A 72,089-nucleotide genomic window follows, 5' to 3' on the forward strand; every position below is an offset into this window, starting at 1 on the left:
CACGGTTCGAACACTCGAACACCTATACGGATTCTCCTACACAGTGGCAGATATGTAAATACGGGATTTACATACCATTTCTTGCGCAATACGGTTCGAACACTCGAACACCTATACGGATTCTCCTACACAGTGGCAGATATGTAAATACGGGGTTTCCATACCATTTCTTGCGCATTACGGTTCGAACACTCGAACACCTATACGGATTCTCCTACACAGTGGCAGATATGTAAATACGGGGTTTACATACCATTTCTTGCGCAACTCGGTTCGAACACTCGAACACCTATACGGATTCTCCTGCACAGTGGCAGATATGTAAATACGGGGTTTACATACCATTTCTTGCGCAATACGGTTCGAACACTCGAACACCTATACGGATTTTCCTGCACAGTGGCAGATATGTAAATACGGGGTTTCCATACCATTTCTTGCGCATTACGGTTCGAACACTCAAACACCTATACGGATTCTCCTGCACAGTGGCAGATATGTAAATACGGGGTTCCCATACCATTTCTTGCGCATTACGGTTCGAACACTCGAACACCTATGCGAATTCTCCTGCACAGTGGCAGATATGTAAATACGGGATTTACATACCATTTCTTGCGCAATACGGTTCGAACACTCGAACACCTATACGGATTCTCCTACACAGTGGCAGATATGTAAATACGGGGTTTTCATACCATTTCTTGCGCATTACGGTTCGAACAGTCGAACACCTATACGGATTCTCCTGCACAGTGGCAGATATGTAAATACGGGGTTTCCATACCATTTCTTGCGCATTACGGTTCGAACACTCAAACACCTATACGGATTCTCCTGCACAGTGGCAGATATGTAAATACGGGGTTCCCATACCATTTCTTGCGCATTACGGTTCGAACACTCGAACACCTATACGGATTCTCCTACACAGTGGCAGATATGTAAATACGGGGTTTACATACCATTTCTTGCGCAACACGGTTCGAACACTCGAACACCTATACGGATTCTCCTGCACAGTGGCAGATATGTAAATACGGGGTTTCCATACCATTTCTTGCGCATTACGGTTCGAACACTCAAACACCTATACGGATTTTCCTGCACAGTGGCAGATATGTAAATACGGGGTTTCCATACCATTTCTTGCGCATTACGGTTCGAACACCCGAACACCTATGCGGATTTTCCTGCACAGTGGCAGATATGTAAATACGGGATTTGCATACCATTTCTTGCGCAACACGGTTCGAACACTCGAACACCTATACGGATTCTCCTGCACAGTGGCATATATGTAAATACGGGGTTTCCATACCATTTCCTGAGCATTACGGTTCGAACACTCGAACACCTATACGGATTCTCCTACACAGTGGCAGATATGTAAATACAGGGTTTCCATACCATTTCTTGCGCATTACGGTTCGAACACTCGAACACCTATACGGAATCTCCTGCACAGTGGCAGATATGTAAATACGGGGTTTCCATACCATTTTTTGCGCATTACGGTTCGAACACTCGAACACCTATGCGGATTCTCCTGCACAGTGGCAGATATGTAAATACGTGATTTACTTACCATTTCTTGCGCAATCCGGTTCGAACACACGAACACCTATACGGATTTTCCTGCACAGTGGCAGATATGTAAATACGGGGTTTACATACCATTTCTTGCGCATTAAGGTTCGAACACTCGAACACCTATACGGATTCTTCTGCACAGTGGCAGATATGTAAATACGGGGTTTCCATACCATTTCTTGCGCATTACGGTTCGAACACTCGAACACCTATACGGATTCTCCAGCACAGTGGCAGATATGTAAATACGGGGTTTACATACCATTTCTTGCGCAACACGGTTCGAACACTCGAACACCTATACGGATTCTCCTACACAGTGGCAGATATGTAAATACGGGGTTTACATACCATTTCTTGCGCAATACGGTTCGAACACTCGAACACCTATACGGATTTTCCTGCATAGTGGCAGATATGTAAATACGGGGTTTCCATACCATTTCTTGCGCATTACGGTTCGAACACTCGAACACCTATACGGATTCTCCTGCACAGTGGCAGATATGTAAATAAGGGGTTTCCATACCGTTTCTTGCGCATTACGGTTCGAACACTCGACCACCTATGCGAATTCTCCAGCACAGTGGCAGATATGTAAATACGGGATTTACATACCATTTCTTGCGCAATACGGTTCAAACACTCGAACACCTATACGGATTTTCCTGCACAGTGGAAGATATGTAAATACGGGGTTTCCATGCCATTTCTTGCGCATTACGGTTCGAACACTCGAACACCTATACGGATTCTCCTACACAGTGGCAGATATGTAAATATGGGGTTTCCATACCGTTTCTTGCGCATTACGGTTCGAACACTCGAACACCTATACGGATTCTCCTGCATAGTGGCAGATATGTAAATACGGGGTTTCCATACCATTTCTTGCGCATTACGGTTCGAACACTCGAACACCTATGCGGATTCTCCTGCACAGTGGCAGATATGTAAATACGGGATTTACATACCATTTCTTGCGCAATACGGTTCGAACACTCGAACACCTATACGGATTGTCCTACACAGTGGCAGATATGTAAATACGAGGTTTCCATACCATTTCTTGCGCATTACGGTTCGAACACTCGAACACCTATACGGATTCTCCAGCACAGTGGCAGATATGTAAATACGGGATTTACATACCATTTCTTGCGCAACACGGTTCGAACACTCGAACACCTATACGGATTCTTCTGCACAGTGGCAGATATGTAAATACGGGGTTTACATACCATTTCTTGCGCATTACGGTTCGAACACTCGAACACCGATACGGATTTTCCTGCACAGTGGCAGATATGTAAATACGGGGTTTACATACCATTTCTTGCGCATTACGGTTCGAACAATCGAACACCTATACGGATTCTCCTGCACAGTGGCAGATATGTAAATACGGGGTTTCCATACCATTTCTTGCGCATTACGGTTCGAACACTCGAACACCTATGCGGATTCTCCTGCACAGTGGCAGATATGTAAATACGGGATTTACATACCATTTCTTGCGCAATACGGTTCGAACACTCGAACACCTATACGGATTCTCCTGCACAGTGGCAGATATGTAAATACGGGGTTTCTATACCATTTCTTGCGCATTACGGTTCGAACACTCGAACACCTATACGGATTCTCCTACACAGTGGCAGATATGTAAATACGGGGTTTACATACCATTTCTTGCGCAACTCGGTTCGAACACTCGAACACCTATACGGATTCTCCTGCACAGTGGCAGATATGTAAATACGGGGTTTACATACCATTTCTTGCGCAATACGGTTCGAACACTCGAACACCTATACGGATTTTCCTACACAGTGGCAGATATGTAAATACGGGGTTTCCATACCATTTCTTGCGCATTACGGTTCGAACACTCAAACACCTATACGGATTCTCCTGCACAGTGGCAGATATGTAAATACGGGGTTCCCATACCATTTCTTGCGCATTACGGTTCGAACACTTGAACACCTATACGGATTCTCCTACACAGTGGCAGATATGTAAATACGGGGTTTCCATACCATTTTTTGCGCATTACGGTTCGAACACTCGAACACCTATGCGGATTCTTCTGCACAGTGGCAGATATGTAAATACGGGATTTACTTACCATTTCTTGCGCAATCCGGTTCGAACACACGAACACCTATACGGATTTTCCTGCACAGTGGCAGATATGTAAATACGGGGTTTACATACCATTTCGTGCGCATTAAGGTTCGAACACTCGAACACCTATACGGATTCTTCTGCACAGTGGCAGATATGTAAATACGGGGTTTCCATACCATTTCTTGCGCATTACGGTTCGAACACTCGAACACCTATACGGATTCTCCTGCACAGTGGCAGATATGTAAATACGGGGTTTACATACCATTTCTTGCGCAACACGGTTCGAACACTCGAACACCTATACGGATTCTCCTACACAGTGGCAGATATGTAAATACGGGGTTTACATACCATTTCTTGCGCATTACGGTTCGAACACTCGAACACCTATGCGGATTCTCCTACACAGTGGCAGATATGTAAATACGGGATTTACATACCATTTCTTGCGCAATACGGTTCGAACACTCGAACACCTATACGGATTCACCTACACAGTGGCAGATATGAAAATACGGGGTTTCCATACCATTTCTTGCGCATTACGGTTCGAACACTCGAACACCTATACGGATTCTCCTACACAGTGGCAGATGTGTAAATACGGGGTTTACATACCATTTCTTGCGCAACTCGGTTCGAACACTCGAACACCTATACGGATTCTCCTGCACAGTGGCAGATATGTAAATACGGGGTTTACATACCATTTCTTGCGCAATACGGTTCGAACACTCGAACACCTATACGGATTTTCCTGCACAGTGGAAGATATGTAAATACGGGGTTTCCATACCATTTCTTGCGCATTACGGTTCGAACACTCAAACACCTATACGGATTCTCCTGCACAGTGGCAGATATGTAAATACGGGGTTCCCATACCATTTCTTGCGCATTACGGTTCGAACACTCGAACACCTATGCGAATTCTCCTGCACAGTGGCAGATATGTAAATACGGGATTTACATACCATTTCTTGCGCAATACGGTTCGAACACTCGAACACCTATACGGATTCTCCTACACAGTGGCAGATATGTAAATACGGGGTTTTCATACCATTTCTTGCGCATTACGGTTCGAACAGTCGAACACCTATACGGATTCTCCTGCACAGTGGCAGATATGTAAATACGGGGTTTCCATACCATTTCTTGCGCATTACGGTTCGAACACTCGAACACCTATGCGGATTCTCCTACACAGTGGCAGATATGTAAATACGGGGTTTACATACCATTTCTTGCGCAATACGGTTCGAACACTCGAACACCTATACGGATTTTCCTGCACAGTGGAAGATATGTAAATACGGGGTTTCCATACCATTTCTTGCGCATTACGGTTCGAACACTCGAACACCTATACGGATTCTCCTGCACAGTGGCAGATATGTAAATACGGGGTTTCCATACCATTTCTTGCGCATTACGGTTCGAACACTCGAACACCTACGCGGATTCTCCTGCACAGTGGCAGATATGTAAATACGGGATTTACATACCATTTCTTCCGCAATACGGTTCGAACACTCGAACACCTATACGGATTCTCCTACACAGTGGCAGATATGTAAATACGGGGTTTCCATACCATTTCTTGCGCATTACGGTTCGAAGACTCGACCACCTATACGGATTCTCCGGCACAGTGGCAGATATGTAAATACGGGGTTTACATACCATTTCTTGCGCAACACGGTTCAAACACTCGAACACCTATACGGATTCTCCTACACAGTGGCAGATATGTAAATACGGGGTTTACATACCATTTCTTGCGCATTACGGTTCGAACACTCGAACACCTATGCGGATTCTCCTGCACAGTGGCAGATATGTAAATACGGGATTTACATACCATTTCTTGCGCAATACGGTTCGAACACTCGAACACCTATACGGATTCTCCTGCACAGTGGCAGATATGTAAATACGGGGTTTACATACCATTTCTTGCGCAACTCGGTTCGAACACTAGAACACCTATACGGATTCTCCTGCACAGTGGCAGATATGTAAATACGGGGTTTACATACCATTTCTTGCGCAATACGGTTCGAACACTCGAACACCTATACGGATTTTCCTGCACAGTGGCAGATATGTAAATACGGGGTTTCCATACCATTTCTTGCGCATTACGGTTCGGACACTCAAACACCTATACGGATTCTCCTGCACAGTGGCAGATATGTAAATACGGGGTTCCCATACCATTTCTTGCGCATTACGGTTCGAACACTCGAACACCTATGCGGATTCTCCAGCACAGTGGCAGATATGTAAATACGGGATTTACATACCATTTCTTGCGCAATACGGTTCGAACGCTCGAACACCTATACGGATTCTCCTACACAGTGGCAGATATGTAAATACGGGGTTTTCATACCATTTCTTGCGCATTACGGTTCGAACAGTCGAACACCTATACGGATTCTCCTGCACAGTGGCAGATATGTAAATACGGGGTTTCCATACCATTTCTTGCGCAATACGGTTCGAACACTCGAACACCTATACGGATTTTCCTGCACAGTGGCAGATATGTAAATACGGGGTTTACATACCATTTCTTGCGCATTACGGTTCGAACACTCGAACACCTATACGGATTCTCCGGCACAGTGGCAGATATGTAAATACGGGGTTTCCATACCATTTCTTGCGCATTACGGTTCGAACACTCGAACACCTATGCGGATTCTCCTGCACAGTGGCAGATATGTAAATACGGGATTTACATACCATTTCTTGCGCAATACGGTTCGAACACTCGAACACCTATACGGATTCTCCTACACAGTGGCAGATATGTAAATACGGGGTTTCCATACCATTTCTTGCGCAATACGGTTCGAACACTCGAACACCTATACGGATTCTCCTGCACAGTAGCAGATATGTAAATACGGGGTTTCCATACCATTTCTTGCGCATTGCGGTTCGAACACTCGAACACCTATACGGATTCTCCTGCACAGTGGCAGATATGTAAATACGGGGTTTCCATACCATTTCTTGCGCATTACGGTTCGAACACTCGAACACCTATACGGATTCTCCTGCACAGTGGCAGATATGTAAATACGGGGTTTCCATACCATTTCTTGCGCATTACGGTTCGAACACACGAACACCTATGCGGATTCTCCTGCACAGTGGCAGATATGTAAATACGGGATTTACATACCATTTCTTGCGCAATACGGTTCGAACACTCGAACACCTATACGGATTCTCCTACACAGTGGTAGATATGTAAATACGGGGTTTCCATACCATTTCTTGCGCATTACGGTTCGAACACTCGAACACCGATACGGATTCTCCTGCACAGTGGCAGATATGTAAATACGGGGTTTCCATACCATTTCTTTCGCATTACGGTTCGAACACTCGAACACCTATGCGGATTCTCCTGCACAGTGGCAGATATGTAAATACGGGATTTACATACCATTTCTTGCGCAATCCGGTTCGAACACTCGCACACCTATACGGATTTTCCATCACAGTGGCAGATATGTAAATACGGGGTTTACATACCATTTCTTGCGCATTACGGTTCGAACACTCGAACACCTATACGGATTCTCCTGCACAGTGGCAGATATGTAAATAAGGGGTTTCCATACCATTTCTTGCGCATTACGGTTCGAACACTCGAACACCTATACGGATTCTCCTACACAGTGGCAGATATGTAAATACGGGGTTTACATACCATTTCTTGCGCAACACGGTTCGAACACTCGAACACCTATACGGATTCTCCTGCACAGTGGCAGATATGTAAATACGGGGTTTACATACCATTTCTTGCGCATTACGGTTCGAACACTCGAACACCTATGCGGATTCTCCTGCACAGTGGCAGATATGTAAATACGGGATTTACATACCATTTCTTGCGCAATACGGTTCGAACGCTCGAACACCTATACGGATTCTCCTACACAGTGGCAGATATGTAAATACGGGGTTTTCATACCATTTCTTGCGCATTACGGTTCGAACAGTCGAACACCTATACGGATTCTCCTGCACAGTGGCAGATATGTAAATACGGGGTTTCCATACCATTTCTTGCGCAATACGGTTCGAACACTCGAACAACTATACGGATTTTCCTGCACAGTGGCAGATATGTAAATACGGGGTTTACATACCATTTCTTGCGCATTACGGTTCGAACACTCGAACACCTATACGGATTCTCCGGCACAGTGGCAGATATGTAAATACGGGGTTTCCATACCATTTCTTGCGCATTACGGTTCGAACACTCGAACACCTATGCGGATTCTCCTGCACAGTGGCAGATATGTAAATACGGGATTTACATACCATTTCTTGCGCAATACGGTTCGAACACTCGAACACCTATACGGATTCTCCTACACAGTGGCAGATATGTAAATACGGGGTTTCCATACCATTTCTTGCGCATTACGGTTCGAACACTCGAACACCTATACGGATTCTCCTGCACAGTAGCTGATATGTAAATACGGGGTTTCCATACCATTTCTTGCGCATTGCGGTTCGAACACTCGAACACCTATGCGGATTCTCCTGCACAGTGGCAGATATGTAAATACGGGATTTACATACCATTTCTTGCGCAATACGGTTCGAACACTCGAACACCTATACGGATTCTCCTACACGGTGGCAGATATGTAAATACGGGGTTTCCATACCATTTCTTGCGCATTACGGTTCGAACACTCGAACACCTATACGGATTCTCCTGCACAGTGGCAGATATGTAAATACGGGGTTTCCATACCATTTCTTGCGCATTACGGTTCGAACACTCGAACACCTATACGGATTCTCCTGCACAGTGGCAGATATGTAAATACGGGGTTTCCATACCATTTCTTGCGCATTACGGTTCGAACACTCGAACACCTATCCGGATTCTCCTGCACAGTGGCAGATATGTAAATACGGGGTTTACATACCATTTCTTGCGCAACACGGTTCGAACACTCGAACACCTATACGGATTCTCCTGCACAGTGGCAGATATACAAATACGGGGTTTACATACCATTTCTTGCGCAATACGGTTCCAACACTCGAACACCTATACGGATTTTCCTGCACAGTGGCAGATATGTAAATACGGGGTTTCCATACAATTTCTTGCGCATTACGGTTCGAACACTCGAACACCTATACGGATTCTCCTGCACAGTGGCAGATATGTAAATACGGGGTTTACATACCATTTCTTGCGCAATACGGTTCGAATCTCGAACACCTATACGGATTTTCCTGCACAGTGGCAGATATGTAAATACGAGGTTTCCATACCATTTCTTGCGCATTACGGTTCGAACACCCGAACACCTATACGGATTCTCCTGCACAGTGGCAGATATGTAAATACGGGGTTTCCATACCATTTCCTGCGCATTACGGTTCGAACACTCGAACACCTATGCGGATTCTCCTGCACAGTGGCAGATATGTAAATACGGGATTTACATACCATTTCTTGCGCAATACGGTTCGAACACTCGAACACCTATACGGATTCTCCTACACAGTGGCAGATATGTAAATACGGGGTTTCCATACCATTTCTTGCGCATTACGGTTCGAACACTCGAACACCTATACGGATTCTCCAGCACAGTGGCAGATATGTAAATACGGGGTTTCCATACCATTTCTTGCGCATTACGGTTCGAACACTCGAACACCTATGCGGATTCTCCTCCACAGTGGCAGATATGTAAATATGGGGTTTACATACCATTTCTTGCGCATTACGGTTCGAACACTCGAACACCTATACGGATTCTCCTGCACAGTGGCAGATATGTAAATACGGGGTTTACATACCATTTCTTGCGCAACACGGTTCGAACACTCGGACACCTATACGGATTCTCCTGCACAATGGCAGATATGTAAATACGGGGTTTACATACCATTTCTTGGGCAATACGGTTCGAACACTCGAACACCTATACGGATTTTCCTGGATAGTGGCAGATATGTAAATACGGGGTTTCCATACCATTTCTTGCGCATTACGGTTCGAACACTCGAACACCTATACGGATTCTCCTGCACAGTGGCAGATATGTAAATACGTGATTTACATACCATTTCTTGCGCAATACGGTTCGAACACTCGAACACCTATACGGATTTTCCTGCACAGTGGCAGATATGTAAATACGGGGTTTCCATACCATTTATTGCGCATTACGGTTCGAACACTCGAACACCTATACGGATTCTCCTACACAGTGGCAGATATGTAAATACGGGGTTTCCATACCATTTCTTGCGCATTACGGTTCGAACACTCAAACACCTATACGGCTTCTCCTGCATAGTGGCAGATATGTAAATACGGGGTTTCCATACCATTTCTTACGCATTACGGTTCGAACACTCGAACACCTATGCGGATTCTCCTGCACAGTGGCAGATATGTAAATACGGGATTTACATACCATATCTTGCGCAATCCGGTTCGAACACTCGAACACCTATACGGATTTTCCTGCACAGTGGCAGATATGTAAATACGGGTTTTACATACCATTTCTTGCGCATTACGGTTCGAACACTCGAACACCTATACGGATTCTCCTGCACAGTGGCTGATATGTAAATACGGGGTTTCCATACCATTTCTTGCGCATTACGGTTCGAACACTCGAACACCTATACGGATTCTTCTGCACAGTGGCAGATATGTAAACACGGGATTTACATACCATTTCTTGCGCAACACGGTTCGAACACTCGAACACCTATACGGATTCTTCTGCACAGTGGCAGATATGTAAATACGGGGTTTACATACCATTTCTTGCGCAATACGGTTCGAACACTCGAACACCTATACGGATTTTCCTGCACAGTGGCAGATACGTAAATACGGGATTTCCATACCATTTCTTGCGCATTATGGTTCGAACACTCGAACACCTATACGGATTCTCCTGCACAGTGGCAGATATGTAAATACGGGGTTTCCATACCATTTCTTGCGCATTACGGTTCGAACACTCGAACACCTATACGGATTTTCCTGGATAGTGGCAGATATGTAAATACGGGGTTTCCATACCATTTCTTGCGCATTACGGTTCGAACACTCGAACACCTATACGGATTCTCCTGCACAGTGGCAGATATGTAAATACGTGATTTACATACCATTTCTTGCGCAATACGGTTCGAACACTCGAACACCTATACGGATTTTCCTGCACAGTGGCAGATATGTAAATACGGGGTTTCCATACCATTTATTGCGCATTACGGTTCGAACACTCGAACACCTATACGGATTCTCCTACACAGTGGCAGATATGTAAATACGGGGTTTCCATACCATTTCTTGCGCATTACGGTTCGAACACTCAAACACCTATACGGCTTCTCCTGCATAGTGGCAGATATGTAAATACGGGGTTTCCATACCATTTCTTACGCATTACGGTTCGAACACTCGAACACCTATGCGGATTCTCCTGCACAGTGGCAGATATGTAAATACGGGATTTACATACCATATCTTGCGCAATCCGGTTCGAACACTCGAACACCTATACGGATTTTCCTGCACAGTGGCAGATATGTAAATACGGGTTTTACATACCATTTCTTGCGCATTACGGTTCGAACACTCGAACACCTATACGGATTCTCCTGCACAGTGGCTGATATGTAAATACGGGGTTTCCATACCATTTCTTGCGCATTACGGTTCGAACACTCGAACACCTATACGGATTCTTCTGCACAGTGGCAGATATGTAAACACGGGATTTACATACCATTTCTTGCGCAACACGGTTCGAACACTCGAACACCTATACGGATTCTTCTGCACAGTGGCAGATATGTAAATACGGGGTTTACATACCATTTCTTGCGCAATACGGTTCGAACACTCGAACACCTATACGGATTTTCCTGCACAGTGGCAGATACGTAAATACGGGATTTCCATACCATTTCTTGCGCATTATGGTTCGAACACTCGAACACCTATACGGATTCTCCTGCACAGTGGCAGATATGTAAATACGGGGTTTCCATACCATTTCTTGCGCATTACGGTTCGAACACTCGAACACCTATACGGATTTTCCTGGATAGTGGCAGATATGTAAATACGGGGTTTCCATACCATTTCTTGCGCATTACGGTTCGAACACTCGAACACCTATACGGATTCTCCTGCACAGTGGCAGATATGTAAATACGTGATTTACATACCATTTCTTGCGCAATACGGTTCGAACACTCGAACACCTATACGGATTTTCCTGCACAGTGGCAGATATGTAAATACGGGGTTTCCATACCATTTATTGCGCATTACGGTTCGAACACTCGAACACCTATACGGATTCTCCTACACAGTGGCAGATATGTAAATACGGGGTTTCCATACCATTTCTTGCGCATTACGGTTCGAACACTCAAACACCTATACGGCTTCTCCTGCATAGTGGCAGATATGTAAATACGGGGTTTCCATACCATTTCTTACGCATTACGGTTCGAACACTCGAACACCTATGCGGATTCTCCTGCACAATGGCAGATATGTAAATACGGGATTTACATACCATATCTTGCGCAATCCGGTTCGAACACTCGAACACCTATACGGATTTTCCTGCACAGTGGCAGATATGTAAATACGGGTTTTACATACCATTTCTTGCGCATTACGGTTCGAACACTCGAACACCTATACGGATTCTCCTGCACAGTGGCTGATATGTAAATACGGGATTTCCATACCATTTCTTGCGCATTACGGTTCGAACACTCGAACACCTATACGGATTCTTCTGCACAGTGGCAGATATGTAAACACGGGATTTACATACCATTTCTTGCGCAACACAGTTCGAACACTCGAACACCTATACGGATTCTTCTGCACAGTGGCAGATATGTAAATACGGGGTTTACATACCATTTCTTGCGCAATACGGTTCGAACACTCGAACACCTATACGGATTTTCCTGCACAGTGGCAGATACGTAAATACGGGATTTCCATACCATTTCTTGCGCATTACGGTTCGAACACTCGAACACCTATACGGATTCTCCTGCACAGTGGCAGATATGTAAATACGGGGTTTCCATACCATTTCTTGCGCATTACGGTTCGAACACTCGAACACCTATACGGATTCTCCTACACAGTGGCAGATATGTAAATACGGGGTTTCCATACCATTTCTTGCGCATTACGGTTCGAACACTCGAACACCTATGCGGATTCTCCTGCAGAGTGACAGATATGTAAATACGGGATTTACATACCATTTCTTGCGCAATCCGGTTCGAACACTCGAACACCTATACGGATTTTCCTGCACAGTGGCAGATATGTAAATACGGGGTTTACATACCATTTCTTGCGCATTACGGTTCGAACACTCGAACACCTATGCGGATTCTCCTGCAGAGTGACAGATATGTAAATACGGGATTTACATACCATTTCTTGCGCAATCCGGTTCGAACACTCGAACACCTATACGGATTTTCCTGCACAGTGGCAGATATGTAAATACGGGGTTTACATACCATTTCTTGCGCATTACGGTTCGAACACTCGAACACCTATACGGATTCTTCTACACAGTGGCAGATATGTAAATACGGGGTTTACATACCATTTCTTGCGCAACACGGTTCGAACACTCGAACACCTATACGGATTCTCCTGCACAGTGGCAGATATGTAAATACGGGATTTACATACCATTTCTTGCGCAATACGGTTCGAACACTCGAACACCTATACGGATTTTCCTGCATAGTGGCAGATATGTAAATACGGGGTTTCCATACCATTTCTTGCGCATTACGGTTCGAACACTCGAACACCTATGCGGATTCTCCTGGACAGTGGCAGATATGTAAATACGGGATTTACATACCATTTCTTGCGCAATCCGGTTCGAACACTCGAACACCTATACGGATTTTCCTGCACAGTGGCAGATATGTAAATACGGGGTTTACATACCATTTCTTGCGCATTACGGTTCGAACACTCGAACACCTATACGGATTCTTCTACACAGTGGCAGATATGTAAATACGGGGTTTACATACCATTTCTTGCGCAACACGGTTCGAACACTCGAACACCTATACGGATTCTCCTGCACAGTGGCAGATATGTAAATACGGGATTTACATACCATTTCTTGCGCAATACGGTTCGAACACTCGAACACCTATACGGATTTTCCTGCATAGTGGCAGATATGTAAATACGGGGTTTCCATACCATTTCTTGCGCATTACGGTTCGAACACTCGAACACCTATGCGGATTCTCCTGGACAGTGGCAGATATGTAAATACGGGATTTACATACCATTTCTTGCGCAATCCGGTTCGAACACTCGAACACCTATACGGATTTTCCTGCACAGTGGCAGATATGTAAATACGGGGTTTACATACCATTTCTTGCGCATTACGGTTCGAACACTCGAACACCTATACGGATTCTCCTGCACAGTGGCAGATATGTAAATACGGGGTTTCCATACCATTTCTTGCGCATTACAGTTCGAACACTCGAACACCTATACGGATTCTCCTGCACAGTGGCAGATATGTAAATACGGGGTTTACATACCATTTCTTGCGCAACACGGTTCGAACACTCGAACACCTATACAGATTCTCCTGCACAGTGGAAGATATGTAAATACCGGGATTTACATACCATTTCTTGCGCAATACGGTTCGAAAACTCGAACACCTATACGGATTTTCCTGCACAGTGGCAGATATGTAAATACGGGGTTTCCATACCATTTCTTGCGCATTACGGTTCGAACACTAGAACACCTATACGGATTCTCCTGCACAGTGGCAGATATGTAAATACGGGGTTTCCATACCATTTCTTGCGCATTACGGTTCGAACACTCGAACACCTATGCGGATTCTCCTGCACAGTGGCAGGTATGTAAATACGGGATTTACATACCATTTCTTGCGCAATACGGTTCGAACACTCGAACAACTATACGGATTCTCCTACATAGTGGCAGATATGTAAATACGGGGTTTCCATACCATTTCTTGCGCATTACGGTTCGAACACTCGAACACCTATGCGGATTCTCCTGCACAGTGGCAGATATGTAAATACGGGATTTACATACCATTTCTTGCGCAATCCGGTTCGAACACTCGAACACCTATACGGATTTTCCTGCACAGTGGCAGATATGTAAATACGGGGTTTACATACCATTTCTTGCGCATTACGGTTCGAACACTCGAACACCTATACGGATTCTCCTGCACAGTGGCAGATATGTTAATAAGGGGTTTCCATACCGTTTCTTGCGCATTACGGTTCGAACACTCAAACACCTATACGGCTTCTCCTGCATAGTGGCAGATATGTAAATACGGGGTTTCCATACCATTTCTTCCGCATTACGGTTCGAACACTCGAACACCTATGCGGATTCCCCTACACAGTGGCAGATATGTAAATACGGGATTTACATTCCATTTCTTGCGCAATCCGGTTCGAACACTCGAACACCTATACGGATTTTCCTGCGCAGTGGCAGATATGTAAATACGGGGTTTACATACCATTTCTTGCGCATTACGGTTCGAACACTCGAACACCTATACGGATTCTCCTGCACAGTGGCAGATATGTAAATACGGGGTTTCCATACCATTTCCTGCGCATTACGGTTCGAACACTCGAACACCTATACGGATTCTCCTGCACAGTGGCAGATATGTAAATACGGGATTTACATACCATTTCTTGCGCAACACGGTTCGAACACACGAACACCTATACGGATTCTTCTACACAGTGGCAGATATGTAAATACGGGGTTTACATACCATTTCTTGCGCAATACGGTTCGAACACTCGAACACCTATACGGATTTTCCTGCACTGTGGCAGATATGTAAATACGGGGTTTCCATACCATTTCTTGCGCATTACGGTTCGAACACTCGAACACCTATACGGATTCTCCTGCACAGTGGCAGATATGTAAATACGGGGTTTCCATACCATTTCTTGCGCATTACGGTTCGAACACTCGAACACCTATGCGGATTCTCCTGCAGAGTGACAGATATGTAAATACGGGATTTACATACCATTTCTTGCGCAATCCGGTTCGAACACTCGAACACCTATACGGATTTTCCTGCACAGTGGCAGATATGTAAATACGGGGTTTACATACCATTTCTTGCGCATTACGGTTCGAACACTCGAACACCTATGCGGATTCTCCTGCAGAGTGACAGATATGTAAATACGGGATTTACATACCATTTCTTGCGCAATCCGGTTCGAACACTCGAACACCTATACGGATTTTCCTGCACAGTGGCAGATATGTAAATACGGGGTTTACATACCATTTCTTGCGCATTACGGTTCGAACACTCGAACACCTATACGGATTCTTCTACACAGTGGCAGATATGTAAATACGGGGTTTACATACCATTTCTTGCGCAACACGGTTCGAACACTCGAACACCTATACGGATTCTCCTGCACAGTGGCAGATATGTAAATACGGGATTTACATACCATTTCTTGCGCAATACGGTTCGAACACTCGAACACCTATACGGATTTTCCTGCATAGTGGCAGATATGTAAATACAGGGTTTCCATACCATTTCTTGCGCATTACGGTTCGAACACTCGAACACCTATGCGGATTCTCCTGGACAGTGGCAGATATGTAAATACGGGATTTACATACCATTTCTTGCGCAATCCGGTTCGAACACTCGAACACCTATACGGATTTTCCTGCACAGTGGCAGATATGTAAATACGGGGTTTACATACCATTTCTTGCGCATTACGGTTCGAACACTCGAACACCTATACGGATTCTTCTACACAGTGGCAGATATGTAAATACGGGGTTTACATACCATTTCTTGCGCAACACGGTTCGAACACTCGAACACCTATACGGATTCTCCTGCACAGTGGCAGATATATAAATACGGGATTTACATACCATTTCTTGCGCAATACGGTTCGAACACTCGAACACCTATACGGATTTTCCTGCATAGTGGCAGATATGTAAATACGGGGTTTCCATACCATTTCTTGCGCATTACGGTTCGAACACTCGAACACCTATGCGGATTCTCCTGGACAGTGGCAGATATGTAAATACGGGATTTACATACCATTTCTTGCGCAATCCGGTTCGAACACTCGAACACCTATACGGATTTTCCTGCACAGTGGCAGATATGTAAATACGGGGTTTACATACCATTTCTTGCGCATTACGGTTCGAACACTCGAACACCTATACGGATTCTCCTGCACAGTGGCAGATATGTAAATACGGGGTTTCCATACCATTTCTTGCGCATTACAGTTCGAACACTCGAACACCTATACGGATTCTCCTGCACAGTGGCAGATATGTAAATACGGGGTTTACATACCATTTCTTGCGCAACACGGTTCGAACACTCGAACACCTATACGGATTCTCCTGCACAGTGGAAGATATGTAAATACCGGGATTTACATACCATTTCTTGCGCAATACGGTTCGAAAACTCGAACACCTATACGGATTTTCCTGCACAGTGGCAGATATGTAAATACGGGGTTTCCATACCATTTCTTGCGCATTACGGTTCGAACACTAGAACACCTATACGGATTCTCCTGCACAGTGGCAGATATGTAAATACGGGGTTTCCATACCATTTCTTGCGCATTACGGTTCGAACACTCGAACACCTATGCGGATTCTCCTGCACAGTGGCAGGTATGTAAATACGGGATTTACATACCATTTCTTGCGCAATACGGTTCGAACACTCGAACACCTATACGGATTCTCCTACACAGTGGCAGATATGTAAATACGGGGTTTCCATACCATTTCTTGCGCATTACGGTTCGAACACTCGAACACCTATGCGGATTCTCCTGCACAGTGGCAGATATGTAAATACGGGATTTACATACCATTTCTTGCGCAATCCGGTTCGAACACTCGAACACCTATACGGATTTTCCTGCACAGTGGCAGATATGTAAATACGGGGTTTACATACCATTTCTTGCGCATTACGGTTCGAACACTCGAACACCTATACGGATTCTCCTGCACAGTGGCAGATATGTTAATAAGGGGTTCCCATACCGTTTCTTGCGCATTACGGTTCGAACACTCAAACACCTATACGGCTTCTCCTGCATAGTGGCAGATATGTAAATACGGGGTTTCCATACCATTTCTTACGCATCACGGTTCGAACACTCGAACACCTATGCGGATTCCCCTACACAGTGGCAGATATGTAAATACGGGATTTACATACCATTTCTTGCGCAATCCGGTTCGAACACTCGAACACCTATACGGATTTTCCTGCGCAGTGGCAGATATGTAAATACGGGGTTTACATACCATTTCTTGCGCATTACGGTTCGAACACTCGAACACCTATACGGATTCTCCTGCACAGTGGCAGATATGTAAATACGGGGTTTCCATACCATTTCCTGCGCATTACGGTTCGAACACTCGAACACCTATACGGATTCTCCTGCACAGTGGCAGATATGTAAATACGGGATTTACATACCATTTCTTGCGCAACACGGTTCGAACACACGAACACCTATACGGATTCTTCTACACAGTGGCAGATATGTAAATACGGGGTTTACATACCATTTCTTGCGCAATACGGTTCGAACACTCGAACACCTATACGGATTTTCCTGCACTGTGGCAGATATGTAAATACGGGGTTTCCATACCATTTCTTGCGCATTACGGTTCGAACACTCGAACACCTATACGGATTCTCCAGCACAGTGGCAGATATGTAAATACGGGGTTTCCATACCATTTCTTGCGCATTACGGTTCGAACACTCGAACACCTATGCGGATTCTCCTGCAGAGTGACAGATATGTAAATACGGGATTTACATACCATTTCTTGCGCAATCCGGTTCGAACACTCGAACACCTATACGGATTTTCCTGCACAGTGGCGGATATGTAAATACGGGGTTTACATACCATTTCTTGCGCATTACGGTTCGAACACTCGAACACCTATGCGGATTCTCCTGCAGAGTGACAGATATGTAAATACGGGATTTACATACCATTTCTTGCGCAATCCGGTTCGAACACTCGAACACCTATACGGATTTTCCTGCACAGTGGCAGATATGTAAATACGGGGTTTACATACCATTTCTTGCGCATTACGGTTCGAACACTCGAACACCTATACGGATTCTTCTACACAGTGGCAGATATGTAAATACGGGGTTTACATACCATTTCTTGCGCATTACGGTTCGAACACTCGAACACCTATGCGGATTCTCCTGGACAGTGGCAGATATGTAAATACGGGATTTACATACCATTTCTTGCGCAATCCGGTTCGAACACTCGAACACCTATACGGATTTTCCTGCACAGTGGCAGATATGTAAATACGGGGTTTACATACCATTTCTTGCGCATTACGGTTCGAACACTCGAACACCTATACGGATTCTTCTACACAGTGGCAGATATGTAAATACGGGGTTTACATACCATTTCTTGCGCAACACGGTTCGAACACTCGAACACCTATACGGATTCTCCTGCACAGTGGCAGATATATAAATACGGGATTTACATACCATTTCTTGCGCAATACGGTTCGAACACTCGAACACCTATACGGATTTTCCTGCATAGTGGCAGATATGTAAATACGGGGTTTCCATACCATTTCTTGCGCATTACGGTTCGAACACTCGAACACCTATGCGGATTCTCCTGGACAGTGGCAGATATGTAAATACGGGATTTACATACCATTTCTTGCGCAATCCGGTTCGAACACTCGAACACCTATACGGATTTTCCTGCACAGTGGCAGATATGTAAATACGGGGTTTACATACCATTTCTTGCGCATTACGGTTCGAACACTCGAACACCTATATGGATTCTCCTGCACAGTGGCAGATATGTAAATACGGGGTTTCCATACCATTTCTTGCGCATTACAGTTCGAACACTCGAACACCTATACGGATTCTCCTGCACAGTGGCAGATATGTAAATACGGGGTTTACATACCATTTCTTGCGCAACACGGTTCGAACACTCGAACACCTATACGGATTCTCCTGCACAGTGGAAGATATGTAAATACCGGGATTTACATACCATTTCTTGCGCAATACGGTTCGAAAACTCGAACACCTATACGGATTTTCCTGCACAGTGGCAGATATGTAAATACGGGGTTTCCATACCATTTCTTGCGCATTACGGTTCGAACACTAGAACACCTATACGGATTCTCCTGCACAGTGGCAGATATGTAAATACGGGGTTTCCATACCATTTCTTGCGCATTACGGTTCGAACACTCGAACACCTATGCGGATTCTCCAGCACAGTGGCAGGTATGTAAATACGGGATTTACATACCATTTCTTGCGCAATACGGTTCGAACACTCGAACACCTATACGGATTCTCCTACACAGTGGCAGATATGTAAATACGGGGTTTCCATACCATTTCTTGCGCATTACGGTTCGAACACTCGAACACCTATGCGGATTCTCCTGCACAGTGGCAGATATGTAAATACGGGATTTACATACCATTTCTTGCGCAATCCGGTTCGAACACTCGAACACCTATACGGATTTTCCTGCACAGTGGCAGATATGTAAATACGGGGTTTACATACCATTTCTTGCGCATTACGGTTCGAACACTCGAACACCTATACGGATTCTCCTGCACAGTGGCAGATATGTTAATAAGGGGTTTCCATACAGTTTCTTGCGCATTACGGTTCGAACACTCAAACACCTATACGGCTTCTCCTGCATAGTGGCAGATATGTAAATACGGGGTGTCCATACCATTTATTACGCATTACGGTTCGAACACTCGAACACCTATGCGGATTCTCCTACACAGTGGCAGATATGTAAATACGGGATTTACATACCATTTCTTGCGCAATCCGGTTCGAACACTCGAACACCTATACGGATTTTCCTGCGCAGTGGCAGATATGTAAATACGGGGTTTACATACCATTTCTTGCGCATTACGGTTCGAACACTCGAACACCTATACGGATTCTCCTGCACAGTGGCAGATATGTAAATACGGGGTTTCCATACCATTTCTTGCGCATTACAGTTCGAACACTCGAACACCTATACGGATTCTCCTGCACAGTGGCAGATATGTAAATACGGGGTTTACATACCATTTCTTGCGCAACACGGTTCGAACACTCGAACACCTATACGGATTCTCCTGCACAGTGGAAGATATGTAAATACCGGGATTTACATACCATTTCTTGCGCAATACGGTTCGAAAACTCGAACACCTATACGGATTTTCCTGCACAGTGGCAGATATGTAAATACGGGGTTTCCATACCATTTCTTGCGCATTACGGTTCGAACACTAGAACACCTATACGGATTCTCCTGCACAATGGCTGATATGTAAATACGGGGTTTCCATACCATTTCTTGCGCATTACGGTTCGAACACTCGAACACCTATGCGGATTCTCCTGCACAGTGGCAGGTATGTAAATACGGGATTTACATACCATTTCTTGCGCAATACGGTTCGAACACTCGAACACCTATACGGATTCTCCTACACAGTGGCAGATATGTAACTACGGGGTTTCCATACCATTTCTTGCGCATTACGGTTCGAACACTCGAACACCTATGCGGATTCTCCTGCACAGTGGCAGATATGTAAATACGGGATTTACATACCATTTCTTGCGCAATCCGGTTCGAACACTCGAACACCTATACGGATTTTCCTGCACAGTGGCAGATATGTAAATACGGGGTTTACATACCATTTCTTGCGCATTACGGTTCGAACACTCGAACACCTATACGGATTCTCCTGCACAGTGGCAGATATGTTAATAAGGGGTTTCCATACCGTTTCTTGCGCATTACGGTTCGAACACTCAAACACCTATACGGCTTCTCCTGCATAGTGGCAGATATGTAAATACGGGGTGTCCATACCATTTCTTACGCATTGCGGTTCGAACACTCGAACACCTATGCGGATTCCCCTACACAGTGGCAGATATGTAAATACGGGATTTACATACCATTTCTTGCGCAATCCGGTTCGAACACTCGAACACCTATACGGATTTTCCTGCGCAGTGGCAGATATGTAAATACGGGGTTTACATACCATTTCTTGCGCATTACGGTTCGAACACTCGAACACCTATACGGATTCTCCTGCACAGTGGCAGATATGTAAATACGGGGTTTCCATACCATTTCCTGCGCATTACGGTTCGAACACTCGAACACCTATACGGATTCTCCTGCACAGTGGCAGATATGTAAATACGGGGTTTACATACCATTTCTTGCGCAACACGGTTCGAACACTCGAACACCTATACGGATTCTCCTGCACAGTGGAAGATATGTAAATACCGGGATTTACATACCATTTCTTGCGCAATACGGTTCGAAAACTCGAACACCTATACGGATTTTCCTGCACAGTGGCAGATATGTAAATACGGGGTTTCCATACCATTTCTTGCGCATTACGGTTCGAACACTAGAACACCTATACGGATTCTCCTGCACAGTGGCAGATATGTAAATACGGGGTTTCCATACCATTTCTTGCGCATTACGGTTCGAACACTCGAACACCTATGCGGATTCTCCAGCACAGTGGCAGGTATGTAAATACGGGATTTACATACCATTTCTTGCGCAATACGGTTCGAACACTCGAACACCTATACGGATTCTCCTACACAGTGGCAGATATGTAAATACGGGGTTTCCATACCATTTCTTGCGCATTACGGTTCGAACACTCGAACACCTATGCGGATTCTCCTGCACAGTGGCAGATATGTAAATACGGGATTTACATACCATTTCTTGCGCAATCCGGTTCGAACACTCGAACACCTATACGGATTTTCCTGCACAGTGGCAGATATGTAAATACGGGGTTTACATACCATTTCTTGCGCATTACGGTTCGAACACTCGAACACCTATACGGATTCTCCTGCACAGTGGCAGATATGTTAATAAGGGGTTTCCATACCGTTTCTTGCGCATTACGGTTCGAACACTCAAACACCTATACGGCTTCTCCTGCATAGTGGCAGATATGTAAATACGGGGTGTCCATACCATTTCTTACGCATTACGGTTCGAACACTCGAACACCTATGCGGATTCCCCTACACAGTGGCAGATATGTAAATACGGGATTTACATACCATTTCTTGCGCAATCCGGTTCGAACACTCGAACACCTATACGGATTTTCCTGCGCAGTGGCAGATATGTAAATACGGGGTTTACATACCATTTCTTGCGCATTACGGTTCGAACACTCGAACACCTATACGGATTCTCCGGCACAGTGGCAGATATGTAAATACGGGGTTTCCATACCATTTCCTGCGCATTACGGTTCGAACACTCGAACACCTATACGGATTCTCCTGCAGAGTGACAGATATGTAAATACGGGATTTACATACCATTTCTTGCGCAATCCGGTTCGAACACTCGAACACCTATACGGATTTTCCTGCACAGTGGCAGATATGTAAATACGGGGTTTACATACCATTTCTTGCGCATTACGGTTCGAACACTCGAACACCTATGCGGATTCTCCTGCAGAGTGACAGATATGTAAATACGGGATTTACATACCATTTCTTGCGCAATCCGGTTCGAACACTCGAACACCTATACGGATTTTCCTGCACAGTGGCAGATATGTAAATACGGGGTTTACATACCATTTCTTGCGCATTACGGTTCGAACACTCGAACACCTATACGGATTCTTCTACACAGTGGCAGATATGTAAATACGGGGTTTACATACCATTTCTTGCGCAACACGGTTCGAACACTCGAACACCTATACGGATTCTCCTGCACAGTGGCAGATATGTAAATACGGGATTTACATACCATTTCTTGCGCAATACGGTTCGAACACTCGAACACCTATACGGATTTTCCTGCATAGTGGCAGATATGTAAATACGGGGTTTCCATACCATTTCTTGCGCATTACGGTTCGAACACTCGAACACCTATGCGGATTCTCCTGGACAGTGGCAGATATGTAAATACGGGATTTACATACCATTTCTTGCGCAATCCGGTTCGAACACTCGAACACCTATACGGATTTTCCTGCACAGTGGCAGATATGTAAATACGGGGTTTACATACCATTTCTTGCGCATTACGGTTCGAACACTCGAACACCTATACGTATTCTTCTACACAGTGGCAGATATGTAAATACGGGGTTTACATACCATTTCTTGCGCAACACGGTTCGAACACTCGAACACCTATACGGATTCTCCTGCACAGTGGCAGATATATAAATACGGGATTTACATACCATTTCTTGCGCAATACGGTTCGAACACTCGAACACCTATACGGATTTTCCTGCATAGTGGCAGATATGTAAATACGGGGTTTCCATACCATTTCTTGCGCATTACGGTTCGAACACTCGAACACCTATGCGGATTCTCCTGGACAGTGGCAGATATGTAAATACGGGATTTACATACCATTTCTTGCGCAATCCGGTTCGAACACTCGAACACCTATACGGATTTTCCTGCACAGTGGCAGATATGTAAATACGGGGTTTACATACCATTTCTTGCGCATTACGGTTCGAACACTCGAACACCTATACGGATTCTCCTGCACAGTGGCAGATATGTAAATACGGGGTTTCCATACCATTTCTTGCGCATTACAGTTCGAACACTCGAACACCTATACGGATTCTCCTGCACAGTGGCAGATATGTAAATACGGGGTTTACATACCATTTCTTGCGCAACACGGTTCGAACACTCGAACACCTATACGGATTCTCCTGCACAGTGGAAGATATGTAAATACCGGGATTTACATACCATTTCTTGCGCAATACGGTTCGAAAACTCGAACACCTATACGGATTTTCCTGCACAGTGGCAGATATGTAAATACGGGGTTTCCATACCATTTCTTGCGCATTACGGTTCGAACACTAGAACACCTATACGGATTCTCCTGCACAGTGGCAGATATGTAAATACGGGGTTTCTAAACCATTTCTTGCGCATTACGGTTCGAACACTCGAACACCTATGCGGATTCTCCTGCACAGTGGCAGGTATGTAAATACGGGATTTACATACCATTTCTTGCGCAATACGGTTCGAACACTCGAACACCTATACGGATTCTCCTACACAGTGGCAGATATGTAAATACGGGGTTTCCATACCATTTCTTGCGCATTACGGTTCGAACACTCGAACACCTATGCGGATTCTCCTGCACAGTGGCAGATATGTAAATACGGGATTTACATACCATTTCTTGCGCAATCCGGTTCGAACACTCGAACACCTATACGGATTTTCCTGCACAGTGGCAGATATGTAAATACGGGGTTTACATACCATTTCTTGCGCATTACGGTTCGAACACTCGAACACCTATACGGATTCTCCTGCACAGTGGCAGATATGTTAATAAGGGGTTCCCATACCGTTTCTTGCGCATTACGGTTCGAACACTCAAACACCTATACGGCTTCTCCTGCATAGTGGCAGATATGTAAATACGGGGTTTCCATACCATTTCTTACGCATCACGGTTCGAACACTCGAACACCTATGCGGATTCCCCTACACAGTGGCAGATATGTAAATACGGGATTTACATACCATTTCTTGCGCAATCCGGTTCGAACACTCGAACACCTATACGGATTTTCCTGCGCAGTGGCAGATATGTAAATACGGGGTTTACATACCATTTCTTGCGCATTACGGTTCGAACACTCGAACACCTATACGGATTCTCCTGCACAGTGGCAGATATGTAAATACGGGGTTTCCATACCATTTCCTGCGCATTACGGTTCGAACACTCGAACACCTATACGGATTCTCCTGCACAGTGGCAGATATGTAAATACGGGATTTACATACCATTTCTTGCGCAACACGGTTCGAACACACGAACACCTATACGGATTCTTCTACACAGTGGCAGATATGTAAATACGGGGTTTACATACCATTTCTTGCGCAATACGGTTCGAACACTCGAACACCTATACGGATTTTCCTGCACTGTGGCAGATATGTAAATACGGGGTTTCCATACCATTTCTTGCGCATTACGGTTCGAACACTCGAACACCTATACGGATTCTCCAGCACAGTGGCAGATATGTAAATACGGGGTTTCCATACCATTTCTTGCGCATTACGGTTCGAACACTCGAACACCTATGCGGATTCTCCTGCAGAGTGACAGATATGTAAATACGGGATTTACATACCATTTCTTGCGCAATCCGGTTCGAACACTCGAACACCTATACGGATTTTCCTGCACAGTGGCGGATATGTAAATACGGGGTTTACATACCATTTCTTGCGCATTACGGTTCGAACACTCGAACACCTATGCGGATTCTCCTGCAGAGTGACAGATATGTAAATACGGGATTTACATACCATTTCTTGCGCAATCCGGTTCGAACACTCGAACACCTATACGGATTTTCCTGCACAGTGGCAGATATGTAAATACGGGGTTTACATACCATTTCTTGCGCATTACGGTTCGAACACTCGAACACCTATACGGATTCTTCTACACAGTGGCAGATATGTAAATACGGGGTTTACATACCATTTCTTGCGCATTACGGTTCGAACACTCGAACACCTATGCGGATTCTCCTGGACAGTGGCAGATATGTAAATACGGGATTTACATACCATTTCTTGCGCAATCCGGTTCGAACACTCGAACACCTATACGGATTTTCCTGCACAGTGGCAGATATGTAAATACGGGGTTTACATACCATTTCTTGCGCATTACGGTTCGAACACTCGAACACCTATACGGATTCTTCTACACAGTGGCAGATATGTAAATACGGGGTTTACATACCATTTCTTGCGCAACACGGTTCGAACACTCGAACACCTATACGGATTCTCCTGCACAGTGGCAGATATGTAAATACGGGATTTACATACCATTTCTTGCGCAATACGGTTCGAACACTCGAACACCTATACGGATTTTCCTGCATAGTGGCAGATATGTAAATACGGGGTTTCCATACCATTTCTTGCGCATTACGGTTCGAACACTCGAACACCTATGCGGATTCTCCTGGACAGTGGCAGATATGTAAATACGGGATTTACATACCATTTCTTGCGCAATCCGGTTCGAACACTCGAACACCTATACGGATTTTCCTGCACAGTGGCAGATATGTAAATACGGGGTTTACATACCATTTCTTGCGCATTACGGTTCGAACACTCGAACACCTATACGGATTCTCCTGCACAGTGGCAGATATGTAAATACGGGGTTTCCATACCATTTCTTGCGCATTACAGTTCGAACACTCGAACACCTATACGGATTCTCCTGCACAGTGGCAGATATGTAAATACGGGGTTTACATACCATTTCTTGCGCAACACGGTTCGAACACTCGAACACCTATACGGATTCTCCTACACAGTGGAAGATATGTAAATACCGGGATTTACATACCATTTCTTGCGCAATACGGTTCGAAAACTCGAACACCTATACGGATTTTCCTGCACAGTGGCAGATATGTAAATACGGGGTTTCCATACCATTTCTTGCGCATTACGGTTCGAACACTAGAACACCTATACGGATTCTCCTGCACAGTGGCAGATATGTAAATACGGGGTTTCCATACCATTTCTTGCGCATTACGGTTCGAACACTCGAACACCTATGCGGATTCTCCAGCACAGTGGCAGGTATGTAAATACGGGATTTACATACCATTTCTTGCGCAATACGGTTCGAACACTCGAACACCTATACGGATTCTCCTACACAGTGGCAGATATGTAAATACGGGGTTTCCATACCATTTCTTGCGCATTACGGTTCGAACACTCGAACACCTATGCGGATTCTCCTGCACAGTGGCAGATATGTAAATACGGGATTTACATACCATTTCTTGCGCAATCCGGTTCGAACACTCGAACACCTATACGGATTTTCCTGCACAGTGGCAGATATGTAAATACGGGGTTTACATACCATTTCTTGCGCATTACGGTTCGAACACTCGAACACCTATACGGATTCTCCTGCACAGTGGCAGATATGTTAATAAGGGGTTTCCATATAGTTTCTTGCGCATTACGGTTCGAACACTCAAACACCTATACGGCTTCTCCTGCATAGTGGCAGATATGTAAATACGGGGTGTCCATACCATTTATTACGCATTACGGTTCGAACACTCGAACACCTATGCGGATTCTCCTACACAGTGGCAGATATGTAAATACGGGATTTACATACCATTTCTTGCGCAATCCGGTTCGAACACTCGAACACCTATACGGATTTTCCTGCGCAGTGGCAGATATGTAAATACGGGGTTTACATACCATTTCTTGCGCATTACGGTTCGAACACTCGAACACCTATACGGATTCTCCTGCACAGTGGCAGATATGTAAATACGGGGTTTCCATACCATTTCTTGCGCATTACAGTTCGAACACTCGAACACCTATACGGATTCTCCTGCACAGTGGCAGATATGTAAATACGGGGTTTACATACCATTTCTTGCGCAACACGGTTCGAACACTCGAACACCTATACGGATTCTCCTGCACAGTGGAAGATATGTAAATACCGGGATTTACATACCATTTCTTGCGCAATACGGTTCGAAAACTCGAACACCTATACGGATTTTCCTGCACAGTGGCAGATATGTAAATACGGGGTTTCCATACCATTTCTTGCGCATTACGGTTCGAACACTAGAACACCTATACGGATTCTCCTGCACAATGGCTGATATGTAAATACGGGGTTTCCATACCATTTCTTGCGCATTACGGTTCGAACACTCGAACACCTATGCGGATTCTCCTGCACAGTGGCAGGTATGTAAATACGGGATTTACATACCATTTCTTGCGCAATACGGTTCGAACACTCGAACACCTATACGGATTCTCCTACACAGTGGCAGATATGTAACTACGGGGTTTCCATACCATTTCTTGCGCATTACGGTTCGAACACTCGAACACCTATGCGGATTCTCCTGCACAGTGGCAGATATGTAAATACGGGATTTACATACCATTTCTTGCGCAATCCGGTTCGAACACTCGAACACCTATACGGATTTTCCTGCACAGTGGCAGATATGTAAATACGGGGTTTACATACCATTTCTTGCGCATTACGGTTCGAACACTCGAACACCTATACGGATTCTCCTGCACAGTGGCAGATATGTTAATAAGGGGTTTCCATACCGTTTCTTGCGCATTACGGTTCGAACACTCAAACACCTATACGGCTTCTCCTGCATAGTGGCAGATATGTAAATACGGGGTGTCCATACCATTTCTTACGCATTACGGTTCGAACACTCGAACACCTATGCGGATTCCCCTACACAGTGGCAGATATGTAAATACGGGATTTACATACCATTTCTTGCGCAATCCGGTTCGAACACTCGAACACCTATACGGATTTTCCTGCGCAGTGGCAGATATGTAAATACGGGGTTTACATACCATTTCTTGCGCATTACGGTTCGAACACTCGAACACCTATACGGATTCTCCTGCACAGTGGCAGATATGTAAATACGGGGTTTCCATACCATTTCCTGCGCATTACGGTTCGAACACTCGAACACCTATACGGATTCTCCTGCACAGTGGCAGATATGTAAATACGGGGTTTACATACCATTTCTTGCGCAACACGGTTCGAACACTCGAACACCTATACGGATTCTCCTGCACAGTGGAAGATATGTAAATATCGGGATTTACATACCATTTCTTGCGCAATACGGTTCGAAAACTCGAACACCTATACGGATTTTCCTGCACAGTGGCAGATATGTAAATACGGGGTTTCCATACCATTTCTTGCGCATTACGGTTCGAACACTAGAACACCTATACGGATTCTCCTGCACAGTGGCAGATATGTAAATACGGGGTTTCCATACCATTTCTTGCGCATTACGGTTCGAACACTCGAACACCTATGCGGATTCTCCAGCACAGTGGCAGGTATGTAAATACGGGATTTACATACCATTTCTTGCGCAATACGGTTCGAACACTCGAACACCTATACGGATTCTCCTACACAGTGGCAGATATGTAAATACGGGGTTTCCATACCATTTCTTGCGCATTACGGTTCGAACACTCGAACACCTATGCGGATTCTCCTGCACAGTGGCAGATATGTAAATACGGGATTTACATACCATTTCTTGCGCAATCCGGTTCGAACACTCGAACACCTATACGGATTTTCCTGCACAGTGGCAGATATGTAAATACGGGGTTTACATACCATTTCTTGCGCATTACGGTTCGAACACTCGAACACCTATACGGATTCTCCTGCACAGTGGCAGATATGTTAATAAGGGGTTTCCATACCGTTTCTTGCGCATTACGGTTCGAACACTCAAACACCTATACGGCTTCTCCTGCATAGTGGCAGATATGTAAATACGGGGTGTCCATACCATTTCTTACGCATTACGGTTCGAACACTCGAACACCTATGCGGATTCCCCTACACAGTGGCAGATATGTAAATACGGGATTTACATACCATTTCTTGCGCAATCCGGTTCGAACACTCGAACACCTATACGGATTTTCCTGCGCAGTGGCAGATATGTAAATACGGGGTTTACATACCATTTCTTGCGCATTACGGTTCGAACACTCGAACACCTATACGGATTCTCCGGCACAGTGGCAGATATGTAAATACGGGGTTTCCATACCATTTCCTGCGCATTACGGTTCGAACACTCGAACACCTATACGGATTCTCCTGCACAGTGGCAGATATGTAAATACGGGATTTACATACCATTTCTTGCGCAACACGGTTCGAACACACGAACACCTATACGGATTCTTCTACACAGTGGCAGATATGTAAATACGGGGTTTACATACCATTTCTTGCGTAATACGGTTCGAACACTCGAACACCTATACGGATTTTCCTGCACTGTGGCAGATATGTAAATACGGGGTTTCCATACCATTTCTTGCGCATTACGGTTCGAACACTCGAACACCTATACGGATTCTCCTGCACAGTGGCAGATATGTAAATACGGGGTTTCCATACCATTTCTTGCGCATTACGGTTCGAACACTCGAACACCTATGCGGATTCTCCTGCAGAGTGACAGATATGTAAATACGGGATTTACATACCATTTCTTGCGCAATCCGGTTCGAACACTCGAACACCTATACGGATTTTCCTGCACAGTGGCAGATATGTAAATACGGGGTTTACATACCATTTCTTGCGCATTACGGTTCGAACACTCGAACACCTATGCGGATTCTCCTGCAGAGTGACAGATATGTAAATACGGGATTTACATACCATTTCTTGCGCAATCCGGTTCGAACACTCGAACACCTATACGGATTTTCCTGCACAGTGGCAGATATGTAAATACGGGGTTTACATACCATTTCTTGCGCATTACGGTTCGAACACTCGAACACCTATACGGATTCTTCTACACAGTGGCAGATATGTAAATACGGGGTTTACATACCATTTCTTGCGCAACACGGTTCGAACACTCGAACACCTATACGGATTCTCCTGCACAGTGGCAGATATGTAAATACGGGATTTACATACCATTTCTTGCGCAATACGGTTCGAACACTCGAACACCTATACGGATTTTCCTGCATAGTGGCAGATATGTAAATATGGGGTTTCCATACCATTTCTTGCGCATTACGGTTCGAACACTCGAACACCTATGCGGATTCTCCTGGACAGTGGCAGATATGTAAATACGGGATTTACATACCATTTCTTGCGCAATCCGGTTCGAACACTCGAACACCTATACGGATTTTCCTGCACAGTGGCAGATATGTAAATACGGGGTTTACATACCATTTCTTGCGCATTACGGTTCGAACACTCGAACACCTATACGGATTCTTCTACACAGTGGCAGATATGTAAATACGGGGTTTACATACCATTTCTTGCGCAACACGGTTCGAACACTCGAACACCTATACGGATTCTCCTGCACAGTGGCAGATATGTAAATACGGGATTTACATACCATTTCTTGCGCAATACGGTTCGAACACTCGAACACCTATACGGATTTTCCGGCATAGTGGCAGATATGTAAATACGGGGTTTCCATACCATTTCTTGCGCATTACGGTTCGAACACTCGAACACCTATGCGGATTCTCCTGGACAGTGGCAGATATGTAAATACGGGATTTACATACCGTTTCTTGCGCAATCCGGTTCGAACACTCGAACACCTATACGGATTTTCCTGCACAGTGGCAGATATGTAAATACGGGGTTTACATACCATTTCTTGCGCATTACGGTTCGAACACTCGAACACCTATACGGATTCTCCTACACAGTGGCAGATATGTAAATACGGGGTTTCCATACCATTTTTTGCGCATTACAGTTCGAACACTCGAACACCTATACGGATTCTCCTGCACAGTGGCAGATATGTAAATACGGGGTTTACATACCATTTCTTGCGCAACACGGTTCGAACACTCGAACACCTATACGGATTCTCCTGCACAGTGGAAGATATGTAAATACCGGGATTTACATACCATTTCTTGCGCAATACGGTTCGAAAACTCGAACACCTATACGGATTTTCCTGCACAGTGGCAGATATGTAAATACGGGGTTTCCATACCATTTCTTGCGCATTACGGTTCGAACACTAGAACACCTATACGGATTCTCCTGCACAGTGGCTGATATGTAAATACGGGGTTTCCATACCATTTCTTGCGCATTACGGTTCGAACACTCGAACACCTATGCGGATTCTCCTGCACAGTGGCAGGTATGTAAATACGGGATTTACATACCATTTCTTGCGCAATACGGTTCGAACACTCGAACACCTATACGGATTCTCCTACACAGTGGCAGATATGTAAATACGGGGTTTCCATACCATTTCTTGCGCATTACGGTTCGAACACTCGAACACCTATGCGGATTCTCCTGCACAGTGGCAGATATGTAAATACGGGATTTACATACCATTTCCTGCGCAATCCGGTTCTAACACTCGAACACCTATACGGATTTTCCTGCACAGTGGCAGATATGTAAATACGGGGTTTACATACCATTTCTTGCGCATTACGGTTCGAACACTCGAACACCTATACGGATTCTCCTGCACAGTGGCAGATATGTTAATAAGGGGTTTCCATACCGTTTCTTGCGCATTACGGTTCGAACACTCAAACACCTATACGGCTTCTCCCGCATAGTGGCAGATATGTAAATACGGGGTGTCCATACCATTTCTTACGCATTACGGTTCGAACACTCGAACACCTATGCGGATTCCCCTACACAGTGGCAGATATGTAAATACGGGATTTACATACCATTTCTTGCGCAATCCGGTTCGAACACTCGAACACCTATACGGATTTTCCTGCGCAGTGGCAGATATGTAAATACGGGGTTTACATACCATTTCTTGCGCATTACGGTTCGAACACTCGAACACCTATACGGATTCTCCTGCACAGTGGCAGATATGTAAATACGGGGTTTCCATACCATTTCCTGCGCATTACGGTTCGAACACTCGAACACCTATACGGATTCTCCTGCACAGTGGCAGATATGTAAATACGGGATTTACATACCATTTCTTGCGCATTACGGTTCGAACACTCGAACACCTATGCGGATTCTCCTGCACAGTGGCAGATATGTAAATACGGGATTTACATACCATTTCTTGCGCAATCCGGTTCGAACACTCGAACACCTATACGGATTTTCCTGCACAGTGGCAGATATGTAAATACGGGGTTTACATACCATTTCTTGCGCATTACGGTTCGAACACTCGAACACCTATACGGATTCTCCTACACAGTGGCAGATATGTAAATACGGGGTTTCCATACCATTTCTTGCGCATTACGGTTCGAACACTCGAACACCTATACGGATTCTCCTGCACAGTGGCAGATATGTTAATAAGGGGTTTCCATACCGTTTCTTGCGCATTACGGTTCGAACACTCAAACACCTATACGGCTTCTCCTGCATAGTGGCAGATATGTAAATACGGGGTTTCCATACCATTTCTTACGCATCACGGTTCGAACACTCGAACACCTATGCGGATTCCCCTACACAGTGGCAGATATGTAAATACGGGATTTACATACCATTTCTTGCGCAATCCGGTTCGAACACTCGAACACCTATACGGATTTTCCTGCGCAGTGGCAGATATGTAAATACGGGGTTTACATACCATTTCTTGCGCATTACGGTTCGAACACTCGAACACCTATACGGATTCTCCTGCACAGTGGCAGATATGTAAATACGGGGTTTCCATACCATTTCCTGCGCATTACGGTTCGAACATTCGAACACCTATACGGATTCTCCTGCACAGTGGCAGATATGTAAATACGGGATTTACATACCATTTCTTGCGCAACACGGTTCGAACACACGAACACCTATACGGATTCTTCTACACAGTGGCAGATATGTAAATACGGGGTTTACATACCATTTCTTGCGCAATACGGTTCGAACACTCGAACACCTATACGGATTTTCCTGCACTGTGGCAGATATGTAAATACGGGGTTTCCATACCATTTCTTGCGCATTACGGTTCGAACACTCGAACACCTATACGGATTCTCCAGCACAGTGGCAGATATGTAAATACGGGGTTTCCATACCATTTCTTGCGCATTACGGTTCGAACACTCGAACACCTATGCGGATTCTCCTGCAGAGTGACAGATATGTAAATACGGGATTTACATACCATTTCTTGCGCAATCCGGTTCGAACACTCGAACACCTATACGGATTTTCCTGCACAGTGGCGGATATGTAAATACGGGGTTTACATACCATTTCTTGCGCATTACGGTTCGAACACTCGAACACCTATGCGGATTCTCCTGCAGAGTGACAGATATGTAAATACGGGATTTACATACCATTTCTTGCGCAATCCGGTTCGAACACTCGAACACCTATACGGATTTTCCTGCACAGTGGCAGATATGTAAATACGGGGTTTACATACCATTTCTTGCGCATTACGGTTCGAACACTCGAACACCTATACGGATTCTTCTACACAGTGGCAGATATGTAAATACGGGGTTTACATACCATTTCTTGCGCATTACGGTTCGAACACTCGAACACCTATGCGGATTCTCCTGGACAGTGGCAGATATGTAAATACGGGATTTACATACCATTTCTTGCGCAATCCGGTTCGAACACTCGAACACCTATACGGATTTTCCTGCACAGTGGCAGATATGTAAATACGGGGTTTACATACCATTTCTTGCGCATTACGGTTCGAACACTCGAACACCTATACGGATTCTTCTACACAGTGGCAGATATGTAAATACGGGGTTTACATACCATTTCTTGCGCAACACGGTTCGAACACTCGAACACCTATACGGATTCTCCTGCACAGTGGCAGATATGTAAATACGGGATTTACATACCATTTCTTGCGCAATACGGTTCGAACACTCGAACACCTATACGGATTTTCCTGCATAGTGGCAGATATGTAAATACGGGGTTTCCATACCATTTCTTGCGCATTACGGTTCGAACACTCGAACACCTATGCGGATTCTCCTGGACAGTGGCAGATATGTAAATACGGGATTTACATACCATTTCTTGCGCAATCCGGTTCGAACACTCGAACACCTATACGGATTTTCCTGCACAGTGGCAGATATGTAAATACGGGGTTTACATACCATTTCTTGCGCATTACGGTTCGAACACTCGAACACCTATACGGATTCTCCTACACAGTGGCAGATATGTAAATACGGGGTTTCCATACCATTTCTTGCGCATTACAGTTCGAACACTCGAACACCTATACGGATTCTCCTGCACAGTGGCAGATATGTAAATACGGGGTTTACATACCATTTCTTGCGCAACACGGTTCGAACACTCGAACACCTATACGGATTCTCCTGCACAGTGGAAGATATGTAAATACCGGGATTTACATACCATTTCTTGCGCAATACGGTTCGAAAACTCGAACACCTATACGGATTTTCCTGCACAGTGGCAGATATGTAATTACGGGGTTTCCATACCATTTCTTGCGCATTACGGTTCGAACACTAGAACACCTATACGGATTCTCCTGCACAGTGGCAGATATGTAAATACGGGGTTTCCATACCATTTCTTGCGCATTACGGTTCGAACACTCGAACACCTATGCGGATTCTCCAGCACAGTGGCAGGTATGTAAATACGGGATTTACATACCATTTCTTGCGCAATACGGTTCGAACACTCGAACACCTATACGGATTCTCCTACACAGTGGCAGATATGTAAATACGGGGTTTCCATACCATTTCTTGCGCATTACGGTTCGAACACTCGAACACCTATGCGGATTCTCCTGCACAGTGGCAGATATGTAAATACGGGATTTACATACCATTTCTTGCGCAATCCGGTTCGAACACTCGAACACCTATACGGATTTTCCTGCACAGTGGCAGATATGTAAATACGGGGTTTACATACCATTTCTTGCGCATTACGGTTCGAACACTCGAACACCTATACGGATTCTCCTGCACAGTGGCAGATATGTTAATAAGGGGTTTCCATACAGTTTCTTGCGCATTACGGTTCGAACACTCAAACACCTATACGGCTTCTCCTGCATAGTGGCAGATATGTAAATACGGGGTGTCCATACCATTTCTTACGCATTACGGTTCGAACACTCGAACACCTATGCGGATTCTCCTACACAGTGGCAGATATGTAAATACGGGATTTACATACCATTTCTTGCGCAATCCGGTTCGAACACTCGAACACCTATACGGATTTTCCTGCGCAGTGGCAGATATGTAAATACGGGGTTTACATACCATTTCTTGCGCATTACGGTTCGAACACTCGAACACCTATACGGATTCTCCTGCACAGTGGCAGATATGTAAATACGGGGTTTCCATACCATTTCTTGCGCATTACAGTTCGAACACTCGAACACCTATACGGATTCTCCTGCACAGTGGCAGATATGTAAATACGGGGTTTACATACCATTTCTTGCGCAACACGGTTCGAACACTCGAACACCTATACGGATTCTCCTGCACAGTGGAAGATATGTAAATACCGGGATTTACATACCATTTCTTGCGCAATACGGTTCGAAAACTCGAACACCTATACGGATTTTCCTGCACAGTGGCAGATATGTAAATACGGGGTTTCCATACCATTTCTTGCGCATTACGGTTCGAACACTAGAACACCTATACGGATTCTCCTGCACAGTGGCTGATATGTAAATACGGGGTTTCCATACCATTTCTTGCGCATTACGGTTCGAACACTCGAACACCTATGCGGATTCTCCTGCACAGTGGCAGGTATGTAAATACGGGATTTACATACCATTTCTTGCGCAATACGGTTCGAACACTCGAACACCTATACGGATTCTCCTACACAGTGGCAGATATGTAAATACGGGGTTTCCATACCATTTCTTGCGCATTACGGTTCGAACACTCGAACACCTATGCGGATTCTCCTGCACAGTGGCAGATATGTAAATACGGGATTTACATACCATTTCTTGCGCAATCCGGTTCGAACACTCGAACACCTATACGGATTTTCCTGCACAGTGGCAGATATGTAAATACGGGGTTTACATACCATTTCTTGCGCATTACGGTTCGAACACTCGAACACCTATACGGATTCTCCTGCACAGTGGCAGATATGTTAATAAGGGGTTTCCATACCGTTTCTTGCGCATTACGGTTCGAACACTCAAACACCTATACGGCTTCTCCTGCATAGTGGCAGATATGTAAATACGGGGTGTCCATACCATTTCTTACGCATTACGGTTCGAACACTCGAACACCTATGCGGATTCCCCTACACAGTGGCAGATATGTAAATACGGGATTTACATACCATTTCTTGCGCAATCCGGTTCGAACACTCGAACACCTATACGGATTTTCCTGCGCAGTGGCAGATATGTAAATACGGGGTTTACATACCATTTCTTGCGCATTACGGTTCGAACAATCGAACACCTATACGGATTCTCCTGCACAGTGGCAGATATGTAAATACGGGGTTTCCATACCATTTCCTGCGCATTACGGTTCGAACACTCGAACACCTATACGGATTCTCCTGCACAGTGGCAGATATGTAAATACGGGGTTTACATACCATTTCTTGCGCAACACGGTTCGAACACTCGAACACCTATACGGATTCTCCTGCACAGTGGAAGATATGTAAATACCGGGATTTACATACCATTTCTTGCGCAATACGGTTCGAAAACTCGAACACCTATACGGATTTTCCTGCACAGTGGCAGATATGTAAATACGGGGTTTCCATACCATTTCTTGCGCATTACGGTTCGAACACTAGAACACCTATACGGATTCTCCTGCACAGTGGCAGATATGTAAATACGGGGTTTCCATACCATTTCTTGCGCATTACGGTTCGAACACTCGAACACCTATGCGGATTCTCCAGCACAGTGGCAGGTATGTAAATACGGGATTTACATACCATTTCTTGCGCAATACGGTTCGAACACTCGAACACCTATACGGATTCTCCTACACAGTGGCAGATATGTAAATACGGGGTTTCCATACCATTTCTTGCGCATTACGGTTCGAACACTCGAACACCTATGCGGATTCTCCTGCACAGTGGCAGATATGTAAATACGGGATTTACATACCATTTCTTGCGCAATCCGGTTCGAACACTCGAACACCTATACGGATTTTCCTGCACAGTGGCAGATATGTAAATACGGGGTTTACATACCATTTCTTGCGCATTACGGTTCGAACACTCGAACACCTATACGGATTCTCCTGCACAGTGGCAGATATGTTAATAAGGGGTTTCCATACAGTTTCTTGCGCATTACGGTTCGAACACTCAAACACCTATACGGCTTCTCCTGCATAGTGGCAGATATGTAAATACGGGGTGTCCATACCATTTCTTACGCATTACGGTTCGAACACTCGAACACCTATGCGGATTCTCCTACACAGTGGCAGATATGTAAATACGGGATTTACATACCATTTCTTGCGCAATCCGGTTCGAACACTCGAACACCTATACGGATTTTCCTGCGCAGTGGCAGATATGTAAATACGGGGTTTACATACCATTTCTTGCGCATTACGGTTCGAACACTCGAACACCTATACGGATTCTCCTGCACAGTGGCAGATATGTAAATACGGGGTTTCCATACCATTTCTTGCGCATTACAGTTCGAACACTCGAACACCTATACGGATTCTCCTGCACAGTGGCAGATATGTAAATACGGGGTTTACATACCATTTCTTGCGCAACACGGTTCGAACACTCGAACACCTATACGGATTCTCCTGCACAGTGGAAGATATGTAAATACCGGGATTTACATACCATTTCTTGCGCAATACGGTTCGAAAACTCGAACACCTATACGGATTTTCCTGCACAGTGGCAGATATGTAAATACGGGGTTTCCATACCATTTCTTGCGCATTACGGTTCGAACACTAGAACACCTATACGGATTCTCCTGCACAGTGGCTGATATGTAAATACGGGGTTTCCATACCATTTCTTGCGCATTACGGTTCGAACACTCGAACACCTATGCGGATTCTCCTGCACAGTGGCAGGTATGTAAATACGGGATTTACATACCATTTCTTGCGCAATACGGTTCGAACACTCGAACACCTATACGGATTCTCCTACACAGTGGCAGATATGTAAATACGGGGTTTCCATACCATTTCTTGCGCATTACGGTTCGAACACTCGAACACCTATGCGGATTCTCCTGCACAGTGGCAGATATGTAAATACGGGATTTACATACCATTTCTTGCGCAATCCGGTTCGAACACTCGAACACCTATACGGATTTTCCTGCACAGTGGCAGATATGTAAATACGGGGTTTACATACCATTTCTTGCGCATTACGGTTCGAACACTCGAACACCTATACGGATTCTCCTGCACAGTGGCAGATATGTTAATAAGGGGTTTCCATACCGTTTCTTGCGCATTACGGTTCGAACACTCAAACACCTATACGGCTTCTCCTGCATAGTGGCAGATATGTAAATACGGGGTGTCCATACCATTTCTTACGCATTACGGTTCGAACACTCGAACACCTATGCGGATTCCCCTACACAGTGGCAGATATGTAAATACGGGATTTACATACCATTTCTTGCGCAATCCGGTTCGAACACTCGAACACCTATACGGATTTTCCTGCGCAGTGGCAGATATGTAAATACGGGGTTTACATACCATTTCTTGCGCATTACGGTTCGAACACTCGAACACCTATACGGATTCTCCTGCACAGTGGCAGATATGTAAATACGGGGTTTCCATACCATTTCCTGCGCATTACGGTTCGAACACTCGAACACCTATACGGATTCTCCTGCACAGTGGCAGATATGTAAATACGGGGTTTACATACCATTTCTTGCGCAACACGGTTCGAACACTCGAACACCTATACGGATTCTCCTGCACAGTGGAAGATATGTAAATACCGGGATTTACATACCATTTCTTGCGCAATACGGTTCGAAAACTCGAACACCTATACGGATTTTCCTGCACAGTGGCAGATATGTAAATACGGGGTTTCCATACCATTTCTTGCGCATTACGGTTCGAACACTAGAACACCTATACGGATTCTCCTGCACAGTGGCAGATATGTAAATACGGGGTTTCCATACCATTTCTTGCGCATTACGGTTCGAACACTCGAACACCTATGCGGATTCTCCAGCACAGTGGCAGGTATGTAAATACGGGATTTACATACCATTTCTTGCGCAATACGGTTCGAACACTCGAACACCTATACGGATTCTCCTACACAGTGGCAGATATGTAAATACGGGGTTTCCATACCATTTCTTGCGCATTACGGTTCGAACACTCGAACACCTATGCGGATTCTCCTGCACAGTGGCAGATATGTAAATACGGGATTTACATACCATTTCTTGCGCAATCCGGTTCGAACACTCGAACACCTATACGGATTTTCCTGCACAGTGGCAGATATGTAAATACGGGGTTTACATACCATTTCTTGCGCATTACGGTTCGAACACTCGAACACCTATACGGATTCTCCTGCACAGTGGCAGATATGTTAATAAGGGGTTTCCATACCGTTTCTTGCGCATTACGGTTCGAACACTCAAACACCTATACGGCTTCTCCTGCATAGTGGCAGATATGTAAATACGGGGTGTCCATACCATTTCTTACGCATTACGGTTCGAACACTCGAACACCTATGCGGATTCCCCTACACAGTGGCAGATATGTAAATACGGGATTTACATACCATTTCTTGCGCAATCCGGTTCGAACACTCGAACACCTATACGGATTTTCCTGCGCAGTGGCAGATATGTAAATACGGGGTTTACATACCATTTCTTGCGCATTACGGTTCGAACACTCGAACACCTATACGGATTCTCCGGCACAGTGGCATATATGTAAATACGGGGTTTCCATACCATTTCCTGCGCATTACGGTTCGAACACTCGAACACCTATACGGATTCTCCTGCAAAGTGGCAGATATGTAAATACGGGATTTACATACCATTTCTTGCGCAACACGGTTCGAACACACGAACACCTATACGGATTCTTCTACACAGTGGCAGATATGTAAATACGGGGTTTACATACCATTTCTTGCGCAATACGGTTCGAACACTCGAACACCTATACGGATTTTCCTGCACTGTGGCAGATATGTAAATACGGGGTTTCCATACCATTTCTTGCGCATTACGGTTCGAACACTCGAACACCTATACGGATTCTCCTGCACAGTGGCAGATATGTAAATACGGGGTTTCCATACCATTTCTTGCGCATTACGGTTCGAACACTCGAACACCTATGCGGATTCTCCTGCAGAGTGACAGATATGTAAATACGGGATTTACATACCATTTCTTGCGCAATCCGGTTCGAACACTCGAACACCTATACGGATTTTCCTGCACAGTGGCAGATATGTAAATACGGGGTTTACATACCATTTCTTGCGCATTACGGTTCGAACACTCGAACACCTATGCGGATTCTCCTGCAGAGTGACAGATATGTAAATACGGGATTTACATACCATTTCTTGCGCAATCCGGTTCGAACACTCGAACACCTATACGGATTTTCCTGCACAGTGGCAGATATGTAAATACGGGGTTTACATACCATTTCTTGCGCATTACGGTTCGAACACTCGAACACCTATACGGATTCTTCTACACAGTGGCAGATATGTAAATACGGGGTTTACATACCATTTCTTGCGCAACACGGTTCGAACACTCGAACACCTATACGGATTCTCCTGCACAGTGGCAGATATGTAAATACGGGATTTACATACCATTTCTTGCGCAATACGGTTCGAACACTCGAACACCTATACGGATTTTCCTGCATAGTGGCAGATATGTAAATATGGGGTTTCCATACCATTTCTTGCGCATTACGGTTCGAACACTCGAACACCTATGCGGATTCTCCTGGACAGTGGCAGATATGTAAATACGGGATTTACATACCATTTCTTGCGCAATCCGGTTCGAACACTCGAACACCTATACGGATTTTCCTGCACAGTGGCAGATATGTAAATACGGGGTTTACATACCATTTCTTGCGCATTACGGTTCGAACACTCGAACACCTATACGGATTCTTCTACACAGTGGCAGATATGTAAATACGGGGTTTACATACCATTTCTTGCGCAACACGGTTCGAACACTCGAACACCTATACGGATTCTCCTGCACAGTGGCAGATATGTAAATACGGGATTTACATACCATTTCTTGCGCAATCCGGTTCGAACACTCGAACACCTATACGGATTTTCCTGCACAGTGGCAGATATGTAAATACGGGGTTTACATACCATTTCTTGCGCATTACGGTTCGAACACTCGAACACCTATACGGATTCTTCTACACAGTGGCAGATATGTAAATACGGGGTTTACATACCATTTCTTGCGCAACACGGTTCGAACACTCGAACACCTATACGGATTCTCCTGCACAGTGGCAGATATGTAAATACGGGATTTACATACCATTTCTTGCGCAATACGGTTCGAACACTCGAACACCTATACGGATTTTCCTGCATAGTGGCAGATATGTAAATACGGGGTTTCCATACCATTTCTTGCGCATTACGGTTCGAACACTCGAACACCTATGCGGATTCTCCTGGACAGTGGCTGATATGTAAATACGGGATTTACATACCATTTCTTGCGCAATCCGGTTCGAACACTCGAACACCTATACGGATTTTCCTGCACAGTGGCAGATATGTAAATACGGGGTTTACATACCATTTCTTGCGCATTACGGTTCGAACACTCGAACACCTATACGGATTCTCCTGCACAGTGGCAGATATGTAAATACGGGGTTTCCATACCATTTCTTGCGCATTACAGTTCGAACACTCGAACACCTATACGGATTCTCCTGCACAGTGGCAGATATGTAAATACGGGGTTTACATACCATTTCTTGCGCAACACGGTTCGAACACTCGAACACCTATACGGATTCTCCTGCACAGTGGAAGATATGTAAATACCGGGATTTACATACCATTTCTTGCGCAATACGGTTCGAAAACTCGAACACCTATACGGATTTTCCTGCACAGTGGCAGATATGTAAATACGGGGTTTCCATACCATTTCTTGCGCATTACGGTTCGAACACTAGAACACCTATACGGATTCTCCTGCACAGTGGCAGATATGTAAATACGGGGTTTCCATACCATTTCTTGCGCATTACGGTTCGAACACTCGAACACCTATGCGGATTCTCCAGCACAGTGGCAGGTATGTAAATACGGGATTTACATACCATTTCTTGCGCAATACGGTTCGAACACTCGAACACCTATACGGATTCTCCTACACAGTGGCAGATATGTAAATACGGGGTTTCCATACCATTTCTTGCGCATTACGGTTCGAACACTCGAACACCTATGCGGATTCTCCTGCACAGTGGCAGATATGTAAATACGGGATTTACATACCATTTCTTGCGCAATCCGGTTCGAACACTCGAACACCTATACGGATTTTCCTGCACAGTGGCAGATATGTAAATACGGGGTTTACATACCATTTCTTGCGCATTACGGTTCGAACACTCGAACACCTATACGGATTCTCCTGCACAGTGGCAGATATGTTAATAAGGGGTTTCCATACCGTTTCTTGCGCATTACGGTTCGAACACTCAAACACCTATACGGCTTCTCCTGCATAGTGGCAGATATGTAAATACGGGGTGTCCATACCATTTCTTACGCATTACGGTTCGAACACTCGAACACCTATGCGGATTCCCCTACACAGTGGCAGATATGTAAATACGGGATTTACATACCATTTCTTGCGCAATCCGGTTCGAACACTCGAACACCTATACGGATTTTCCTGCGCAGTGGCAGATATGTAAATACGGGGTTTACATACCATTTCTTGCGCATTACGGTTCGAACACTCGAACACCTATACGGATTCTCCTGCACAGTGGCAGATATGTAAATACGGGGTTTCCATACCATTTCCTGCGCATTACGGTTCGAACACTCGAACACCTATACGGATTCTCCTGCACAGTGGCAGATATGTAAATACGGGGTTTACATACCATTTCTTGCGCAACACGGTTCGAACACTCGAACACCTATACGGATTCTCCTGCACAGTGGAAGATATGTAAATACCGGGATTTACATACCATTTCTTGCGCAATACGGTTCGAAAACTCGAACACCTATACGGATTTTCCTGCACAGTGGCAGATATGTAAATACGGGGTTTCCATACCATTTCTTGCGCATTACGGTTCGAACACTAGAACACCTATACGGATTCTCCTGCACAGTGGCAGATATGTAAATACGGGGTTTCCATACCATTTCTTGCGCATTACGGTTCGAACACTCGAACACCTATGCGGATTCTCCAGCACAGTGGCAGGTATGTAAATACGGGATTTACATACCATTTCTTGCGCAATACGGTTCGAACACTCGAACACCTATACGGATTCTCCTACACAGTGGCAGATATGTAAATACGGGGTTTCCATACCATTTCTTGCGCATTACGGTTCGAACACTCGAACACCTATGCGGATTCTCCTGCACAGTGGCAGATATGTAAATACGGGATTTACATACCATTTCTTGCGCAATCCGGTTCGAACACTCGAACACCTATACGGATTTTCCTGCACAGTGGCAGATATGTAAATACGGGGTTTACATACCATTTCTTGCGCATTACGGTTCGAACACTCGAACACCTATACGGATTCTCCTGCACAGTGGCAGATATGTTAATAAGGGGTTTCCATACCGTTTCTTGCGCATTACGGTTCGAACACTCAAACACCTATACGGCTTCTCCTGCATAGTGGCAGATATGTAAATACGGGGTGTCCATACCATTTCTTACGCATTACGGTTCGAACACTCGAACACCTATGCGGATTCCCCTACACAGTGGCAGATATGTAAATACGGGATTTACATACCATTTCTTGCGCAATCCGGTTCGAACACTCGAACACCTATACGGATTTTCCTGCGCAGTGGCAGATATGTAAATACGGGGTTTACATACCATTTCTTGCGCATTACGGTTCGAACACTCGAACACCTATACGGATTCTCCGGCACAGTGGCATATATGTAAATACGGGGTTTCCATACCATTTCCTGCGCATTACGGTTCGAACACTCGAACACCTATACGGATTCTCCTGCACAGTGGCAGATATGTAAATACGGGATTTACATACCATTTCTTGCGCAACACGGTTCGAACACACGAACACCTATACGGATTCTTCTACACAGTGGCAGATATGTAAATACGGGGTTTACATACCATTTTTTGCGCAATACGGTTCGAACACTCGAACACCTATACGGATTTTCCTGCACTGTGGCAGATATGTAAATACGGGGTTTCCATACCATTTCTTGCGCATTACGGTTCGAACACTCGAACACCTATACGGATTCTCCTGCACAGTGGCAGATATGTAAATACGGGGTTTCCATACCATTTCTTGCGCATTACGGTTCGAACACTCGAACACCTATGCGGATTCTCCTGCAGAGTGACAGATATGTAAATACGGGATTTACATACCATTTCTTGCGCAATCCGGTTCGAACACTCGAACACCTATACGGATTTTCCTGCACAGTGGCAGATATGTAAATACGGGGTTTACATACCATTTCTTGCGCATTACGGTTCGAACACTCGAACACCTATGCGGATTCTCCTGCAGAGTGACAGATATGTAAATACGGGATTTACATACCATTTCTTGCACAATCCGGTTCGAACACTCGAACACCTATACGGATTTTCCTGCACAGTGGCAGATATGTAAATACGGGGTTTACATACCATTTCTTGCGCATTACGGTTCGAACACTCGAACACCTATACGGATTCTTCTACACAGTGGCAGATATGTAAATACGGGGTTTACATACCATTTCTTGCGCAACACGGTTCGAACACTCGAACACCTATACGGATTCTCCTGCACAGTGGCAGATATGTAAATACGGGATTTACATACCATTTCTTGCGCAATACGGTTCGAACACTCGAACACCTATACGGATTTTCCTGCATAGTGGCAGATATGTAAATATGGGGTTTCCATACCATTTCTTGCGCATTACGGTTCGAACACTCGAACACCTATGCGGATTCTCCTGGACAGTGGCAGATATGTAAATACGGGATTTACATACCATTTCTTGCGCAATCCGGTTCGAACACTCGAACACCTATACGGATTTTCCTGCACAGTGGCAGATATGTAAATACGGGGTTTACATACCATTTCTTGCGCATTACGGTTCGAACACTCGAACACCTATACGGATTCTTCTACACAGTGGCAGATATGTAAATACGGGGTTTACATACCATTTCTTGCGCAACACGGTTCGAACACTCGAACACCTATACGGATTCTCCTGCACAGTGGCAGATATGTAAATACGGGATTTACATACCATTTCTTGCGCAATACGGTTCGAACACTCGAACACCTATACGGATTTTCCGGCATAGTGGCAGATATGTAAATACGGGGTTTCCATACCATTTCTTGCGCATTACGGTTCGAACACTCGAACACCTATGCGGATTCTCCTGGACAGTGGCAGATATGTAAATACGGGATTTACATACCGTTTCTTGCGCAATCCGGTTCGAACACTCGAACACCTATACGGATTTTCCTGCACAGTGGCAGATATGTAAATACGGGGTTTACATACCATTTCTTGCGCATTACGGTTCGAACACTCGAACACCTATACGGATTCTCCTGCACAGTGGCAGATATGTAAATACGGGGTTTCCATACCATTTCTTGCGCATTACAGTTCGAACACTCGAACACCTATACGGATTCTCCTGCACAGTGGCAGATATGTAAATACGGGGTTTACATACCATTTCTTGCGCAACACGGTTCGAACACTCGAACACCTATACGGATTCTCCTGCACAGTGGAAGATATGTAAATACCGGGATTTACATACCATTTCTTGCGCAATACGGTTCGAAAACTCGAACACCTATACGGATTTTCCTGCACAGTGGCAGATATGTAAATACGGGGTTTCCATACCATTTCTTGCGCATTACGGTTCGAACACTAGAACACCTATACGGATTCTCCTGCACAGTGGCTGATATGTAAATACGGGGTTTCCATACCATTTCTTGCGCATTACGGTTCGAACACTCGAACACCTATGCGGATTCTCCTGCACAGTGGCAGGTATGTAAATACGGGATTTACATACCATTTCTTGCGCAATACGGTTCGAACACTCGAACACCTATACGGATTCTCCTACACAGTGGCAGATTTGTAAATACGGGGTTTCCATACCATTTCTTGCGCATTACGGTTCGAACACTCGAACACCTATGCGGATTCTCCTGCACAGTGGCAGATATGTAAATACGGGATTTACATACCATTTCTTGCGCAATCCGGTTCGAACACTCGAACACCTATACGGATTTTCCTGCACAGTGGCAGATATGTAAATACGGGGTTTACATACCATTTCTTGCGCATTACGGTTCGAACACTCGAACACCTATACGGATTCTCCTGCACAGTGGCAGATATGTTAATAAGGGGTTTCCATACCGTTTCTTGCGCATTACGGTTCGAACACTCAAACACCTATACGGCTTCTCCTGCATAGTGGCAGATATGTAAATACGGGGTGTCCATACCATTTCTTACGCATTACGGTTCGAACACTCGAACACCTATGCGGATTCCCCTACACAGTGGCAGATATGTAAATACGGGATTTACATACCATTTCTTGCGCAATCCGGTTCGAACACTCGAACACCTATACGGATTTTCCTGCGCAGTGGCAGATATGTAAATACGGGGTTTACATACCATTTCTTGCGCATTACGGTTCGAACACTCGAACACCTATACGGATTCTCCTGCACAGTGGCAGATATGTAAATACGGGGTTTCCATACCATTTCCTGCGCATTACGGTTCGAACACTCGAACACCTATACGGATTCTCCTGCACAGTGGCAGATATGTAAATACGGGATTTACATACCATTTCTTGCGCAACACGGTTCGAACACACGAACACCTATACGGATTCTTCTACACAGTGGCAGATATGTAAATACGGGGTTTACATACCATTTCTTGCGCAATACGGTTCGAACACTCGAACACCTATACGGATTTTCCTGCACTGTGGCAGATATGTAAATACGGGGTTTCCATACCATTTCTTGCGCATTACGGTTCGAACACTCGAACACCTATACGGATTCTCCTGCACAGTGGCAGATATGTAAATACGGGGTTTCCATACCATTTCTTGCGCATTACGGTTCGAACACTCGAACACCTATGCGGATTCTCCTGCAGAGTGACAGATATGTAAATACGGGATTTACATACCATTTCTTGCGCAATCCGGTTCGAACACTCGAACACCTATACGGATTTTCCTGCACAGTGGCAGATATGTAAATACGAGGTTTACATACAATTTCTTGCGCATTACGGTTCGAACACTCGAACACCTATGCGGATTCTCCTGCAGAGTGACAGATATGTAAATACGGGATTTACATACCATTTCTTGCGCAATCCGGTTCGAACACTCGAACACCTATACGGATTTTCCTGCACAGTGGCAGATATGTAAATACGGGGTTTACATACCATTTCTTGCGCATTACGGTTCGAACACTCGAACACCTATACGGATTCTTCTACACAGTGGCAGATATGTAAATACGGGGTTTACATACCATTTCTTGCGCAACACGGTTCGAACACTCGAACACCTATACGGATTCTCCTGCACAGTGGCAGATATGTAAATACGGGATTTACATACCATTTCTTGCGCAATACGGTTCGAACACTCGAACACCTATACGGATTTTCCTGCATAGTGGTAGATATGTAAATACGGGGTTTCCATACCATTTCTTGCGCATTACGGTTCGAACACTCGAACACCTATGCGGATTCTCCTGGACAGTGGCAGATATGTAAATACGGGATTTACATACCATTTCTTGCGCAATCCGGTTCGAACACTCGAACACCTATACGGATTTTCCTGCACAGTGGCAGATATGTAAATACGGGGTTTACATACCATTTCTTGCGCATTACGGTTCGAACACTCGAACACCTATACGGATTCTTCTACACAGTGGCAGATATGTAAATACGGGGTTTACATACCATTTCTTGCGCAACACGGTTCGAACACTCGAACACCTATACGGATTCTCCTGCACAGTGGCAGATATGTAAATACGGGATTTACATACCATTTCTTGCGCAATACGGTTCGAACACTCGAACACCTATACGGATTTTCCTGCATAGTGGCAGATATGTAAATACGGGGTTTCCATACCATTTCTTGCGCATTACGGTTCGAACACTCGAACACCTATGCGGATTCTCCTGGACAGTGGCAGATATGTAAATACGGGATTTACATACCGTTTCTTGCGCAATCCGGTTCGAACACTCGAACACCTATACGGATTTTCCTGCACAGTGGCAGATATGTAAATACGGGGTTTACATACCATTTCTTGCGCATTACGGTTCGAACACTCGAACACCTATACGGATTCTCCTGCACAGTGGCAGATATGTAAATACGGGGTTTCCATACCATTTCTTGCGCATTACAGTTCGAACACTCGAACACCTATACGGATTCTCCTGCACAGTGGCAGATATGTAAATACGGGGTTTACATACCATTTCTTGCGCAACACGGTTCGAACACTCGAACACCTATACGGATTCTCCTGCACAGTGGAAGATATGTAAATACCGGGATTTACATACCATTTCTTGCGCAATACGGTTCGAAAACTCGAACACCTATACGGATTTTCCTGCACAGTGGCAGATATGTAAATACGGGGTTTCCATACCATTTCTTGCGCATTACGGTTCGAACACTAGAACACCTATACGGATTCTCCTGCACAGTGGCAGATATGTAAATACGGGGTTTCCATACCATTTCTTGCGCATTACGGTTCGAACACTCGAACACCTATGCGGATTCTCCTGCACAGTGGCAGGTATGTAAATACGGGATTTACATACCATTTCTTGCGCAATACGGTTCGAACACTCGAACACCTATACGGATTCTCCTACACAGTGGCAGATATGTAAATACGGGGTTTCCATACCATTTCTTGCGCATTACGGTTCGAACACTCGAACACCTATGCGGATTCTCCTGCACAGTGGCAGATATGTAAATACGGGATTTACATACCATTTCTTGCGCAATCCGGTTCGAACACTCGAACACCTATACGGATTTTCCTGCACAGTGGCAGATATGTAAATACGGGGTTTACATACCATTTCTTGCGCATTACGGTACTCGAACACCTATACGGATTCTCCTGCACAGTGGCAGATATGTTAATAAGGGGTTTCCATACCGTTTCTTGCGCATTACGGTTCGAACACTCAAACACGTATACGGCTTCTCCTGCATAGTGGCAGATATGTAAATACGGGGTTTCCATGCCATTTCTTACGCATTACGGTTCGAACACTCGAACACCTATGCGGATTCCCCTACACAGTGGCAGATATGTAAATACGGGATTTACATACCATTTCTTGCGCAATCCGGTTCGAACACTCGAACACCTATACGGATTTTCCTGCGCAGTGGCAGATATGTAAATACGGGGTTTACATACCATTTCTTGCGCATTACGGTTCGAACACTCGAACACCTATACGGATTCTCCTGCACAGTGACAGATATGTAAATACGGGGTTTCCATACCATTTCCTGCGCATTACGGTTCGAACACTCGAACACCTATACGGATTCTCCTGCACAGTGGCAGATATGTAAATACGGGATTTACATACCATTTCTTGCGCAACACGGTTCGAACACACGAACACCTATACGGATTCTTCTACACAGTGGCAGATATGTAAATACGGGGTTTACATACCATTTCTTGCGCAATACGGTTCGAACACTCGAACACCTATACGGATTTTCCTGTACTGTGGCAGATATGTAAATACGGGGTTTCCATACCATTTCTTGCGCATTACGGTTCGAACACTCGAACACCTATACGGATTCTCCTGCACAGTGGCAGATATGTTAATACGGGGTTTCCATACCATTTCTTGCGCATTACGGTTCGAACACTCGAACACCTATGCGGATTCTCCTGCAGAGTGACAGATATGTAAATACGGGATTTACATACCATTTCTTGCGCAATCCGGTTCGAACATTCGAACACCTATACGGATTTTCCTGCACAGTGGCAGATATGTAAATACGGGGTTTCCATACCATTTCTTGCGCATTACGGTTCGAACACTCGAACACCTATGCGGATTCTCCTGGACAGTGGCAGATATGTAAATACGGGATTTACATATCATTTCTTGCGCAATCCGGTTCGAACACTCGAACACCTATACGGATTTTCCTGCACAGTGGCCGATATGTAAATACGGGGTTTACATACCATTTCTTGCGCATTACGGTTCGAACACTCGAACACCTATACGGATTCTTCTACACAGTGGCAGATATGTAAATACGGGGTTTACATACCATTTCTTGCGCAACACGGTTCGAACACTCGAACACCTATACGGATTCTCCTGCACAGTGGCAGATATGTAAATACGGGATTTACATACCATTTCTTGCGCAATACGGTTCGAACACTCGAACACCTATACGGATTTTCCGGCATAGTGGCAGATATGTAAATACGGGGTTTCCATACCATTTCTTGCGCATTACGGTTCGAACACTCGAACACCTATGCGGATTCTCCTGGACAGTGGCAGATATGTAAATACGGGATTTACATACCGTTTCTTGCGCAATCCGGTTCGAACACTCGAACACCTATACGGATTTTCCTGCACAGTGGCAGATATGTAAATACGGGGTTTACATACCATTTCTTGCGCATTACGGTTCGAACACTCGAACACCTATACGGATTCTCCTGCACAGTGGCAGATATGTAAATACGGGGTTTCCATACCATTTCTTGCGCATTACAGTTCGAACACTCGAACACCTATACGGATTCTCCTGCACAGTGGCAGATATGTAAATACGGGGTTTACATACCATTTCTTGCGCAACACGGTTCGAACACTCGAACACCTATACGGATTCTCCTGCACAGTGGAAGATATGTAAATACCGGGATTTACATACCATTTCTTGCGCAATACGGTTCGAAAACTCGAACACCTATACGGATTTTCCTGCACAGTGGCAGATATGTAAATACGGGGTTTCCATACCATTTCTTGCGCATTACGGTTCGAACACTAGAACACCTATACGGATTCTCCTGCACAGTGGCAGATATGTAAATACGGGGTTTCCATACCATTTCTTGCGCATTACGGTTCGAACACTCGAACACCTATGCGGATTCTCCTGCACAGTGGCAGGTATGTAAATACGGGATTTACATACCATTTCTTGCGCAATACGGTTCGAACACTCGAACACCTATACGGATTCTCCTACACAGTGGCAGATATGTAAATACGGGGTTTCCATACCATTTCTTGCGCATTACGGTTCGAACACTCGAACACCTATGCGGATTCTCCTGCACAGTGGCAGATATGTAAATACGGGATTTACATACCATTTCTTGCGCAATCCGGTTCGAACACTCGAACACCTATACGGATTTTCCTGCACAGTGGCAGATATGTAAATACGGGGTTTACATACCATTTCTTGCGCATTACGGTTCGAACACTCGAACACCTATACGGATTCTCCTGCACAGTGGCAGATATGTTAATAAGGGGTTTCCATACCGTTTCTTGCGCATTACGGTTCGAACACTCAAACACGTATACGGCTTCTCCTGCATAGTGGCAGATATGTAAATACGGGGTGTCCATACCATTTCTTACGCATTACGGTTCGAACACTCGAACACCTATGCGGATTCCCCTACACAGTGGCAGATATGTAAATACGGGATTTACATACCATTTCTTGCGCAATCCGGTTCGAACACTCGAACACCTATACGGATTTTCCTGCGCAGTGGCAGATATGTAAATACGGGGTTTACATACCATTTCTTGCGCATTACGGTTCGAACACTCGAACACCTATACGGATTCTCCTGCACAGTGGCAGATATGTAAATACGGGGTTTCCATACCATTTCCTGCGCATTACGGTTCGAACACTCGAACACCTATACGGATTCTCCTGCACAGTGGCAGATATGTAAATACGGGATTTACATACCATTTCTTGCGCAACACGGTTCAAACACACGAACACCTATACGGATTCTTCAACACAGTGGCAGATATGTAAATACGGGGTTTACATACCATTTCTTGCGCAATACGGTTCGAACACTCGAACACCTATACGGATTTTCCTGCACTGTGGCAGATATGTAAATACGGGGTTTCCATACCATTTCTTGCGCATTACGGTTCGAACACTCGAACACCTATACGGATTCTCCTGCACAGTGGCAGATATGTAAATACGGGGTTTCCATACCATTTCTTGCGCATTACGGTTCGAACACTCGAACACCTATGCGGATTCTCCTGCAGAGTGACAGATATGTAAATACGGGATTTACATACCATTTCTTGCGCAATCCGGTTCGAACACTCGAACACCTATACGGATTTTCCTGCACAGTGGCAGATATGTAAATACGGGGTTTACATACCATTTCTTGCGCATTACGGTTCGAACACTCGAACACCTATGCGGATTCTCCTGCAGAGTGACAGATATGTAAATACGGGATTTACATACCATTTCTGGCGCAATCCGGTTCGAACACTCGAACACCTATACGGATTTTCCTGCACAGTGGCAGATATGTAAATACGGGGTTTACATACCATTTCTTGCGCATTACGGTTCGAACACTCGAACACCTATACGGATTCTTCTACACAGTGGCAGATATGTAAATACGGGGTTTACATACCATTTCTTGCGCAACACGGTTCGAACACTCGAACACCTATACGGATTCTCCTGCACAGTGGCAGATATGTAAATACGGGATTTACATACCATTTCTTGCGCAATACGGTTCGAACACTCGAACACCTATACGGATTTTCCTGCATAGTGGCAGATATGTAAATACGGGGTTTCCATACCATTTCTTGCGCATTACGGTTCGAACACTCGAACACCTATGCGGATTCTCCTGGACAGTGGCAGATATGTAAATACGGGATTTACATACCATTTCTTGCGCAATCCGGTTCGAACACTCGAACACCTATACGGATTTTCCTGCATAGTGGCAGATATGTAAATACGGGGTTTACATACCATTTCTTGCGCATTACGGTTCGAACACTCGAACACCTATACGGATTCTTCTACACAGTGGCAGATATGTAAATACGGGGTTTACATACCATTTCTTGCGCAACACGGTTCGAACACTCGAACACCTATACGGATTCTCCTGCACAGTGGCAGATATGTAAATACAGGATTTACATACCATTTCTTGCGCAATACGGTTCGAACACTCGAACACCTATACGGATTTTCCTGCATAGTGGCAGATATGTAAATACGGGGTTTCCATACCATTTCTTGCGCATTACGGTTCGAACACTCGAACACCTATGCGGATTCTCCTGGACAGTGGCAGATATGTAAATACGGGATTTACATACCGTTTCTTGCGCAATCCGGTTCGAACACTCGAACACCTATACGGATTTTCCTGCACAGTGGCAGATATGTAAATACGGGGTTTACATACCATTTCTTGCGCATTACGGTTCGAACACTCGAACACCTATACGGATTCTCCTGCACAGTGGCAGATATGTAAATACGGGGTTTCCATACCATTTCTTGCGCATTACAGTTCGAACACTCGAACACCTATACGGATTCTCCTGCACAGTGGCAGATATGTAAATACGGGGTTTACATACCATTTCTTGCGCAACACGGTTCGAACACTCGAACACCTATACGGATTCTCCTGCACAGTGGAAGATATGTAAATACCGGGATTTACATACCATTTCTTGCGCAATACGGTTCGAAAACTCGAACACCTATACGGATTTTCCTGCACAGTGGCAGATATGTAAATACGGGGTTTCCATACCATTTCTTGCGCATTACGGTTCGAACACTAGAACACCAATACGGATTCTCCTGCACAGTGGCAGATATGTAAATACGGGGTTTCCATACCATTTCTTGCGCATTACGGTTCGAACACTCGAACACCTATGCGGATTCTCCTGCACAGTGGCAGGTATGTAAATACGGGATTTACATACCATTTCTTGCGCAATACGGTTCGAACACTCGAACACCTATACGGATTCTCCTACACAGTGGCAGATATGTAAATACGGGGTTTCCATACCATTTCTTGCGCATTACGGTTCGAACACTCGAACACCTATGCGGATTCTCCTGCACAGTGGCAGATATGTAAATACGGGATTTACATACCATTTCTTGCGCAATCCGGTTCGAACACTCGAACACCTATACGGATTTTCCTGCACAGTGGCAGATATGTAAATACGGGGTTTACATACCATTTCTTGCGCATTACGGTACTCGAACACCTATACGGATTCTCCTGCACAGTGGCAGATATGTTAATAAGGGGTTTCCATACCGTTTCTTGCGCATTACGGTTCGAACACTCAAACACGTATACGGCTTCTCCTGCATAGTGGCAGATATGTAAATACGGGGTTTCCATACCATTTCTTACGCATTACGGTTCGAACACTCGAACACCTATGCGGATTCCCCTACACAGTGGCAGATATGTAAATACGGGATTTACATACCATTTCTTGCGCAATCCGGTTCGAACACTCGAACACCTATACGGATTTTCCTGCGCAGTGGCAGATATGTAAATACGGGGTTTACATACCATTTCTTGCGCATTACGGTTCGAACACTCGAACACCTATACGGATTCTCCTGCACAGTGACAGATATGTAAATACGGGGTTTCCATACCATTTCCTGCGCATTACGGTTCGAACACTCGAACACCTATACGGATTCTCCTGCACAGTGGCAGATATGTAAATACGGGATTCACATACCATTTCTTGCGCAACACGGTTCGAACACACGAACACCTATACGGATTCTTCTACACAGTGGCAGATATGTAAATACGGGGTTTACATACCATTTCTTGCGCAATACGGTTCGAACACTCGAACACCTATACGGATTTTCCTGTACTGTGGCAGATATGTAAATACGGGGTTTCCATACCATTTCTTGCGCATTACGGTTCGAACACTCGAACACCTATACGGATTCTCCTGCACAGTGGCAGATATGTAAATACGGGGTTTCCATACCATTTCTTGCGCATTACGGTTCGAACACTCGAACACCTATGCGGATTCTCCTGCAGAGTGACAGATATGTAAATACGGGATTTACATACCATTTCTTGCGCAATCCGGTTCGAACATTCGAACACCTATACGGATTTTCCTGCACAGTGGCAGATATGTAAATACGGGGTTTACATACCATTTCTTGCGCATTACGGTTCGAACACTCGAACACCTATACGGATTCTCCTGCACAGTGGCAGATATGTAAATACGGGGTTTCCATACCATTTCTTGCGCATTACGGTTCGAACACTCGAACACCTATGCGGATTCTCCTGCAGAGTGACAGATATGTAAATACGGGATTTACATACCATTTCTTGCGCAATCCGGTTCGAACACTCGAACACCTATACGGATTTTCCTGCACAGTGGCAGATATGTAAATACGGGGTTTACATACCATTTCTTGCGCATTACGGTTCGAACACTCGAACACCTATGCGGATTCTCCTGCAGAGTGACAGATATGTAAATACGGGATTTACATACCATTTCTGGCGCAATCCGGTTCGAACACTCGAACACCTATACGGATTTTCCTGCACAGTGGCAGATATGTAAATACGGGGTTTACATACCATTTCTTGCGCATTACGGTTCGAACACTCGAACACCTATACGGATTCTTCTACACAGTGGCAGATATGTAAATACGGGGTTTACATACCATTTCTTGCGCAACACGGTTCGAACACTCGAACACCTATACGGATTCTCCTGCACAGTGGCAGATATGTAAATACGGGATTTACATACCATTTCTTGCGCAATACGGTTCGAACACTCGAACACCTATACGGATTTTCCTGCATAGTGGCAGATATGTAAATACGGGGTTTCCATACCATTTCTTGCGCATTACGGTTCGAACACTCGAACACCTATGCGGATTCTCCTGGACAGTGGCAGATATGTAAATACGGGATTTACATACCATTTCTTGCGCAATCCGGTTCGAACACTCGAACACCTATACGGATTTTCCTGCACAGTGGCAGATATGTAAATACGGGGTTTACATACCATTTCTTGCGCATTACGGTTCGAACACTCGAACACCTATACGGATTCTTCTACACAGTGGCAGATATGTAAATACGGGGTTTACATACCATTTCTTGCGCAACACGGTTCGAACACTCGAACACCTATACGGATTCTCCTGCACAGTGGCAGATATGTAAATACAGGATTTACATACCATTTCTTGCGCAATACGGTTCGAACACTCGAACACCTATACGGATTTTCCTGCATAGTGGCAGATATGTAAATACGGGGTTTCCATACCATTTCTTGCGCATTACGGTTCGAACACTCGAACACCTATGCGGATTCTCCTGGACAGTGGCAGATATGTAAATACGGGATTTACATACCGTTTCTTGCGCAATCCGGTTCGAACACTCGAACACCTATACGGATTTTCCTGCACAGTGGCAGATATGTAAATACGGGGTTTACATACCATTTCTTGCGCATTACGGTTCGAACACTCGAACACCTATACGGATTCTCCTGCACAGTGGCAGATATGTAAATACGGGGTTTCCATACCATTTCTTGCGCATTACAGTTCGAACACTCGAACACCTATACGGATTCTCCTGCACAGTGGCAGATATGTAAATACGGGGTTTACATACCATTTCTTGCGCAACACGGTTCGAACACTCGAACACCTATACGGATTCTCCTGCACAGTGGAAGATATGTAAATACCGGGATTTACATACCATTTCTTGCGCAATACGGTTCGAAAACTCGAACACCTATACGGATTTTCCTGCACAGTGGCAGATATGTAAATACGGGGTTTCCATACCATTTCTTGCGCATTACGGTTCGAACACTAGAACACCAATACGGATTCTCCTGCACAGTGGCAGATATGTAAATACGGGGTTTCCATACCATTTCTTGCGCATTACGGTTCGAACACTCGAACACCTATGCGGATTCTCCTGCACAGTGGCAGGTATGTAAATACGGGATTTACATACCATTTCTTGCGCAATACGGTTCGAACACTCGAACACCTATACGGATTCTCCTACACAGTGGCAGATATGTAAATACGGGGTTTCCATACCATTTCTTGCGCATTACGGTTCGAACACTCGAACACCTATGCGGATTCTCCTGCACAGTGGCAGATATGTAAATACGGGATTTACATACCATTTCTTGCGCAATCCGGTTCGAACACTCGAACACCTATACGGATTTTCCTGCACAGTGGCAGATATGTAAATACGGGGTTTACATACCATTTCTTGCGCATTACGGTACTCGAACACCTATACGGATTCTCCTGCACAGTGGCAGATATGTTAATAAGGGGTTTCCATACCGTTTCTTGCGCATTACGGTTCGAACACTCAAACACGTATACGGCTTCTCCTGCATAGTGGCAGATATGTAAATACGGGGTTTCCATACCATTTCTTACGCATTACGGTTCGAACACTCGAACACCTATGCGGATTCCCCTACACAGTGGCAGATATGTAAATACGGGATTTACATACCATTTCTTGCGCAATCCGGTTCGAACACTCGAACACCTATACGGATTTTCCTGCGCAGTGGCAGATATGTAAATACGGGGTTTACATACCATTTCTTGCGCATTACGGTTCGAACACTCGAACACCTATACGGATTCTCCTGCACAGTGACAGATATGTAAATACGGGGTTTCCATACCATTTCCTGCGCATTACGGTTCGAACACTCGAACACCTATACGGATTCTCCTGCACAGTGGCAGATATGTAAATACGGGATTCACATACCATTTCTTGCGCAACACGGTTCGAACACACGAACACCTATACGGATTCTTCTACACAGTGGCAGATATGTAAATACGGGGTTTACATACCATTTCTTGCGCAATACGGTTCGAACACTCGAACACCTATACGGATTTTCCTGTACTGTGGCAGATATGTAAATACGGGGTTTCCATACCATTTCTTGCGCATTACGGTTCGAACACTCGAACACCTATACGGATTCTCCTGCACAGTGGCAGATATGTAAATACGGGGTTTCCATACCATTTCTTGCGCATTACGGTTCGAACACTCGAACACCTATGCGGATTCTCCTGCAGAGTGACAGATATGTAAATACGGGATTTACATACCATTTCTTGCGCAATCCGGTTCGAACATTCGAACACCTATACGGATTTTCCTGCACAGTGGCAGATATGTAAATACGGGGTTTACATACCATTTCTTGCGCATTACGGTTCGAACACTCGAACACCTATACGGATTCTCCTGCACAGTGGCAGATATGTAAATACGGGGTTTCCATACCATTTCTTGCGCATTACGGTTCGAACACTCGAACACCTATGCGGATTCTCCTGCAGAGTGACAGATATGTAAATACGGGATTTACATACCATTTCTTGCGCAATCCGGTTCGAACACTCGAACACCTATACGGATTTTCCTGCACAGTGGCAGATATGTAAATACGGGGTTTACATACCATTTCTTGCGCATTACGGTTCGAACACTCGAACACCTATGCGGATTCTCCTGCAGAGTGACAGATATGTAAATACGGGATTTACATACCATTTCTGGCGCAATCCGGTTCGAACACTCGAACACCTATACGGATTTTCCTGCACAGTGGCAGATATGTAAATACGGGGTTTACATACCATTTCTTGCGCATTACGGTTCGAACACTCGAACACCTATACGGATTCTTCTACACAGTGGCAGATATGTAAATACGGGGTTTACATACCATTTCTTGCGCAACACGGTTCGAACACTCGAACACCTATACGGATTCTCCTGCACAGTGGCAGATATGTAAATACGGGATTTACATACCATTTCTTGCGCAATACGGTTCGAACACTCGAACACCTATACGGATTTTCCTGCATAGTGGCAGATATGTAAATACGGGGTTTCCATACCATTTCTTGCGCATTACGGTTCGAACACTCGAACACCTATGCGGATTCTCCTGGACAGTGGCAGATATGTAAATACGGGATTTACATACCATTTCTTGCGCAATCCGGTTCGAACACTCGAACACCTATACGGATTTTCCTGCACAGTGGCAGATATGTAAATACGGGGTTTACATACCATTTCTTGCGCATTACGGTTCGAACACTCGAACACCTATACGGATTCTTCTACACAGTGGCAGATATGTAAATACGGGGTTTACATACCATTTCTTGCGCAACACGGTTCGAACACTCGAACACCTATACGGATTCTCCTGCACAGTGGCAGATATGTAAATACAGGATTTACATACCATTTCTTGCGCAATACAGTTCGAACACTCGAACACCTATACGGATTTTCCTGCATAGTGGCAGATATGTAAATACGGGGTTTCCATACCATTTCTTGCGCATTACGGTTCGAACACTCGAACACCTATGCGGATTCTCCTGGACAGTGGCAGATATGTAAATACGGGATTTACATACCGTTTCTTGCGCAATCCGGTTCGAACACTCGAACACCTATACGGATTTTCCTGCACAGTGGCAGATATGTAAATACGGGGTTTACATACCATTTCTTGCGCATTACGGTTCGAACACTCGAACACCTATACGGATTCTCCTGCACAGTGGCAGATATGTAAATACGGGGTTTCCATACCATTTCTTGCGCATTACAGTTCGAACACTCGAACACCTATACGGATTCTCCTGCACAGTGGCAGATATGTAAATACGGGGTTTACATACCATTTCTTGCGCAACACGGTTCGAACACTCGAACACCTATACGGATTCTCCTGCACAGTGGAAGATATGTAAATACCGGGATTTACATACCATTTCTTGCGCAATACGGTTCGAAAACTCGAACACCTATACGGATTTTCCTGCACAGTGGCAGATATGTAAATACGGGGTTTCCATACCATTTCTTGCGCATTACGGTTCGAACACTAGAACACCAATACGGATTCTCCTGCACAGTGGCAGATATGTAAATACGGGGTTTCCATACCATTTCTTGCGCATTACGGTTCGAACACTCGAACACCTATGCGGATTCTCCTGCACAGTGGCAGGTATGTAAATACGGGATTTACATACCATTTCTTGCGCAATACGGTTCGAACACTCGAACACCTATACGGATTCTCCTACACAGTGGCAGATATGTAAATACGGGGTTTCCATACCATTTCTTGCGCATTACGGTTCGAACACTCGAACACCTATGCGGATTCTCCTGCACAGTGGCAGATATGTAAATACGGGATTTACATACCATTTCTTGCGCAATCCGGTTCGAACACTCGAACACCTATACGGATTTTCCTGCACAGTGGCAGATATGTAAATACGGGGTTTACATACCATTTCTTGCGCATTACGGTACTCGAACACCTATACGGATTCTCCTGCACAGTGGCAGATATGTTAATAAGGGGTTTCCATACCGTTTCTTGCGCATTACGGTTCGAACACTCAAACACGTATACGGCTTCTCCTGCATAGTGGCAGATATGTAAATACGGGGTTTCCATACCATTTCTTACGCATTACGGTTCGAACACTCGAACACCTATGCGGATTCCCCTACACAGTGGCAGATATGTAAATACGGGATTTACATACCATTTCTTGCGCAATCCGGTTCGAACACTCGAACACCTATACGGATTTTCCTGCGCAGTGGCAGATATGTAAATACGGGGTTTACATACCATTTCTTGCGCATTACGGTTCGAACACTCGAACACCTATACGGATTCTCCTGCACAGTGACAGATATGTAAATACGGGGTTTCCATACCATTTCCTGCGCATTACGGTTCGAACACTCGAACACCTATACGGATTCTCCTGCACAGTGGCAGATATGTAAATACGGGATTCACATACCATTTCTTGCGCAACACGGTTCGAACACACGAACACCTATACGGATTCTTCTACACAGTGGCAGATATGTAAATACGGGGTTTACATACCATTTCTTGCGCAATACGGTTCGAACACTCGAACACCTATACGGATTTTCCTGTACTGTGGCAGATATGTAAATACGGGGTTTCCATACCATTTCTTGCGCATTACGGTTCGAACACTCGAACACCTATACGGATTCTCCTGCACAGTGGCAGATATGTAAATACGGGGTTTCCATACCATTTCTTGCGCATTACGGTTCGAACACTCGAACACCTATGCGGATTCTCCTGCAGAGTGACAGATATGTAAATACGGGATTTACATACCATTTCTTGCGCAATCCGGTTCGAACATTCGAACACCTATACGGATTTTCCTGCACAGTGGCAGATATGTAAATACGGGGTTTACATACCATTTCTTGCGCATTACGGTTCGAACACTCGAACACCTATGCGGATTCTCCTGCAGAGTGACAGATATGAAAATACGGGATTTACATACCATTTCTTGCGCAATCCGGTTCGAACACTCGAACACCTATACGGATTTTCCTGCACAGTGGCAGATATGTAAATACGGGGTTTCCATACCATTTCTTGCGCATTAGGGTTCGAACACTCGAACACCTATACGGATTCTTCTACACAGTGGCAGATATGTAAATACGGGGTTTACATACCATTTCTTGCGCAACACGGTTCGAACACTCGAACACCTATACGGATTTTCCTGCACAGTGGCAGATATGTAAATACGGGATTTACATACCATTTCTTGCGCAATCCGGTTCGAACACTCGAACACCTATACGGATTTTCCTGCACAGTGGCAGATATGTAAATACGGGGTTTCCATACCATTTCTTGCGCATTAGGGTTCGAACACTCGAACACCTATACGGATTCTTCTACACAGTGGCAGATATGTAAATACGGGGTTTACATACCATTTCTTGCGCAACACGGTTCGAACACTCGAACACCTATACGGATTCTCCTGCACAGTGGCAGATATGTAAATACGGGGTTTACATACCATTTCTTGCGCAACACGGTTCGAACACTCGAGCACCTATACGGATTCTCCTGCACAGTGGCAGATATGTAAATACCGGGATTTACATACCATTTCTTGCGCATTACGGTTCGAACACTCGAACACCTATGCGGATCTCCTGCAGAGTGACAGATATGTAAATACGGGATTTACATACCATTTCTTGGGCAATCCGGTTCGAACACTCGAACACCTATACGGATTCTCCTGCACAGTGGCAGATATGTAAATACGGGGTTTCCATACCATTTCTTGCGCATTACAGTTCGAACACTCGAATACCTATACGGATTCTCCTGCACAGTGGCAGATATGTAAATACGGGGTTTACATACCATTTCTTGCGCAACACGGTTCGAACACTCGAACACCTATACGGATTCTCCTGCACAGTGGCAGATATGTAAATACCGGGATTTACATACCATTTCTTGCGCAATACGGTTCGAAAACTCGAACACCTATACGGATTTTCCTGCACAGTGGCAGATATGTAAATACGGGGTTTCCATACCATTTCTTGCGCATTACGGTTCGAACACTCGAACACCTATGCGGATTCTCCTGCACAGTGGCAGGTATGTAAATACGGGATTTACATACCATTTCTTGCGCAATACGGTTCGAACACTCGAACACCTATACGGATTCTCCTACACAGTGGCAGATATGTAAATACGGGGTTTCCAAACCATTTCTTGCGCATTACGGTTCGAACACTCGAACACCTATGCGGATTCTCCTGCATAGTGGCAGATATGTAAATACGGGATTTACATACCATTTCTTGCGCAATCCGGTTCGAACACTCGAACACCTATACGGATTTTCCTGCGCAGTGGCAGATATGTAAATACGGGGTTTACATACCATTTCTTGCGCATTACGGTTCGAACACTCGAACACCTATACGGATTCTCCTGCACAGTGGCAGATATGTAAATACGGGGTTTCCATACCATTTCCTGCGCATTACGGTTCGAACAATCGAACACCTATACGGATTCTCCTACACAGTGGCAGATATGTAAATACGGGATTTACATACCATTTCTTGCGCAACACGGTTCGAACACTCGAACACCTATACGGATTCTTCTACACAGTGGCAGATATGTAAATACGGGGTTTACATACCATTTCTTGCGCAATACGGTTCGAACACTCGAACACCTATACGGATTTTCCTGCACTGTGGCAGATATGTAAATACGGGGTTTCCATACCATTTCTTGCGCATTACGGTTCGAACACTCGAACACCTATACGGATTCTCCTGCACAGTGGCAGATATGTAAATACGGGGTTTCCATACCATTTCTTGCGCATTACGGTTCGAACACTCGAACACCTATACGGATTCTCCTGCACAGTGGCAGATATGTAAATACGGGATTTACATACCATTTCTTGTGCAATACGGTTCGAACACTCGAACACCTATACGGATTTTCCTGCACAGTGGCAGATATGTAAATACGGGGTTTCCATACCATTTCTTGCGCATTACCGTTCGAACCCTATACGGATTCTCCTACACAGTGGCAGATATGTAAATACGGGGTTCACATACCATTTCTTGCGCAACACGGTTCGAACACTCGAACACCTATACGGATTCTCCTGCACAGTGGCTGATATGTAAATACGGGGTTTACATACCATTTCTTGCGCAATACGGTTCGAACACTCGAACCCCTATACGGATTTTCCTGCACAGTGGCAGATATGTAAATACGGGGTTTCCATGCCATTTCTTGCGCATTACGGTTCGAACACTCGAACACCTATGCGGATTCTCCTGCACAGTGGCAGATATGTAAATACGGGGTTTCCATACCATTTCTTGCGCATTACGGTTCGAACACTCGAACACCTATGCGGATTCTCCTGCACAGTGGTAGATATGTAAATACGGGATTTACATACCATTTCTTGCGCAATACGGTTCGAACACTCGAACACCTATACGGATTCTCCTGCACAGTGGCAGATATGTAAATACGGGATTTACATACCATTTCTTGCGCAATCCGGTTCGAACACTCGAACACCTATACGGATTTTCCTGCATAGTGGCAGATATGTAAATACGGGGTTTACATACCATTTCTTGCGCATTACGGTTTGAACACTCGAACACCTATACGGATTCTCCTGCACAGTGGCAGATATGTAAATACGGGGTATACATACCATTTCTTGCGCAATACGGTTCGAACACTCGAACACCTATACGGATTCTCCTGCACAGTGGCAGATATGTAAATACCGGGTTTACATACCATTTCTTGCGCAATACGGTTCGAACACTCGAACACCTATACGGATTTTCCTGCACAGTGGCAGATATGTAAATACGGGGTTTACATACCATTTCTTGCGCATTACGGTTCGAACACTCGAACACCTATGCGGATTCTCCTGCAGAGTGACAGATATGTAAATACGGGATTTACATACCATTTCTTGCGCAATCCGGTTCGAACACTCGAACACCTATACGGATTTTCCTGCACAGTGGCAGATATGTAAATACGGGGTTTACATACCATTTCTTGCGCATTACGGTTCGAACACTCGAACACCTATACGGATTCTTCTACACAGTGGCAGATATGTAAATACGGGGTTTACATACCATTTCTTGCGCAACACGGTTCGAACACTCGAACACCTATACGGATTCTCCTGCACAGTGGCAGATATGTAAATACGGGATTTACATACCATTTCTTGCGCAATACGGTTCGAACACTCGAACACCTATACGGATTTTCCTGCATAGTGGCAGATATGTAAATACGGGGTTTCCATACCATTTCTTGCGCATTACGGTTCGAACACTCGAACACCTATGCGGATTCTCCTGGACAGTGGCAGATATGTAAATACGGGATTTACATACCATTTCTTGCGCAATCCGGTTCGAACACTCGAACACCTATACGGATTTTCCTGCACAGTGGCAGATATGTAAATACGGGGTTTACATACCATTTCTTGCGCATTACGGTTCGAACACTCGAACACCTATACGGATTCTTCTACACAGTGGCAGATATGTAAATACGGGGTTTACATACCATTTCTTGCGCAACACGGTTCGAACACTCGAACACCTATACGGATTCTCCTGCACAGTGGCAGATATGTAAATACGGGATTTACATACCATTTCTTGCGCAATACGGTTCGAACACTCGAACACCTATACGGATTTTCCTGCATAGTGGCAGATATGTAAATACGGGGTTTCCATACCATTTCTTGCGCATTACGGTTCGAACACTCGAACACCTATGCGGATTCTCCTGGACAGTGGCAGATATGTAAATACGGGATTTACATACCATTTCTTGCGCAATCCGGTTCGAACACTCGAACACCTATACGGATTTTCCTGCACAGTGGCAGATATGTAAATACGGGGTTTACATACCATTTCTTGCGCATTACGGTTCGAACACTCGAACACCTATACGGATTCTTCTACACAGTGGCAGATATGTAAATACGGGGTTTACATACCATTTCTTGCGCAACACGGTTCGAACACTCGAACACCTATACGGATTCTCCTGCACAGTGGCAGATATGTAAATACGGGATTTACATACCATTTCTTGCGCAATACGGTTCGAACACTCGAACACCTATACGGATTTTCCTGCATAGTGGCAGATATGTAAATACGGGGTTTCCATACCATTTCTTGCGCATTACGGTTCGAACACTCGAACACCTATGCGGATTCTCCTGGACAGTGGCAGATATGTAAATACGGGATTTACATACCGTTTCTTGCGCAATCCGGTTCGAACACTCGAACACCTATACGGATTTTCCTGCACAGTGGCAGATATGTAAATACGGGGTTTACATACCATTTCTTGCGCATTACAGTTCGAACACTCGAACACCTATACGGATTCTCCTGCACAGTGGCAGATATGTAAATACGGGGTTTACATACCATTTCTTGCGCAACACGGTTCGAACACTCGAACACCTATACGGATTCTCCTGCACAGTGGAAGATATGTAAATACCGGGATTTACATACCATTTCTTGCGCAATACGGTTCGAAAACTCGAACACCTATACGGATTTTCCTGCACAGTGGCAGATATGTAAATACGGGGTTTCCATACCATTTCTTGCGCATTACGGTTCGAACACTAGAACACCTATACGGATTCTCCTGCACAGTGGCAGATATGTAAATACGGGGTTTCCATACCATTTCTTGCGCATTACGGTTCGAACACTCGAACACCTATGCGGATTCTCCTGCACAGTGGCAGGTATGTAAATACGGGATTTACATACCATTTCTTGCGCAATACGGTTCGAACACTCGAACACCTATACGGATTCTCCTACACAGTGGCAGATATGTAAATACGGGGTTTCCATACCATTTCTTGCGCATTACTGTTCGAACACTCGAACACCTATGCGGATTCTCCTGCACAGTGGCAGATATGTAAATACGGGATTTACATACCATTTCTTGCGCAATCCGGTTCGAACACTCGAACACCTATACGGATTTTCCTGCACAGTGGCAGATATGTAAATACGGGGTTTACATACCATTTCTTGCGCATTACGGTACTCGAACACCTATACGGATTCTCCTGCACAGTGGCAGATATGTTAATAAGGGGTTTCCATACCGTTTCTTGCGCATTACGGTTCGAACACTCAAACACGTATACGGCTTCTCCTGCATAGTGGCAGATATGTAAATACGGGGTTTCCATACCATTTCTTACGCATTACGGTTCGAACACTCGAACACCTATGCGGATTCCCCTACACAGTGGCAGATATGTAAATACGGGATTTACATACCATTTCTTGCGCAATCCGGTTCGAACACTCGAACACCTATACGGATTTTCCTGCGCAGTGGCAGATATGTAAATACGGGGTTTACATACCATTTCTTGCGCATTACGGTTCGAACACTCGAACACCTATACGGATTCTCCTGCACAGTGGCAGATATGTAAATACGGGGTTTCCATACCATTTCTTGCGCATTACAGTTCGAACACTCGAACACCTATACGGATTCTCCTGCACAGTGGCAGATATGTAAATACGGGGTTTACATACCATTTCTTGCGCAACACGGTTCGAACACTCGAACACCTATACGGATTTTCCTGCACAGTGGCAGATATGTAAATACGGGGTTTACATACCATTTCTTGCGCATTACGGTTCGAACACTCGAACACCTATGCGGATTCTCCTGCAGAGTGACAGATATGTAAATACGGGATTTACATACCATTTCTTGCGCAATCCGGTTCGAACACTCGAACACCTATACGGATTTTCCTGCACAGTGGCAGATATGTAAATACGGGGTTTACATACCATTTCTTGCGCATTACGGTTCGAACACTCGAACACCTATACGGATTCTTCTACACAGTGGCAGATATGTAAATACGGGGTTTACATACCATTTCTTGCGCAACACGGTTCGAACACTCGAACACCTATACGGATTCTCCTGCACAGTGGCAGATATGTAAATACGGGATTTACATACCATTTCTTGCGCAATACGGTTCGAACACTCGAACACCTATACGGATTTTCCTGCATAGTGGCAGATATGTAAATACGGGGTTTCCATACCATTTCTTGCGCATTACGGTTCGAACACTCGAACACCTATGCGGATTCTCCTGGACAGTGGCAGATATGTAAATACGGGATTTACATACCATTTCTTGCGCAATCCGGTTCGAACACTCGAACACCTATACGGATTTTCCTGCACAGTGGCAGATATGTAAATACGGGGTTTACATACCATTTCTTGCGCAACACGGTTCGAACACTCGAACACCTATACGGATTCTCCTGCACAGTGGCAGATATGTAAATACGGGATTTACATACCATTTCTTGCGCAATCCGGTTCGAACACTCGAACACCTATACGGATTTTCCTGCACAGTGGCAGATATGTAAATACGGGGTTTCCATACCATTTCTTGCGCATTAGGGTTCGAACACTCGAACACCTATACGGATTCTTCTACACAGTGGCAGATATGTAAATACGGGGTTTACATACCATTTCTCGCGCAACACGGTTCGAACACTCGAACACCTATACGGATTCTCCTGCACAGTGGCAGATATGTAAATACGGGGTTTACATACCATTTCTTGCGCAACACGGTTCGAACACTCGAGCACCTATACGGATTCTCCTGCACAGTGGCAGATATGTAAATACCGGGATTTACATACCATTTCTTGCGCATTACGGTTCGAACACTCGAACACCTATGCGGATCTCCTGCAGAGTGACAGATATGTAAATACGGGATTTACATACCATTTCTTGGGCAATCCGGTTCGAACACTCGAACACCTATACGGATTCTCCTGCACAGTGGTAGATATGTAAATACGGGGTTTCCATACCATTTCTTGCGCATTACAGTTCGAACACTCGAATACCTATACGGATTCTCCTGCACAGTGGCAGATATGTAAATACGGGGTTTACATACCATTTCTTGCGCAACACGGTTCGAACACTCGAACACCTATACGGATTCTCCTGCACAGTGGCAGATATGTAAATACCGGGATTTACATACCATTTCTTGCGCAATACGGTTCGAAAACTCGAACACCTATACGGATTTTCCTGCACAGTGGCAGATATGTAAATACGGGGTTTCCATACCATTTCTTGCGCATTACGGTTCGAACACTCGAACACCTATGCGGATTCTCCTGCACAGTGGCAGGTATGTAAATACGGGATTTACATACCATTTCTTGCGCAATACGGTTCGAACACTCGAACACCTATACGGATTCTCCTACACAGTGGCAGATATGTAAATACGGGGTTTCCAAACCATTTCTTGCGCATTACGGTTCGAACACTCGAACACCTATGCGGATTCTCCTGCACAGTGGCAGATATGTAAATACGGGATTTACATACCATTTCTTGCGCAATCCGGTTCGAACACTCGAACACCTATACGGATTTTCCTGCGCAGTGGCAGATATGTAAATACGGGGTTTACATACCATTTCTTGCGCATTACGGTTCGAACACTCGAACACCTATACGGATTCTCCTGCACAGTGGCAGATATGTAAATACGGGGTTTCCATACCATTTCCTGCGCATTACGGTTCGAACAATCGAACACCTATACGGATTCTCCTACACAGTGGCAGATATGTAAATACGGGATTTACATACCATTTCTTGCGCAACACGGTTCGAACACTCGAACACCTATACGGATTCTTCTACACAGTGGCAGATATGTAAATACGGGGTTTACATACCATTTCTTGCGCAATACGGTTCGAACACTCGAACACCTATACGGATTTTCCTGCACTGTGGCAGATATGTAAATACGGGGTTTCCATACCATTTCTTGCGCATTACGGTTCGAACACTCGAACACCTATACGGATTCTCCTGCACAGTGGCAGATATGTAAATACGGGGTTTCCATACCATTTCTTGCGCATTACGGTTCGAACACTCGAACACCTATACGGATTCTCCTGCACAGTGGCAGATATGTAAATACGGGATTTACATACCATTTCTTGTGCAATACGGTTCGAACACTCGAACACCTATACGGATTTTCCGGCACAGTGGCAGATATGTAAATACGGGGTTTCCATACCATTTCTTGCGCATTACCGTTCGAACC

Source organism: Camellia sinensis, chromosome 10 (genome assembly GCF_055761805.1).
Source record: "Camellia sinensis isolate YWXY chromosome 10, ASM5576180v1, whole genome shotgun sequence".
Lineage (NCBI taxonomy): Eukaryota > Viridiplantae > Streptophyta > Magnoliopsida > Ericales > Theaceae > Camellia > Camellia sinensis.